The 72,089-nt window shown below is 43.4% G+C and overlaps 3 protein-coding genes across 4 annotated transcripts; 1 reads left to right on the plus strand and 2 right to left on the minus strand.

The window, feature by feature from the left end:
- Positions 1–10,620: 10,620 nt before the first annotated feature.
- LOC103627519 (protein FAR1-RELATED SEQUENCE 5-like) lies at positions 10,621–13,525 on the minus strand. The gene is made up of 3 exons (XM_008647812.4): positions 13,284–13,525; positions 11,051–13,155; positions 10,621–10,957 (listed from the first exon to the last, which is right to left on the minus strand). Exons 1-2 carry the CDS (start codon positions 13,322–13,324, stop codon positions 11,409–11,411), a joined length of 1,788 nt encoding a protein of 595 aa, XP_008646034.1. The 5' UTR covers positions 13,325–13,525; the 3' UTR covers positions 10,621–10,957; positions 11,051–11,408.
- Positions 13,526–13,684: 159 nt separating this feature from the next.
- On the plus strand, positions 13,685–16,242 carry LOC100279420 (uncharacterized). 2 transcript variants are annotated; one of them, XM_023300204.2, is made up of 2 exons: positions 13,685–15,439; positions 15,540–16,242. In XM_023300204.2, exons 1-2 carry the CDS (start codon positions 13,743–13,745, stop codon positions 15,616–15,618), a joined length of 1,776 nt encoding a protein of 591 aa, XP_023155972.1. In that variant the 5' UTR covers positions 13,685–13,742; the 3' UTR covers positions 15,619–16,242. The 2 variants fall into 2 exon arrangements, with proteins under 2 accessions (XP_023155972.1, XP_020394223.1); XM_020538634.3 differs by having other exon boundaries at positions 13,697–16,242.
- A 15,130-nt stretch (positions 16,243–31,372) lies between these two features.
- LOC103627520 (BEACH domain-containing protein C2) lies at positions 31,373–58,175 on the minus strand. The gene is made up of 31 exons (XM_008647814.4): positions 56,129–58,175; positions 54,932–55,719; positions 53,160–53,834; positions 52,760–52,894; positions 52,130–52,234; positions 51,636–51,749; positions 51,404–51,480; positions 51,053–51,134; positions 48,956–49,288; positions 47,526–48,145; positions 46,828–46,912; positions 45,626–45,820; positions 44,202–44,750; positions 43,977–44,120; positions 43,309–43,770; positions 36,532–36,680; positions 36,209–36,278; positions 36,029–36,112; positions 35,895–35,951; positions 35,741–35,809; positions 35,573–35,659; positions 35,349–35,465; positions 34,984–35,133; positions 34,805–34,865; positions 34,607–34,727; positions 34,111–34,207; positions 33,921–34,034; positions 33,394–33,760; positions 32,286–33,091; positions 31,981–32,201; positions 31,373–31,802 (listed from the first exon to the last, which is right to left on the minus strand). Exons 1-30 carry the CDS (start codon positions 57,816–57,818, stop codon positions 32,064–32,066), a joined length of 8,541 nt encoding a protein of 2,846 aa, XP_008646036.1. The 5' UTR covers positions 57,819–58,175; the 3' UTR covers positions 31,373–31,802; positions 31,981–32,063.
- Positions 58,176–72,089: the final 13,914 nt, after the last annotated feature.

The following is a 72,089-nucleotide window of genomic DNA, read 5'->3' on the forward strand; positions in this document are numbered from 1 at the left end:
TTAGGGTCGGATTGGAATCTTGCACACATGCAAACGGAAAGCATAATGTCCGGTCGAGATGCACATAAATAAAGCAATGAACCAATCATCGACCGGTATACCTTTTGATCCACGGACTTACCTCCCGTGTCGAGGTCGAGATGCCCATTGGTTCCCATGGGTGTTTTGATGGGCTTGGCATCCTTCATTCCAAACTTGGTTAGAATGTCTTGAGTGTACTTCGTTTGGCTAAGGAAGGTGCCCTCTTGGAGTTGCTTCACTTGAAATCCTAAGAAATACTTCAACTCCCCCATCATAGACATCTCGAATTTCTGTGTCATGATCCTACTAAATTCCTCACAAGTAGATTCGTTAGTAGACCCAAATATGATATCATCAACATAAATTTGGCATACAAACAAATCATTGTCAAGAGTTTTAGTGAACAAAGTAGGATCGGCTTTGCCGACTTTGAAGCCATTTGCAATAAGGAAATCTCTTAGGCATTCATACCATGCTCTTGGGACTTGCTTGAGCCCATAAAGCGCCTTAGAGAGCCTATAAACATGGTTAGGATACTCACTGTCTTCAAAGCCGGGAGGTTGCTCAACATAGACCTCTTCCTTGATTGGTCCGTTGAGGAAAGCACTTTTCACGTCCATTTGATAAAGCTTAAAGCCATGGTAAGTAGCATAGGCTAATAATATTCGAATTGACTCAAGCCTAGCTACGGGTGCATAGGTTTCACTGAAATCCAAACCTTCGACTTGTGAATAGCCTTTGGCCACGAGTCGAGCTTTGTTCCTTGTCACCACACCATGCTCATCTTGCTTGTTGCGGAAGACCCATTTGGTTCCTACAACATTTTGGTTAGGACGTGGAACTAAATGCCATACCTCATTCCTAGTGAAGTTATTGAGCTCCTCTTGCATTGCCACCACCCAATCCGAATCTTGAAGTGCTTCCTCCACCCTATGTGGCTCAATAGAGGAAACAAACGAGTAATGCTCACAAAAATGTGCAACCCGAGATCGAGTAGTTACCCCCTTATGAATGTCGCCGAGGATGGTGTCGACGGGGTGATCTCTTTGGATTGCTTGGTGGACTCTTGGGTGTGGCGGCCTCTGCTCTTCATCCTCCTTGTCTTGATCATTTGCATCTCCCCCTTGATTATTGCCATCATTTTGAGGTGGCTCATTTGCTTGATCTTCTACTTCATCAACTTGAGCCTCTTCCTCATTTTGAGTTGGTGGAGATGCTTGCGTGGAGGAGGATGGTTGATCTTGTGCACGAGGAGGCTCTTTGGATTCCTTAGGACACACATCCCCAATGGACATATTCCTTAGCGCTATGCATGGAGCCTGTTCTTCACCTATCTCATCAAGATCAACTTGCTCTACTTGAGAGCCGTTAGTTTCATCAAACACAACGTCACATGAGACTTCAACTAGTCCAGTGGACTTGTTAAAGACCCTATATGCCCTTGTGTTTGAGTCATAACCAAGTAAAAAGCCTTCTACAGTTTTAGGAGCAAATTTAGATTTTCTACCTCTTTTAACAAGAATAAAGCATTTGCTACCAAAAACTCTAAAGTATGAAATGTTGGGCTTTTTACCAGTTAGGAGTTCATAGGATGTCTTCTTGAGGATTCGGTGAAGATATAACCGATTGATGGCGTAGCAGGCGGTGTTGACCGCTTCGGCCCAAAACCGGTCCGGGGTCTTGTACTCATCAAGCATGGTTCTTGCCATGTCCAATAGAGTTCGATTCTTCCTCTCCACTACACCATTTTGTTGTGGAGTGTAGGGAGAAGAGAACTCATGCTTGATGCCCTCCTCCTCAAGAAAGCTTTCAATTTTAGAGTTCTTGAACTCCGTCCCGTTGTCGCTTCTTATTTTCTTGATCCTTAAGCCGAACTCATTTTGAGCCCGTCTCAAGAATCCCTTTAAGGTCTCTTGGGTTTGAGATTTTTCCTGTAAAAAGAATACCCAAGTGAAGCGAGAATAATCATCCACTATTACAAGACAATACTTACTCTCGCCGATGCTTATGTAAGCAATCGGGCTGAATAGATCCATGTGGAGTAGCTTAAGCGGCCTGTCGGTCGACATGATGTTCTTGTGTGGATGATGGACTCCAACTTGCTTCCCTGCCTGACATGCGCTACAAATCCTGTCTTTCTCAAAATGAACATTTGTTAATCCTAAAATGTGTTCTCCCTTTAGAAGCTTATGAAGATTCTTCATCCCAACATGGGCTAGTCGGCGGTGCCAGAGCCAACCCATGTTAGTCTTAGCAATTAAGCAAGTGTCGAGTTCAGCTCTATCAAAATCTACCAAGTATAGCTGACCCTCTAACACTCCCTTAAATGCTATTGAATCATCACTTCTTCTAAAGACAGTGACACCTACATCAGTGAATAGACAGTTGTAGCCCATTTGACATAATTGGGAAACAGAAAGCAAGTTGTAATCTAATGAATCAACAAGAAAAACATTGGAAATGGAATGGTCAGGTGAAATAGCAATTTTACCCAAACCTTTGACCAAACCTTGATTTCCATCCCCGAATGTGATCGCTCTTTGGGGATCTTGGTTTTTCTCATATGAGGAGAACATCTTCTTCTCCCCTGTCATGTGGTTTGTGCACCCGCTGTCGAGTATCCAACTTGAGCCCCCGGATGCATAAACCTACAAAACAAATTTAGTTCTTGATTTTAGGTACCCAAACTGTTTTGGGTCCTTTGGCATTAGAAACAAGAACTTTGGGTACCCAAACACAAGTCTTTGACCCCTTGTGTTTGCCCCTAACAAATTTGGCAACTACCTTGCCGGATTTGCTCGTAAGTACATAAGAAGCATCAAAAGTTTTAAATGAAATAGCATGATCATTTGATGCAATAGGAATTTTCTTCTTAGGCAACTTAGCACGGATTGGTTGCCTAGAACTAGATGTCTCACCCTTATACATAAAAGCATGATTAGGGCCAGAGTGAGACTTCCTAGAATGAGTTTTCCTAATTTTGTCCTCGGGATAACCGGCAGGGTATAAAATGTAACCCTCGTTATCCTGAGGCATGGGAGCCTTGCCCTTAACAAAATTTGACAATCTTTTAGGAGGGGCACTAAGTTTGACATTGTCTCCCCTTTGGTAGCCAATGCCATCCTTAATGCCAGGGCGTCTCCCATTATAAAGCATGCTACGAGCAAATTTAAATTTCTCATTTTCTAGGTTGTGCTCGGCAATTTTAGCATCTAGTTTTGCTATATGATCATTTTGTTGTTTAATTAAAGCCATATGATCATGAATAGCATCAATATCAACATTTCTACATCTAGTACAAATAGTGACATGCTCAATGGTAGATGTAGATGGTTTGCAAGAATTAAGTTCAACAATCTTAGCACGAAGTATATCATTCTTATCTCTAAGATCGGCAATTGTAACTTTGCAAACATCAAAATCTTTAGCCTTAGCAATCAAATTTTCATTCTCTAATCTAAGGCTAGCAAGAGAAATGTTTAATTCTTCAATCCTAGCAAGCAAATCATCATTATTATCTCTAGGATTGGGAATTGAAACATTACAAACATGAGAATCAACCTTAGCATTTAAACTAGCATTTTCATTTCTAAGGTTGTCAATCATCTCACGGCAAGTGCTTAGCTCACTAGACAATTTTTCACATTTTTCAACTTGTAGAGAGTAAGCATTTTTAACCTTAACATGTTTTTTATTTTCCTTGATTAGGAAGTCCTCTTGGGAGTCCAAGAGATCATCCTTCTCATGGATGGCACTAATTAATTCATTTAATTTCTCCTTTTGTTCCATGTTAAGGTTGGCAAAAAGAGTTCGCAAATTATCTTCCTCACAACTAGCATTATCATCACTAGAAGACTCATATTTAGTGGAGGAGTTGGATTTAACCTTCTTCTTTTTGCCGTCCTTTGCCATGAGGCACTTGTGGCCGACGTTGGGGAAGAGGAGTCCTTTGGTGACGGCGATGTTGGCGGCGTCCTCGTCGTCGGAGGAGTCGCTTGAGCTTTCGTCGGAGTCCCACTCCCGACAAACATGGGCATCACCGCCCTTCTTCTTGTAGTACCTCTTCTTCTCCTTTCGCCTCCCCTTCTTGTCGTCACCTCGGTCACTGTCACTAGATATAGGACATTTAGCAATAAAATGACCGGGCTTACCACACTTGTAGCAAACCTTCTTGGAGCGGGACTTGTAGTCTTTCCCCCTCCTTTGTTTGAGGATTTGGCGGAAACTCTTGATGACGAGCGCCATCTCCTCATTGTCAAGCTTGGAGGCGTCGATTGGTTGTCTACTTGGTGCAGACTCCTCCTTCTTCTCCTCCGTTGCCTTGAATGCAACGGGTTGAGCTTCGGATGTGGTGGCATCATCAAGCTCGTTGATCTTCCTCGAGCCTTCGATCATGCACTCAAAACATACAAAATTCCCGATAACTTCCTCGGGGGTCATTTTAGTATATCTAGGATTACCACGGATTAATTGAACTTGAGTAGGGTTAAGGAAAATAAGAGATCTTAGAATAACCTTAACCATCTCGTGGTCATCCCACTTTACGCTCCCGAGGTTGCGCACTTGATTCACCAAGGTCTTGAGCCGGTTATACATGTGTTGTGGCTCCTCCCCTTTGCGAAGCCGGAACCGACCGAGCTCCCCCTCGATCGTTTCCCGCTTGGTGATCTTGGTGAGCTCGTCTCCCTCGTGCGCGGTTTTGAGCACATCCCAAATCTCCTTGGCGCTCTTCAACCCTTGTACTTTGTTATACTCCTCTCTACTTAGAAAGGCGAGGAGTATTGTTGTTGCTTGAGAGTTGAAGTGCTCGATTTGGGCCACCTCATCCTCATCATAGTTCTCATCCCCTACCGACGGTACCTGTGCACCAAACTCAACAACATCCCATATACTTTTGTGGAGCGAGGTTAGATGAAATCGCATTAAATCGCTCCACCTAGCGTAATCTTCACCATCAAAAGTTGGTGGTTTGCCTAATGGGACGGAAAGTAAAGGTGTATGTTTGGAAATGCGAGGGTAGTGTAGGGGAATCTTACTATACTTCTTGCGCTCTTGGCGCTTAGAAGTGACGGAGGGCGCATCGGAGTCGGAGGTTGATGTTGATGAAGTGTCGGTCTCGTAGTAGACCACCTTCCTCATCCTTTTGTGCTTGTCCCCTTTCCGATGCGGCTTGTGGGAAGAAGACTTTTCCTTCTTCTCTTTGTGGTGAGAAGAAGATTTCTTCTCCTTCCCTTTGTTGGAGGAGCTCTTCTTCTTCTCCTTCCTCTTGGTGCGGGACTCTTCCGATGAAGTGCTCCCGTGGCTTGTAGTGGGCTTTTCGCCGGTCTCCATCTCCTTCTTGGCGTGATCTCCCGACATCACTTCGAGCGGTTAGGCTCTAATGAAGCACCGGGTTCTGATACCAATTGATAGTCGCCTAGAGGGGGGTGAATAGGGCGAAACTGAAATTTACAAATATAAACACAACTACAAACCGGGTTAGCGTTAGAAATATAAATGAGTCCGCGAGAGAGGGCGCAAAACAAATCTCAAGCGAATAAGCAAGTGAGACACGAAGATTTGTTTTACCGAGGTTCGGTTCTTGCAAACCTACTCCCCGTTGAGGAGGCCACAAAGGCCGGGTCTCTTTCAACCCTTCCCTCTCTCAAACGGTCCCTAGGACCGAGTGAGCTTCTCTTCTCAAATCAAAGCCGGGAACAAAACTTCCCCGCAAGGGCCACCACACAATTGGTGCCTCTTGCCTTGATTACAATGGAGTTTTGATCTCAAGAACAAGTGAGAAAGAAAAGAAGCAATCCAAGCGCAAGAGCTCAAATGAACACGGCAAATCACTCTCACTAGTCACTAGGGTTTTGTGTGGAATTGGAGAGGATTTGATCTCTTTGAATGTGTCTAGAATTGAATGCTAGAGCTCTTGTAGTAGTTAGGAAGTGGAAAACTTGGATGCAATGAATGGTGGGGTGGTTGGGGTATTTATAGCCCCAACCACCAAAAGTGGCCGTTGGGAGGCTGTCTGCTTGATGGCGCACCGGACAGTCCGGTGCACACCGGACAGTCCGGTGCCCCCTGCCACGTCATCACTGCCGTTGGATTCTGACCGTTGGAGCTTCTGACTTGTGGGCCCGCCTGGGTGTCCGGTGCACACCGGACATGTACTGTTTGCTGTCCGGTGTGCCAGCATGGGCGATTCTGACTCCTGCGCGCGCAGAGCGCGCATTAAATGCGCGGCAGAGAGCCGTTGGCGCGGAGATAGCCGTTGCTCCGGAGTCGCACCGGACAGTCCGGTGCACACCGGACAGTCCGGTGAATTTTAGCGGACTAGCCGTTGGAGTTTCCCGAAGCTGGCGAGTTCCTGAGGCCGACCTCCTTTGGCGCACCGGACACTGTCCGGTGTACACCGGACAGTCCGGTGAATTATAGCCGAGTCGCCTCAGGGAATTCCCGAAGGTGGCGAGTTTGAGACTGAGCCCTCCTGGTGCACCGGACATGTCCGGTGGCGCACCGGACAGTCCGGTGCGCCAGACCAGGGGTGCCTTCGGTTGCCCCTTTTGCTCCTTTGTTGAATCCAAAACTTGGTCTTTTTATTGGCTGAGTGTGAACCTTTTACACCTGTATAATCTATACACTTTGGCAAACTAGTTAGTCCAATTATTTGTGTTGGCCAATTCAACCACCAAAATTAATTAGGGACTAGGTGTAAGCCTAATTCCCTTTCAAAAATGATAAAATGTTTTACAAAATAGCCATGCATCAAAAATTGCTTTTTCTGGATAATACCCTGAGCTCCACATACTTTATGCATTAAATCCGATTTCCCCAATCCATGGGTGAAGGTGGTCTGCTGAGTACGTAAGTACTCACTCTTGCTTATTTGTTGTTTTTTAGAGAACGAGATCGCTGATCAGGTAAGAGTTATGCTTGTTCCAACCATGCTTGTGGCTGTTGGACCACTGATTTGCTTCACTTCATATATCGAGCTGCTTCAGCCCCACTCTGATGATATGTCCCGAGTTGTGGACCAACTCTTACAGTTGATCGCCACCTGTATAGGTTTATTTCGTTTAAGCAGATCTAGAATCATCTGATGTATCAATGTATATACTAGCCTCCTAGAACTAGTATTTGAATCACATTTGTGTCCAAAAGGATTGAGACGCTTCAAAAGTGAAACATGACTACAGATATGTGGACAATGTGCTTTCTCAACCAAATCATGAAACTAGCTATGAGTTAGTGTAAGTAATCGAAGTTAGTCAACTACAAAAACATCAGTTGTGAATAATAGGAAGGAAGAACAAAAAGTAAGGAAGAAACAACCTTCTTATCCACCTTGATGGCGGTGTTGTTGATTGCCGACACCGCATCTGCAGCGACATGCGCGGCATCACGACCTTCAGAGATGTAGAGCGAAGGACCAACATGATGCATCGAGGAGGTAATAGCTCGGTGCCATCCATGGCGGCGGCTAGGGTACAAGAGAAGGTGGAAGGAGATCGAGGGATGTAGGACGGTGAGAAGTCATGACGTCTGTGCTCAAGTGTTAATCGAGTTTCAACAGCGAAGATGGCGAAGAATTTTTCATTCTGGGAAAATGGTGTTGTCACCTTTTCTTCCTATCGAAACCCATGACATCTTTTCTATTGGAACGAAGCTCGTTCTACCATCTTCTATATCTCACAGCGTCCGCAACGGGCCCCCTAAATTTCTCCCCTATATCTCACTTTTGTGCCACGTCGTGAGGATTCTACTGTCTACTTTTTCATATATCGTAGCGCTTCTCCCTAAATTCTTCCCCTATACCCCACTACAACCATAAAATAATATTTTCCATATCTATTCATCAGCCATTACCAATTTTTCCTCAACTAACAAACATCAGGGTGCACGAGAAACAAGGGTAAGGGTTTCCTCCCATGCCCCCACATCTGGTGGAGTACTATGCAATTTGCTAGCACTGTAACGTGGAGGAGAGGCTTTAGCGCTGGTCGTTGCACCGGAGGAGGGACACTAAACATGTACATGGCAAGGGGAGGGAGCGACTTGTGGCTGTAGCGTCGCAACTAGCCTTAGACTACCCCTCCCCTACTTATGTAGATGTTTAGGGGGCCTTTCGCTACAATATAGAGCCCCACACGCTCCCCTTCGAGCACGCAACACGAGAACCCATGCCAGAGCACGCTAGATGTGGGGGTACGAGAGCCAGTCCCTACCCTCGATTACATGCACAATAGTGTTTGTTAGGGCCTGTTTGGATCCATTGGACTAAAACAAAGTGACTAAAATTTAGTCAGTTTAGGAGCTAAACTTCTAAACACAAAAGACTAAAAGTGACTAAACTGTTTTAGCTCCTTTAGCTCCCAAAAAGGAGCTAAAATGACTAAAACCCATATTTTATAGCTGGTCCCTACACCCACTCTCTCGTCCACCCACTCGGCGCCTACAACAGTAGGTGGTCATCCACTCAGCACACGTACAGGAGCAGCTAATTCCCCACTCATATGTACATGTGGCGTTCAATTGCTTTAATTAGTGACATGTCACTTTAGTTTAGTCACTTGTTCCAAACAGGCGATGACTAAATTTTAGTCAGTTATTTTAGTCACTTTAGTTTAGTCCCATGAATCAAATAGGCCCTTAGTTGAGAAAAATTTGATATTGAAGGATGAATAGTTATGAAAAATAATATTTTATAGTTAAAGTAGGGTATATGGGTAGAATTTAAGGAGAACCACCACTGTCTTTAAGCCCTGCGTATATGCGTATAGGAAAAATTGATATTGGATGATGAATAGCCATGAAGATGTAAGGGAAGAGATATCAATAATGTGGTAAGATAGTGAGATATAGGAGTGAAATATAGAAGGAACCAACACTGTCTTTAAGCCCTGCGTGCGAACCGAACGGATGCAGAAATAGACGCCCGCGCAAACGACCATCCGATTTCCGTTTCCACCACGTAGAGGCGCACAGTGCAGGCAAGGGCACGCACCACTATAGATGTCCAATAAACACAAGGCCCGCGAGCCCGGCACGAAGCCTACTGTTTGGGCCCGGTCCAAGCCCGACACGGCCCGGTTCTATGCGGGCCCGGGCCGGCCCGGCACGGCACGAATAAGCGGGCCAGACTCAGACAGGAAGTTAGGCACGGTGGGCTAGCTTGGCACGACCCGTTTACCTCTAAGCCTGTTAAGCCCGCTTTTTTGCACTAAAACGTGCTTACTAGTTACTAGCCCGCTTAGCTCGCTTTTCGGCCCGCTTTTTTCGTAACGGGCCGACCCGACCCGTTTAGATCCGTTGCGGGCCGGACTCGGACAGGAAAACGGGCTTAGACGGATCGATCCGATTTTCTAACCGTGCCTGGCGGGCCGGGCCCAAAACGGGTCGAGCTTCACCGGGCTCGGGTCGGGCGGCCTGTTTGGCCATCTCTACGCACTCCTTGCCTTGCGGCTATAGGTGTACATTCGGGCCACTCGGCCTGGCCCGGCCAAGCCCAAAAAGGCCCATATTGTTTGAATTTCGGGCCGGCCCGTTTGAATTTTGGGTCGTGCCGGGCCGGCCCACGGGCCTAGCCCTCGGCCCATGGCCCGACCCGTAATTGCTTAAACGTGTCGGGCTCATTTCGGGCGGCCCAAAATTATAAAAGCCCGAAATTCAATTCTTGGCCCGAAATTCAATTTTTGGCCCAAAATTCACATCAGAGCCCTAAATTTAAAAAAAATAAAACAAATAAAAGATAAGACAAATAAATTTGAACAAAAGCAAACTTAATATTTGTATTAAAGTTACCACAGCTATGCAATGACTACCTCGTTTACAAATCATTTTGTTAGAAGGAAAAAGAGTATAATCAGCTCTATACAAAGTTCATAAGTTCAGTTTATTGTTTAATGTTCATAACAAAAGTAAAATTACATCACATACTCTAATTCAAAGTTACAAAAACATCTAACTAGCATTATCTCTAGCTTTGTATTCTTTATCAAGTATATGAAAATATGGAATGAAGTGTGTTTTAATAAATATATGGATCTTTTCGTGCCTCTATATGGGTCATTTCGTGCCTGCCTTAAACGGGTCGTGCTCGTGCCCGCCCATGGCCGTGACCTCGCCCCAAACCTGGCCCGGCACTAAATTATTTTGGGTCGTGCTGTGCCTGGACCGTACTTGTTTTTCGTGCTCCGGGCCAACTCATTGGGCCTAACCCAAATGTACAGCTATGCTTGCGGCGCGGTTGCGCCGTTGCCTCCATCATCTCCCTGTTCCATACTCTTTAGTCTTTACTATCGCACCACGCCGATAATTCCACCACGCCATCCCTGTTTGCTTAGGAACCAGATCGCCTGCAGTACTGCAGGCTGCAGTGCGTTCGTCCATCGTAAATCCAACGGTTGCCAGGCGTCTAGCCCTGCAGTGCGTCGTCGGACGCGTCCAGCCCGTCCCTCTCGCTCGATGTGCAGACAGCAGCTTCGTTGTTTCCTCTTTTTCTTCCTCAGCAGACAACAGCTTAGATTGTTTAGCATTGCCAATTAATTTACATGTACAGCAAGGTTGTATGATGAGGAATGATTTGTAAACTAAAATTTTGAAAGAAAGTGAATGTAATTACTATTGAGAATTCTAGCACTGAAGATTTCCTGATGAACGTTTTTGTTTTAGTCTGAACATTCAATCCAGACTGAATGTTTTTGCAGTGTGCACTTTCTAACAAAATACTCCACAATTTGCAGTGTAGTTTAAACCTTACAATTCCAGGAACAAAATACAGGTGTCAATAACAAACTAGCTCTCTTGATTTGCCCAAAAACTAAAATAATTCCTCAATTTTCAGATCATCACTGCCTACTCCATTCAGTAGTTGAGTGAAGGAGCTGATGGTCCTATATTCTTCAGAGTCCTTACCCTTGTCGATGCTTGCTTCTTTCCCCATATCTTGTGCCTTGCGAGAAAAGAAAGTTGAAAAATTCAAAATATATCTGAAAGTCTATAATAATATAATGCTATAATGCACTTGTTAAAAATTTTGACATACCATTGGTACTTGTACAGACACCAAAGTTTTCCTTTGACCTTTTTTCCTCCCTTTGTGCTTTTCTTCCCAACCAAGTTTTTGTCTCTTTGAACTTCTTAACGGATATCTTTTTTCTTTAACCGTGCATTACTCAATGTGTCATTGGGTGGAGCAACATCAACATGAGCTACACTTTGATCAGCATTAGAAATACTTGGGCATGTACTAATTTTGTCTTCAAGCTGTTGGCTAAGGAGGTCTATTGCGTTGTCCATTAGTGAAGAGCACTCTGGAAAGTAGGCTGCTCGATGTGCCAAATTCAGAAGTTTGTGAGAGAAATATCTATAACGAAGCAATACATCAAGCTTTGGATTTTCAATTATATTTTTCCATTCATATCCTGTACAATGCCACTACATGCTTGTCGTGTCCATCTCTTTAATATATATTGTGTAGGCAATGACTTGATATTCATTAAATCAAGAACTTTTAAAGCATGGGCACATATTATTCCAATTCTATTAAATAAGTTGCAACTGCATGTAGCTGTTTGGTCCAAAGGATTTCCAATAACTCTAAACTCTTCATCAAGGACAAGTTCCTCACCAAGGCTCCCTGTTGCAACAAGATATTCATTATTTCCATCCAATACTCTAGTGCATGATGTCATAGACCTTTCATATTGACCTTGAAAAGCTTCAAATATGACTGGTGTGTACAACTTGCTTGCTTGCAACAGCATAGGTATCTTCATTATGACCCTCGGTATTTTTTTCCTCGATTCAAATTCTGAGTTTAACTCATTATTTCTTTTTCCTTGCACCACCCTTTCAAAATGTTTCAAAAATCGAATGATGTCAAAATCTGATTTGAAGTGAATTTTCAAATCATTGTTTAGACTCTCACTCAATTGTGTGCTTCGCATGCCCAATGTATAAACATCTTTCATATAACATTCAGCCCATTTTTCTTTCAAATTGTAAATGTTGTCTAACCAAGTTTGCTTTTGTATCTTTGTCCTCAAGATGGCAAATTCTCTGTCAAATGTTTCCTGGTCCACATACTCAAACATGCATGCACTGAAATCAGCTAGAACATTTGAGCCTTTAGCTTTTTCTTGTTTAGGCAAATGTTTGATAGCATTTTGCATTATGTGAAAAGTGCACAATCCATGCCATGCCTCATGAAACACTAGTTCAACCGCCTTCCCCATTGCAAAATCTTGGTCTGTGTAGAACGTTTTTGGTTGTTTTCTATTATGTGCTTGTAGAAAGGTCTCAAAGAGCCACCGAAAAGACTCAAATGTTTCATCATACATTAGAGCAGCACCAAAAACTACTGTTTCTCTGAACTGGTTGAATCCAACAAAAACACCAAAAGGCCGACTCTCTCTATTTGTTCCAAAAGTAGTGTCAAAGGAAACAACATCACCAAAATGTATATAATCAGCAATCATTTTAGCATCAGCCCAAAATATGTTTGCAATCTTCTCCTCAATATCCATTTGTGTCGCATATTGAAATGATGGGTTCTCTGCTATTTTATCTTGAAAGTATTTGAGCATGCTTCCAGCTTGACCATATGCCATCTCTCGTTGTCGCTTTCCCCTCAAATAGTTTTTATGGTCACGTAGGGTATAACTCAGATTAAGCGGTCCACCCACTTGGCGACATGCTAATTCGTGTGATGCTTTAGGACCTATTCCTGAATCATCAGCAGCTTCAATTTCAAAGGCTTGCAATTCTGAAATTTTTCTTTGTGACACCATCAAGTGAAAAGTTTCTGGTGAGTGAAGGTCATGATTGTGTTCCAACTTTAGATCATAAACTTTATATCCATCCATCTCTTTATCCTTTGCAAGACCCATACGCACTTCACAATCCGTTCTTGTTTCAGCTCGTTGACATTTTACTTGATCACTCCTTTTGTCCTTTCCTCTATGACCTTCATTGGCACAAACAAATCTACATGATGTTATCTTTCCATCAATCTTACTTTTGTTTGCATAGTGCTTTCTAACATCAAAACCACTCTGACCATCGTATGCCAGCCAAAACTTCCAACCCTCTTCTGGATTTCTAAATTTCATGCCAACATGAGGAACTAAACAGGGCAAAACTTTCTCCCTGAAATTCATTAGTACTTTCGTCATTGTGTATACAAGGCAATAACTAAATTCCTTTGTGTTGTACGGCTACATCAAAAGTTCAGAAATCTAATGCTATGAGACACAAAATAAATAAATCTTACTCACGTGTAGGGTTTGTAGGGTTCTCCATTCACATCCTCTCCCATCTTCCCTTGAACTGGATGAATCGCTCGTTTGCCCTCGAAATTTGCTCTTTGTGCTGCATCAGCAAACGGTGTTGTGCTGGAGTGAATTTTTCCTTCGATATGTTGCTTTCCCGCTGCCTTTTTCTTCCATTGGCACTGACGGCGGCATGTCTAAAGAGGCTGCGTACTAGAGGAGTCAAATAACAATAGGAGAAATTATTGGGCCAGAATATGGGCTATAGGTACAAGTCTAGCAAAACATAGAGGCCGACAGGCGCACGGCACGTCGAGCGAGAGGGACGCCTGGCAACCGTTGGATTTGCGATGGACGAACGCACTGCAGCCTGCAGTACTGCAGATGATCTGGTTCCGTTTGCTTAGCCCCCCCCCCCCCCCCCCCCCCCCAGATTTCGCCGCGAGATTATATGGGATTCGGTAGATGAGGGCGGCGCTATTCGGTGCCCAGCGGAACGGGGCTGCGGACCCCATCGGAGGCGGAAAGACGCTGTTCTGGCCGGAGGGGAAGGCGAAGACGCTGTTGGAGCCGTGGTCCGTGCTGGACTGCACGCGGAGCCCCAGCAACTCAACGTCGACGCTGTCGTCGTCCCTGGGCAGCGGCGCTGAGGACTCGACCGGCGTGGCGGTGGTTTCGGACAGAAGCGCCGCCGCCGAAGCCACCAAATGGGGAGCCCCCGGCGAGCACGGCGGCGGCGGCGGGAAGGAGGACTGGGCCGGCGGCTGTGAGCTGCCGCCGATTCCCACCGGCCTCGACATGGGGGTCGTGGTCGCCGACAGCTGGGACGCCATGCTCGGCAACGCCGCTGCGGCGGCGCAGGACCAGACGTTCTTGAACTGGTTCATTGGGGCCGCCGGCGACTTGGATCAGTCAGGACCGCCGCTTCCCGTGCACCACCAGCCGCTCCTCGACAATGTGGGCTTCGGGTTCCCGGCAGCGGACCCTCTGGGTTTCACGCTCGATCCCCACCTCGGCGGCGTTGCCTCTGACATGTCGTCCCCTGGTGCGGTGTCGCAAACTACCAACAGTGGCGGCGGTGGCAACAAGGCGTCCTCGGCCTTCGGCCTCTTATCCCCGGAGTCTGCTTCCTTCCAGCCGCCGCCGCTTCCGGTGCTGTTCCATGAAGGCATCGACACAAAGCCCCCTCTTGATACGCAGTCGCCCGGCCTCCTCCACCAGTACCAGCACCAGCCGACCCCCGCCACAACCTTCCTCATGTCCATCCCCTCCTTCCCCAGCTACAATCAGCAGTCGCCACTCGTCCATCCACCGGCCAAACGTCATCAATCCATAGGAGGCGACCTCTATCTCGCCCGAACTCGGCTTCTGCCGCCGCCGCCGACGGGGCAAGGTCATGCCTTTCCACCACTAAATGGTCCTGCTCCATTCCAGCTCCAGCCTTCGCCGCCACTGCCCCACGGGGCAATGAAGAGGACGGCTGCGGAGGCGGCGCAGCAGCAGTTGCTGGACGAGCTGGCGGCGGCGGCAAAGGCCGCTGAAGCTGGCAATTCCATTGGCGCGCGAGCGATATTGGCGCGGCTCAATCACCAGCTTCCCCCGCTCGGGAAGCCGTTCCTCCGCTCCGCCTCCTACCTCAAGGAGGCCCTCCTCGCGCTCGCCGAAGGCCATCACGGCGGCTGCCACCTCAAATCACCGCTCGACGTTGCCCTCAAGCTCGCGGCGTACAAGACTTTCTCTGATCACTCGCCCGTGCTCCAGTTCACCAACTTCACCGCAACGCAGGCACTTCTTGACGAAATTGGTGGCAGCACGTCGTCCTGTATCCATGTCATCGATTTTGATCTTGGCGTTGGAGGCCAGTGGGCTTCTTTCTTGCAGGAACTTGCACACTGCCGTGGCGCAGGTGGCGCAGCTCTGCCGTTCGTTAAGCTCACTGCCTTTGTATCAGCTGCTTCCCACCATCCACTGGAGCTGTGTCTTGCGCGTGACAACATTGCACAGTTTGCTGTTGACCTTGGAATTCCCTTTGAGTTCAGTGCTATCAGTGCTGATATGATCAACCCTGCAGAATTCATTTCTGCCACTGATGATGAAGATGTAGTTGTTGTCCTCCCGACTGGTTGCTCTGCTCGTGCACCACCACTGCCAGCGATCCTTGGGTTGGTGAAACAGCTAGCTCCTAAGATTGTGATAGCCATAGACCATGGCGCTGATCGCGCTGATCTTCCCTTCTCACAGTACTTCTTAAACTGCTTTCAGTCTTGCATGTTCCTCCTTGATTCGCTTGATGCTGCTGGCATTGATGCTGATTCTGCCTGCAAGATTGAGAAGTTCCTGATTCAGCCAAGAATTGAGGATTCGGTGCTTGGGCGGGGCAAGGTGGACAATCCAATTGCATGGAGAAGTGCATTTGCAGCTGCTAGGTTCGTGCCTGTTCCACCCAGCAATTGGGCAGAGGCAGAGGCCGATTGCCTCCTGAAACGGGTGCAGGTCCACGGTTTCCATGTGGAGAAATGTGGGGTCGGGCTCACACTATACTGGCAGCATGGCGAGCTTGTCACTGTATCAGCATGGCGGTGCTGATCAGCAATCTACGCCTGTGGGCACCAATATTTCACCACCATTTGCTAGCAGCTTCAACTCCAGTAACGTGTATTTCGTCTTGCAATTTAGTGTTGCAAAGGTAACAAATATATTGGTGTTGAACCCTTCATGTTGATTATCTTTGCAACTTATTAGCTAGAAGTAGAACTAGCGGATTTTTAGCAATGTTGGTGTCAATGTCTCTAGTGTAATGATGTTGCTCTAGGTTTTTACCCTGCTTGCTCTCGGGTCACTAGACATTCTAATGTGACTTGAAACACTGCTTGTGAGGAGAGGGTATAATTAACCTATCAAATGTCTGTGGTACAGTATAATACGTGTTTCATGTTCTTTTATATCAGTTCTTCTTCTTATGGTATTTCATTGTGCAGTTTCAATTGTTATGGATCAAACTTTAATATGTCCTGTTACCTTATCTGCAATCCGCCTCAGATTGTGGATGCCATCCATCACTATACTACCAAATTTTGGGTCTGGCTTTCATTAGACTCAAGCATTCAAAATTAGTACTGTTGCGGGCAATTATTTCAAAAGCTTAGCATGCTGGTCGTGCTTAGGGATTGAACCAGCTGTATTAGAAATAGTGTAACTAAGGTTTTGCTTTAAGAAGATAATTAGAGATTGTTCAGAAGTTTACTGATTCACATAGTGCGCTTCTATTTGAGCTGTACTCGTAATGGTCCATTCCTAATGTGAAATTCATAGGGTTTATCTGAGGAATATGGTATGTGTTCCTTGTCCAAACTATCTTGGAATTTAGTTCGCTATAGTTAAAGGAATTTCTTGTTCCAGTTGGGTTTCATGTGAACTATAACACCGGACTTGGGAAATAATGAGTCCTGGCATACATGATTTCAGTAAGCTAGTCACAAATGGTAAATATGGTACTGATTACTCAAGATGTCCCTCACAATAGGAAACACCAGAAGAAAACTAGGCATTTGCAAGGATGTAAATTGCTGTTTTTCTGTTGATGTGCCAAGCATAGACATCAAGCAACACAACCAATTCACACTTGACAGACTAATCTGTTATATTTCCACAATACACTTGATGCCAGTGGCGGATGGCAATCACAAAGGCACATCCATTTTGTTCATGGGCTATATGCTTATTGGGAGTAAGATTGGCAATCACAAAGGCACATCCAGTTTCGTGCTTGAGTCAGCTTCCTTTTTCAAAATGTGGGTCAGCTTGTTGGCGCCTTGACTGCCACTCTTGGCATCTCTTCTTTGCCACGCAGATTTGGGGTTGTGAAATGTGTTGATTGCTCTTAAACCGAATCACATGTATATGTAGTACAAGTTTGCTAGTGTCTTATCGTTTGCTGGGCCCAATGACATAATTTTGGCTTTTGGGGCCCTTCGAGATCTCTCTCCCTCCCTCTGTTTAATTCCAATCTGCTTGCATGATATACTAAACTCTGTACCAGCACCATCAATCCATAGTGATATGTCCTACCTCTGATTAGAAAATATTTTAAAACTGTTTTATTTTACCTGCTACTGGTCGATTAGAGAAAAAAAAAACTCTGGAAGACCCGACAAGAAAACTGGCAAGATTATTTCTAGGGCCAGTTTCATCCCCTGCTCATGGCTCACATGGTTGTGTCCCCTCCCGGTTCCCCCCTCCTGTTGTACATTCTTGCCTCCATGATCACCCACCTGCCCCTGCATCACATTGGCTTCCGCCCACTTACCGTATAAAAAGCTTGTCATCTGTACTGATTGCCCTAACCTGAGTTAGAAGATGTTTTTTTTCTCTCGAACAAATCTAGGATTTGAAAGCTTAGGACTACATGTTACAGGTGTGACAGCGGAGTAGATGGGCAGCTTACATTTTTTTTCTCATGGCAAGATCATTTGCACTGAAGAAAGTCCACTGCTTGCATGAGTGGGCCCATAGGACGAATACATGGTTTTTTCTTTTCATTGCATAGAAAAAAGCATTTCAAAGTAATCAATGTCGATTGAACTTTACATTTGAATAGAGAAAATCTTTAAAATACAATGCTAAAAGAGGGGAAAAAACTGAATGCCATGAGAGTTATACAACTTTAATTTAGGCCTATTTAACCCGGCTTCTTCGACTTTAGCTCCTGCTTCATGCTAGAGTACCCTCCTGGCTTCTCACGGCTTGGCCATATTAGCTTGAGAGCCTGGTCTACGTGGCTCCATGTATATTACTCCGTCGGAAATGATACACGTCCGACTGCGCTTGATCAACGGCTACGCGCAGCTCACGCCTCATCCCTGTATGTCGAGACGATGGATGGTCGGGGTCGTCCGATGTGAATCGGACGCTGGTCCCTCATACCAAAATAGTATTCGTATGAGCTCTTGATTTGTACATACCAAAATAGTATTTGTATGAGCTCTTGATTTGTACATGTATATTCAAATAGGTGATTATGAATCTAAACACATATACAAAAAATATGCATCAATTATTATATGAATCTATTAAAACGCTAAAACAAATTTTAATTTGGGTGGGCTGTATGTTAGAGCTTTAGCTTCATTAAAAATAGTTACACTTATAGCTTCTCTGGAGAAACATTTTTTCTAGCTCCAACTATACTAGTTAGAAAAATGTCATCGACTATTGATTCTTAAAAACCTAATTTTAGTTGTGAGTTGTGAGAAAACTGTTGCGAGCTGTGGTTGTAGAAAAGCTAAAATATGTTTGGTTGAAACAACTATCAAATATAGATTTTGTAAGAACATTATAGCTTACTAGCACGGAAGGCGGGAATATAAACAAATTAGGATATTAGGTAACTCTAAGTTAAAATATAAATTCTCTATATATTTTCAGGAATCTATTCTACTACTCCCTCAGTCCCAAAACATATTTTGTCTTAGACTAATTATGCATTCATCGAGTAACGAATTAGGGATGGCAACGGGTCGGGTTTAGCTCAAGGAGAGTAAATACCCGCGGGGATTATCCATATCCGCTCATGACTATAACCACGGGTAAAATTTTGTACCCATGCTCGTACGGCCGTACCCATCGTGTATCAGGCGGATATCGGGTACCCATCGGGTATAGCAACTTGGTGCATTCTCCCTAAATGAAGTTGTAATACTCAAATTGTATACCAAGAATAATAGAGAGATCTTCTCATTTTATGTGCCTTATTTGCATCATAAAAAGAGCATACACAAAATTTAGAGTTTAATTCAAACAAATGATAAAAAAATAGGCATCATGTTGGAGTTTTATTGTTTGTGCATTAAATAAAATAATAATGTTAATAATAATAATAATAAAACTAAAGGTTGAATCAAACCCTAAATTAAAACTAGGGTTTTCTAAAAAGAGAAGAAGAGGAATGATACAAAAGTATAAATAATGTCATTATACTTTTAAAATTGGTATTTTTCATTTCATAATATGATTGGAGAATAAATTTGCACAAGGTTTGAATACTAAATTCGAATTCAAACTAAACCTTAGAAATGAAGAAAATAGAAAGAAAAGATAAAAGAAAAAGAATAAAACCTCACCTGGGCCGGCTGCTACCCATTTCGGCCCACTCAGAGAAACCCCCCACGCGGCCCAAAACCCTTCCACCGCGCGGCTCCAGCTTTCCTTTGAATGACAGGGCGGGGCCCTCTTGTCAGCGGTTTTTCTCTCCGTCGCAAGCAACTCGCGCGGACTCGCCCCTGTTTCTCTTCCCGTGAGAATCGCGCGCCGCGGTTGACCTCGCCGTTCGGTGCGTGGGTTGTTGCGCCAGCCGCGCAAGAGTTGGGTCTGGCACCCAGAGATAAGTACCGCCGCTGCGTTCCTCTCGCAAGCCCTGGGAGTTTCTAGCCGTGCGCTTAGCCACCGTTGCCGCCGACCCTACGTCCCGGCATTACCTCGCGATAGCCGCCACCGAGCCATCCTTTCGGTCTAGGGTGCTTCGGATCCACTCTAGGTCGGTAACCTCAAGCTCGTCGGGCGGAGTTGGCAACTGAGTGCCCACGAATTCGTCGCCATCGAGGAAGATCCGCGCCGGGCCGCTGCGGACCGTGGTCGGCTCCCCTGACCTCACCCCTGTCTTCGGTAAGCCCCTGGATAGCTTCGTTTTGCCGCGCACACCATTTTGCACCGGTTGTAAGGTTGGGGGACTCACGGGACAGCCATCACGGTCGTCGCCGGCGACTCACCGCCGTGACCAGGGCGCGGCGCTGCCGCACGTTGCTCAGATTAGGAGATGGATCCGGGGGCCGTCGGATGATGCACAGACGGTCCTGATTAGATCGAACATACCCTTTCGTCCAAACGAACTTCAACCGTAGATCTGCTAGCGGGCGACTCTGGTGCACTGGCAGGGTTATTAAATCCGTGTCGGTAATCTTTAATCCAACCGTCGCAGGCGCGTACCGGTTCGCGGTGGGACAGATCTAATCCGGGCCAACCGTTTCTGATCGGACGGTCCTGAAAGCCTGATACCCCTTCGGATTACGCGTTTTGTAAAAGAGACCCTGAGAAATAGGGAAATAGAACCTGCCATCCACCGCGGGGTAGATCTGTGTCTTGGGACTTTTCGCGCATTAACCCCTGGACTTTCCTGGAATTGAGGACCAGTCCAGAGAATTATAAAATCTAGAAAAAGGAATTAGAAAATGATATTTATGCAAAAATAAATGCTAGAATTTGTTTAATTCATAGAAAATGCATATTTAGTCCAAATTAATTCATTCCAATTCCTATAATTTTATAAAATCATTGCTTATCATTTGGTACCATTTTTTGATATAAAAGTCACATTAAAATTGTTATCTTAATTAATTTTGTACTAAGCACATAGAATCTTTGGAAAATCCATAACTTAAAATCTATAACTCCAAAATTAATAATTTCTGTTCCTCTGATCTTATTTCAATGTGTAGATTATTAATATGTATTTTGCATATATGTTTGGTGTAATGTTAATTTTGCCTATACAATGTTTGTCTGTATTGCTACGACTAGCAGTGAGGTCACGAGTCATCTGAAGATCATCCTGGTACCTGGAATCTCAAGTCCCAGGCAAGTTGTGCCCTTGATCACTTCTTTTTACCTACTCATGTTCTGATTAATCATAATGATCTGCATAGGTTAATTTTGATGGGACCCAATAGGTTACCCTAGTTTGATTATCTTTATACCTTGTTTACCACTGAACTTTTTGGGTAGTGCTTGCTAGTGCTTTATGTGGTTTTGGGTATGAAGATACATTATTCATGATCACACTTTTATTATCTGTTTATTATCACTGTTCATGATAAGATCATTATGTTAATTGGAACATGGAGCGACCACCCGGGAAAACAGTGCTACCACAAGGGTTTAATGGGACGCCCTTGGCCGATTAATTAGGAAAGCTAGTGGAAGACTACCTTACCTGAAAGGGGCAAGGGCAGTAGGGGAGTGGTCAGTGTAGGGAGGCCCTCGGGAGGATTTTGCTGCGATGGCGGTCCTGCAAGGGATTCCTGCATTGGAGCTTCCTATAAACTGTAGCGGGTTTTCTGAAGCTAGTGGAACTTTGTAAAGGCCTCGTAGTGTTACCCTGCCTCGCCTCCTCGGTAGAGGTGTATGGGAAGTCGCGATCCCTTGGCAGATGGGTAACATGACTTGTGGGTAAAGATGTGCAACCTCTGCAGAGTGTAAAACTGGTATACTAGCCGTGCTCACGGTCATGTGCAGCTCGGACCCTCACATGATTAATTTATGTAACTAAATTCAATTTGTCATATGCATTGCATCGCAGGTGATGTTGTTACTTTTGTTCTACTACTTAATTGGGTTTGGTATTTACTTATACTTAGTAACTGCTAATAAAATTTTGACCAACTTTAAAAGCAATGCTCAGCTCTAACCATCCTCTTTGGTAAGCCTTACACTTCACGTGAGCTCCCACCTTTGGCGAGTTCATGCACATTATTCCCCACAACTTGTTGAGCGATGAACGTATGTGAGCTCACTCTTGCTGTCTCACACCCCCCACACAAGTCAAGAACAGGTACCGCAGGATGAAGCGCATGGAGGATGTTGTGACGTGTTCGTGAGAGGTCTAGGCCGTCGTCTCCCAGTCAACTTTGGGTTGCTGGACCGTTGTCTCCTTATAATGTAATTATTTATTTTGTATAGAACTCCTGTTATATAGTAAAGATGTGACATTCGATCCTGTGCCATGATTCATCATATGTGTGAGACTTGGTCCCAGCACACCTGGTGATTATGTTCGCGCCCGGGTCTTGGTGCCCCGAAACCCGGGTGTGACAGAAGTGGTATCAGAGGAATGTTGACTGTAGGACGAAACCTAGATAGAACTGGACAATCATTACTTACTTACCTTTGCTACTCTGATTCTTTCCTAAGCTTTTCTTAATCTTTTCTCATCTAATTCCGCTTTACTCTGATTATTCTTACCTTTTTCCTTATAAAGACAAACTTGGATTTCACACTTTGAAATCTTGTGCCTAAAGTGACTTTTAGGAATAGGAAACCTAATCTTAGGAGCAAAAACAAAACTATTTTATGAGTATCTATGCACTTGAATGTTTGTTCTTATGATACTTGTCTGATTTGGATCTTTGATTGAGTGTGATGAGTTGTGGAGTAATGTCCACAATTACATCTGCGTAAACATCTAGGCATAAAGGATAGTATTTATTATCCCCCTAAAAAAATATATCTAGTATTTCGTATCTATCTCATCTTAACAGATTCTATCTTACCTTTGGACATTCACCTCACATAACTAGTTACCCTAGTCTTGACATAAAATATCTGGTCAAGCCCTACCAAAGAATCTTCAATACATAACCAACTATTAGCTCATTCATTCCGCCTACCAAATGATTCCCTTGCAAAACTATCTTACCATATGTATCTAACTCAGATGGTCAATACCAGGCGGGGTGATGGAATTGATCTACCTCCTAATCGACACACTCGGTGGATATATAGACAACCCCAGCCATAGCCAGCAGAGATGAATCCTCCTAATCCTCCACCGGGCGGAGTTGACCCACTGATTGCAGCTCAAATGAGGATGATGCAGCAAATGGCTGACACTATGGCAGATATGCGCGCCCAAATGCAGCAAGAACGCCAGGAAATGCGCCAGGAAAGAGAGGATGCACGTCGGGAGATGCACCAAGAGCGGGAAGAGATACGCCAGGAGAGAAGGGTGCAACAACAGCAGCTGCAACAACAACTTCAACAACAACAGCAACAGCAACAGGTGCCATTGCCTCCACCTCCACCACCAGTTCCACCCCGAGATAAGCATCGGGAATTCATGAGCCACAAACCACCAACCTTCTCCAACTCCACGGATCCACTACAAGCTGATGACTGGCTAAAGTCTATAGAGAAGATGCTCAACATAGCTCAGTGCTCGGACCGAGAGAAAGTACTCTACGCATCAGGTCGTCTCGCTGGTCCTGCTGCAGATTGGTGGGATGCGTACTGCGCTGCTCATGCTGTTGTCGATACAATTACCTGGGCAGAATTCTCCACACAATTCAGGAATTACCATATTCCTGCTGGACTCATGAAGGTTAAGAGAAAGGAGTTTCTCTCCCTCAAGCAAGGAAGTATGTCCGTGAGTGAATATAGGGACAAATTCATCCAGTTATCTCGATATGCTCCCAGAGATGTTGAGGATGATGAGCAAAAGCAGGAGCTTTTTCTGGACGGTTTGATTGGACCCTTGCAATATCAACTGGTATCGCACACATTCCCATCCTTCCAAAGGCTACTTGACAAAGCTATTGCTGTAGAAAACAAGAGGAGTATATTTGGAGAGAAAAGAAAGGCTGCTAACCAAGGGCAGGCTGGAAGTAGTTCCCGTCCTCGCTATACTACCACTCCAAGTACACCAGCTAGTGGGAGTACCGGACAACAAACTCAACAGGCACCAACTGCTCCCTCGAAAGCAAGCACCCCAGCAGGACCCGTTGCTCCTAACACAACCACCAACAGGGCATGCTTCAAGTGTGGACAACCGGGACACTACGCCAACTACTGTCCCAACAGAGCTGCCTACACTACACCGGCTCCGATGAAGCAAGGACAAGCTTCGGCAGGAAAGAGTCAGCCCCTATCTATCAACCGGGGACATGCCCATCATGCAGAAGTAGAGGTTGAACCAGGTGAACTGGAAATTCAAGAAGAGGAGCTAGTTGAAGATGAAGTAGTCGGTGAAGAAGTCAACGAACAACAAGAATAGAGATAAACATAAATATAGATACATATATATATATTACTATTTGTAAGACCTAAAAATTAGTTTGGCCAGTAGTTCGAATTTTACTATTTTAGGAATAATAATAAGGTCGATTTGACCCCATATGTTGCTAATAAATTCTACATCATGCTGAGATCTTTGTTCGTGCATATGTGTTGAGACAATATGGGTATACACCCTTTCCTTACAAATCTCGAGGACGAGATTATTTTTAAGGGGGGTAGGATTTGTAATACTCAAATTGTATACCAAGAATAATAGAGAGATCTTCTCATTTTATGTGCCTTATTTGCATCATAAAAAGAGCATACACAAAATTTAGAGTTTAATTCAAACAAATGATAAAAAAATAGGCATCATGTTGGAGTTTTATTGTTTGTGCATTAAATAAAATAATAATGTTAATAATAATAATAATAAAACTAAAGGTTGAATCAAACCCTAAATTAAAACTAGGGTTTTCTAAAAAGAGAAGAAGAGGAATGATACAAAAGTATAAATAATGTCATTATACTTTTAAAATTGGTATTTTTCATTTCACAATATGATTGGAGAATAAATTTGCACAAGGTTTGAATACTAAATTCGAATTCAAACTAAACCTTAGAAATGAAGAAAATAGAAAGAAAAGATAAAAGAAAAAGAATAAAACCTCACCTGGGCCGGCTGCTACCCATTTCGGCCCACTCAGAGAAACCCCCCACGCGGCCCAAAACCCTTCCACCGCGCGGCTCCAGCTTTCCTTTGAATGATAGGGCGGGGCCCTCTTGTCAGCGGTTTTTCTCTCCGTCGCAAGCGACTCGCGCGGACTCGCCCCTGTTTCTCTTCCCGTGAGAATCGCGCGCCGCGGTTGACCTCGCCGTTCGGTGCGTGGGTTGTTGCGCCAGCCGCGCAAGAGTTGGGTCTGGCACCCAGAGATAAGTACCGCCGCTGCGTTCCTCTCGCAAGCCCTGGGAGTTTCTAGCCGTGCGCTTAGCCACCGTTGCCGCCGACCCTACGTCCCGGCATTACCTCGCGATAGCCGCCATCGAGCCATCCTTTCGGTCCAGGGTGCTTCGGATCCACTCTAGGTCGGTAACCTCAAGCTCGTCGGGCGGAGTTGGCAACTGAGTGCCCACGAATTCGTCGCCATCGAGGAAGATCCGCGCCGGGCCGCTGCGGACCGTGGTCGGCTCCCCTGACCTCACCCCTGTCTTCGGTAAGCCCCTGGATAGCTTCGTTTTGCCGCGCACACCATTTTGCACCGGTTGTAAGGTTGGGGGACTCACGGGACAGCCATCACGGTCGTCGCCGGCGACTCGCCGCCGTGACCAGGGCGCGGCGCTGCCGCACGTTGCTCAGATTAGGAGATGGATCCGGGGGCCATCGGATGATGCACAGACGGTCCTGATTAGATCGAACATACCCTTTCGTCCAAATGAACTTCAACCGTAGATCTGCTAGCGGGCGACTCTAGTGCACTGGCAGGGTTATTAAATCTGTGTCGTTAATCTTTAATCTAACCGTCGCAGGCGCGTACCGGTTCGCGGTGGGACAGATCTAATCCGGGCCAACCGTTTCTGATCGGACGGTCCTGAAAGCCTGATACCCCTTCGGATTACGCGTTTTGTAAAAGAGACCCTGAGAAATAGGGAAATAGAACCCGCCATCCACCGCGGGGTAGATCTGTGTCTTGGGACTTTTCGCGCATTAACCCCTGGACTTTCCTGGAATTGAGGACCAGTCGAGAGAATTATAAAATCTAGAAAAAGGAATTAGAAAATGATTTTTATGCAAAAATAAATGCTAGAATTTGTTTAATTCATAGAAAATGCATATTTAGTCCAAATTAATTCATTCCAATTCCTATAATTTTATAAAATCATTGCTTATCATTTGGTACCATTTTTTGACATAAAAGTCACATTAAAATTGTTATCTTAATTAATTTTGTACTAACCACATAGAATCTTTGGAAAATCCATAACTTAAAATCTATAACTCCAAAATTAATAATTTCTGTTCCTCTGATCTTATTTCAATGTGTAGATTATTAATATGTATTTTGCATATATGTTTGGTGTAATGTTAATTTTGCCTATACAATGTTTGTCTGTATTGCTACGACTAGCAGTGAGGTCACGAGTCATCTGAAGATCATCCTGGTACCTGGAATCTCAAGTCCCAGGCAAGTTGTGCCCTTGATCACTTCTTTTTACCTACTCATGTTCTGATTAATCATAATGATCTGCATAGGTTAATTTTGATGGGACCCAATAGGTTACCCTAGTTTGATTATCTTTATACCTTGTTTACCACTGAACTTTTTGGGTAGTGCTTGCTAGTGCTTTATGTGGTTTTGGGTATGAAGATACATTATTCATGATCACACTTTTATTATCTGTTTATTATCACTGTTCATGATAAGATCATTATGTTAATTGGAACATGGAGCGACCACCCGGGAAAACAATGCTACCACAAGGGTTTAATGGGACGCCCTTGGCCGATTAATTAGGAAAGCTAGTGGAAGACTACCTTACCCGAAAGGGGCAAGGGCAGTAGGGGAGTGGTCAGTGTAGGGAGGCCCTCGGGAGGATTTTGCTGCGATGGCGGTCCTGCAAGGGATTCCTGCATTGGAGCTTCCTATAAACTGTAGCGGGTTTTCTGAAGCTAGTGGAACTTTGTAAAGGCCTCGTAGTGTTACCCTGCCTCGCCTCCTCGGTAGAGGTGTATGGGAAGTCGCGATCCCTTGGCAGATGGGTAACATGACTTGTGGGTAAAGATGCGCAACCTCTGCAGAGTGTAAAACTGGTATACTAGCCGTGCTCACGGTCATGTGCAGCTCGGACCCTCACATGATTAATTTATGGAACTAAATTCAATTTGTCATATGCATTGCATCGCAGGTGATGTTGTTACTTTTGTTCTACTACTTAATTGGGTTTGGTATTTACTTATACTTAGTAACTGTTAATAAAATTTTGACCAACTTTAAAAGCAATGCTCAGCTCTAACCATCCTCTTTGGTAAGCCTTACACTTCACGTGAGCTCCCACCTTTGGCGAGTTCATGCACATTATTCCCCACAACTTGTTGAGCGATGAACGTATGTGAGCTCACTCTTGCTGTCTCACACCCCCCCCCCCACAGGTCAAGAACAGGTACCGCAGGATGAGGCGCATGGAGGATGTTGTGACGTGTTCGTGAGAGGTCTAGGCCGTCGTCTCCCAGTCAACTTTGGGTTGCTGGACCGTTGTCTCCTTATAATGTAATTATTTATTTTGTATAGAACTCCTGTTATATAGTAAAGATGTGACATTCGATCCTGTGCCATGATTCATCATATGTGTGAGACTTGGTCCCAGCACACCTGGTGATTATGTTCGCGCCCGGGTCTTGGTGCCCCGAAACCCGGGTGTGACAGAAGTCTAGTGCAGTTCTGAACGTCGCAGATCGCCATGATTACCGGAGGCACATAATGTTGTTGCACAGTGCAGTCGTGCAGATGTAGCCCTGGACATGAATTGCTAATGTTTTTTGTTAACAAACTTCCAACTCGTCAGGATCGGAGAGTAGCTAGCACAGTCTGGTGTATTAACACTCTCCTAGCTCAAGTACTTGTACTAGATAGCACTGATACTACGTACTGGCACTTTATCAAACGTACTGGCACTAGTACTAGAACTAGATCAGAAGCATCAGCAGACAGGGAGGGATGGCAGTAGGATAAGCTGTCGAGGATGGACGGCTAGCTAGCATACTGGTAGGTTGAAAAATCTAAAAGCATTATTTTCGGATATCCGTCTGGTACCCGTGGGTAAGAAATCAAATCCGTACCCGACCCGTAATAAAATCGGGTCAGGTACGGGTAAGACCCGCGGGTCAAATTTCGTGCACGAACCCGTACCCGACGGGTCGGATATCCGAACCCGTGGGTAAAATTGTCATCCGTAATGTGAATGCAGTCTACATATATATCTATATTTATTATCATTTAAAAGAATGTGGATGAAAAAAGTAAGCCAAAAAGAACTATATTTTGAGACACAGGGAGTATTATTTATCTTTGGTTGAGATTTCATATTTTTAGCAACGAATTTGGTTCAAAACCAAACATCGCGGTGCTCTCTCCCTTTTAGGAGGAAAAGAAGGATGGGAAAAGAAAAGAAGGAAGAGTATGATTTCAGGTGAGAAAGTGCAAGAGAGAAAGTTTTGGAAGACCTACAAAATAGTGTATTTCAATATAAAGGAATAATAACTGTTTTAGAAAATAATGAAAACAATAAGACTAGTTTGGAAACTCTATTTTCTAAAGAAATTTTCATTTTTTTCAAGGAAAATTAATTTAATTTTCTTTGGGAAAATAAGAATCTCCTGAGAAAATGGTATTTCTAAACTAGACCTATGCAGTCCCCGGAGGCTCTCATTTTTTTCTCTATTAGTTAGAATTATTTGAATCTTAAACGAGGTTCTAAACCTTTTTAAACTGCCTAAATATGAGATGAAGGAGATACCGATAAATCCTTGGTGATGGCAGTGTTGGGAACGTGCACGTACGACGACGTGGTGGCGGGTGGCCATGTTCCACCAAACTGACAGTCGTTGAGGACACGACCCATGCATCCATCGTTCAATACCCCCAGCAACAGCAAGGACTGGTCGCATATATATTGTCAAATCCGTTTCAACCAGTGTGATGACGACCGACGCGCACTGTGCAGTGCGCAACCGGTTTTTCTTCACCAATCAGTAGCGTAAAACACAATAGAGGGAGGTATAAATAAGCATTAGCAATGGGTAATAACACGGATGTAGATGGTCTTGAGACTCGTGCAGGAGGCGATGCCCTTGATCATGAAGCTGACAGCTCCGTTTGTTATGTTATTTTAAAAACCCCGACCCGGCCAGCCCCTATCAACCTGTACCCCTATGGCTATCCTCTCCTCGCCGCGTTGCATGCATGCACACGCCGCGCGCCAGCCAGCTGCCACCAAGAGAACCGACCTTTTGATAATCCAAGGCTAGCTAGCTAGCGAGACGACGACGTCGATCCATTCCATTCTTTTCAAGCAAGTGTACTTTATATGCATCGCCGTCTGGTCTGGTACGCTAGGCTTAGCTTCTGGTCTGGTGGTGTGTCCGTCTGGTCTGGTACCGTAGGCACGCAGTGGATTTAAGTGGGTGCAACGTCCGCACAGATGCGAACGCTGTACCTAACGTATTGGCATGCATATGCATGATGATTGGCGATGACAGCAACATTACATGCTATCCCGGACCGGAGCCGGAGGCGTAGAAAAACCTCAGAGCACCCAGGAGGTGCGGTGGACTCCAGGTCCAGGACACGGCCTCGTACGTGATGCGTGGCCGTCGATTGGACCGAGGGCTGAGGTCATCGTCGGGCCACTTGCAAGGCGAAAGGGTCGTGCCGTGGGGGTCCATGTCCATACAACACCATACAGTACTCCAGGGCCCAGACCGGACCCCTGCCTCCATCGCAGACAGAGGCTGGCATCCGGTCCACAACCACCAATAAGCGCCCATCCAGCCCCACGTACGGCGCAGTCTCACTGCCACTGCGGAGTCCAATCGATTGATGCACACGTACGTTATACAGAGTGACACGGACGGACCGCAAGGACCACGCCCACATTACCTATGGCCAGGCAGTCCGGCACGATGTGATCTCTCCCTCACGCCCGGACTCCGGCCTTGTCCTCCACCGCTGTAAAAGTAAAACAGTTGAACGGTCGCGAGCGAGGGGTCCGGTGGTTCCTCCACGCGTCCCGGTCTTCCGGACCAGGCAACAGAGCCGAATTTGTTTTCCAATTTAGCCATTTTTTCAAACAAATTCACATCTCGACCTCTGGACGACTTAATATCGTTTTTAGACTCTTTGCTCGACGTCATAGGTCGTGGCGTCGAAGTAACACGTCTCGACGGTGTCATGACTTATGTTGCTAAGGTACCGGATACCCTAGACTCCTCGTGCTGCGTTGACACTTACATGGCCGAGCTCGACATCATAGATCATGGCGCCGAACTCCTTGCCAACGTATCCAACGTTTTACTCGCACACACGCAGAAGCCCCGTGTCGTTTTACTCGCACACACGCAGAAGCCCGTGTCCCGCGTCCAGCAGACTCAGTGCGTCCATAACCATACACACACCACTGGCCATTCTCTCTCTCACGAGTCATATATTGTGGTTACAATCAAAACGAATGTGCCATCGGGTGATCGAGCGAATGGATGCATGGCTGCTACTGGGTGCTGAACAGACATCCGCGTGTTCGATGATGGTGAGAGAGTAGCAAGCACATGTATAATGTATACCGTACGTATACGTGCTTGCAAAATGGAGATATCAGATTCCATCTTTATTTGATAAAAAAACTAGCTTTCTAATGGCATATATGCTGCTGATTGACGAGCACAAGATCACATTTTGTTTATTATATAGGGTAATTCAGGTAGTTCGGCACAAGATCACATTTCATCTTTATTTGATAAAAAAACTAGCTTTCTAATGGCATGTATGCACCGATTCATAGTTATGAATGTTCCTAAGGTTGTCTATATGGTACATAATATAGATTTGATCCGGTATGTTTCATGAATGATTTACCGTTTATATGGCCCTGGGTCTGATATACAACATGGGCAGTCTAGGTGGGTTTTTGTCACAGTTTAGTTCAAAAATGAACCAGCGGACGATAAATATTCGAGAACAGAGGTAGTATATACAAACCATTTAGATAAAAAAAACTATGTATGAACCAACTCTGATACCAATATAGACAAATGAGCATGCTACACACTAGCATATCCACCACGTTCAAACAAGATAACATAAGTAGAGGATCATAGATTGTTATCAATGTATGCAACACAGTGAAAGAATAGTGTGGCGATATAGTGAAAGTAATCGTACATCCTCGTGTATTAGTGAAACAAGATACATTAATCTGTGCTTCACATGTTCGTTGCTCATCAATATCACAGAACCAGTAGCAAGGTATTCACATGTACGAAGATAAAACATTGTGGCATTGCTTGCCGCAAGTGAAAAATGACGGCCGTAACATAGCAGGAGGGGCAACAGAGTGGCTAGAACGTGGAAGTGGAATCTATCTCCCAACTTCAGCACGCGCGATCCCCTTTATATACACACACTCTCCCTCTGCTAATGGACGTTTTAATTACTTTTTGAACATATAATCAACACAATCTACCTATAAGCTACTACATCTGAACAAGGGATTGCGTGTCTACGTTGTGCGCAAGCGAAAGTGAATCAATTTCTTGGACGAGACTTTGTACACAGATGCAATGACAACAAGCTAACAAATCTTTGCGTGCCGGCTCGCCGTTGCACACGGCTAACAAGAAGCTAACGCGACTTGTACGAGGCACTGGCAATAATTACATTCGGATTGCTGCTTCTAACAATTATTTTGGCCGCAGCGTGGCAGGTTTCACTACGACTACATGGAAAATGTCAACGAGGTCCCTGTACAGGAGAGTTTTCCAGCAGCGCAACGGCTCTTCACCTTTTGGTGCACATGTCGCCCATTTCAGGTTCCAGTCTCAGTCTTGTATTACAGCACAATCCATTGGAGCCTCTACGTACAGCAGCGCCATGCTCACGGCAAGAGAAGCCCGTCGCCTAACGTGCATTATCTGTACTGTCGTCTCCGAGCTCACTGCAACATCAAGGAGACTAATCACTCACTAATCAGGTAGGGTAGGGTTTGTTCGGGAGAAGGGGATTGAAGGAGCTAAAAATATCCTTCTATTCAATTTTGAATAGCAACCTCCTATCCACTTGCTCTCAAACACGCCCGTAAGGTAATATGGTCATTCTGAGTGCCATTGTCAAACCTGTCAGTTGGGCCGTCAAGGTAGCTAGCGCTGATCTCCATTACATTTTTTCCAACCAAGCACCGGGGAGCTAATGGATTGACCTACGGGGTACTTGGAGCCGGACCCGTGTAGACTATTAGCTGCTTATCAGCTGTCGAAACCAGAAGGGTGGTGTTTTCTTGGTCTAGAGCGAGTGCTGTGACGTCCTGTCCTTCTTCCAGCTTCAGCTTATGGATTACCTGGCAGTGTATACCTAACTGCTTAGAAATTTGCACAGGTAAACAATACATAGCAGAAGCCAACAAGTTGTGCTCAGTGTTCACCTCAAGTTTGTATAGATCAAGGAAGCAGATAGAGGGAGCGTCAACAGATAGCCTGGTCTCATTTGATCCTTGTACATCCTCATCACTACCGGGCTTGTCAAGCTCAGAATTATCTTCCAGAGCAGTGCTGCAGTCATGATTGTCATTGCTAGATGAACAAGTTCCCATTGCAGCAAATTGCCCATCTGTAGAAATCTCAATGCAACTGACTCGTGCAGAGAAAGGTGACACAACTGCGGTAGCAATAGGGATTCCGTTAACAGTGAAGGTGGACAGTCTGTTCTCAACTTCATTCCAAACCAATACAATGCCTTGAGAAGAAAAGCATATGGAATGGGCTTCTGGCACATCGAGCTTCTTTATTAGCCGACCTGTTCTCAAGGAATGTAATAGGACACCAGACACACTCGAAGATGAACCAACAAGCCCCAAATCAGAACTAACAGAACAGCAGGTTACTTCTCCGAGATGTCCTCTTAGTACATGCATAGGGCCTTCAATTCGTCGCCTCCTGTAGGTTTCTAGAGTTTTGCTTGGACTACTGTCGCTGCTACTACCAGTGGCTAGAGGACTAGTAGGTGTTGTCGGTGTAGATGGTGGAGGTTCTGGAGCATTTTTCTTATGTGCAGAACCCACCTGACGTATCCTCCAAAGTATAACTGTTGTGTCACGAGACCCTGTAACAAGATAGCTACTGTCTGCAGACAGTGCGAGGCAGGTCACAGGTGCAAGATGCCCAAATGCAGTTTCGATAGTCCTTGCTCCATCCGGAGAGATCATCTTCACAGAGTTATCTGCATGCCTGCCTATAATGAAAGAAAATAAGGATAGCAGAAACAGCTTTACCACAATACAGTTCTTAGCATTGTAGGGAAACACAGCTGAAACGATATAATAAGACAAAATCATGTAGCATCCTGTTCAGGAACCAATTATGAAACTAGTTATTTGAAACCATAGCATTTTAGGTTTCAACTTGAGAGAATTATGAGGGTTCTGTAGGAAACCAAAAAAAAAAGAGTAAAATGTCTACCAAAGAGAATGGCGAAAGTCAGTTTTTCAACAAGTACCATTGAAGGAAAAAGTTGGAGTGCAATGAAACAGTTACCAGTTATAACTTCTTTGTCACATGTAACAACAACAGCTGATGAACTTTGTACTGCAGAGGCTGCAAATGCTACAGCTCGTGGAAACTGATAGTCTTCTGCAGAACCTGAAGATCCTTTAAATATGCGAAATATTGCACCACCACTTGAATTTATGGCATTTTTCCCGTGATGAAAGAGGAAAGGCGCCCCTAGGCCATCTGGGGTATTTGGCTGCCAATGGTGCAATGCCACATGTGCTGTGGGAACATTAGAATCTATGACTACAAGACAATCATTGGATACAAGCATCGTGCTAGCAGGAACATTGCAGTGCTCTGGACTTGGAAGCACATAAGATCTAACCTCACTTGGGTTCCGGAATATTGTCTGCACAAAAAAATAAACCCCGAGAGGCAAGTTCATCATGAAATACGTTTTTTCATATCTATTTTGTATAGTAATAGTATATGGACAAGTACGTGTACGTCTACCAAATAATGGATTTATTTTCTTGCGAAACATGGAAATGGTACTTGAAATTTTTTACCTGCAATTGTAATATTTGTGTCAACGACCGCCTTCTTATGTGTGGAACTGTCAGCAATTGAGATGGTGTCTGTCCAAAATAACATATTTGATTTTGTACACTTCGCCGTTGCACCTTCATCGTTAAAAAAAAGGATGAAAATTTTGTACAGGTTCATCAAATCTGAAAAGGCGAAATGCATAATACTTACTGGATCAGTGATTTTATCAATGTCCACCATCCCATCATATGTAACATGAGGGAAGATATTGTTGGCTACCTCTGCTCCTTTACCTCTTTGTTTATATCTGAACAAGTATCCAATGACAAAGTGGTGTATCATATAGATGCGGAGAAAGATGACGTCAATACAAGCCTCTTAAGAGAAAAATAGGACAGTCAATGGATATGTCAGTTCTTATAAAGCAGACAGTCTAAACATAGAAATCATATTCCAAGGATCTATTTATCATAATAAAAAGTAAAAGGACAGACATTAAAGAAGCTTAAGTAAAGTAGCCTTAAACATGGTAAAATTATCTAGACCAATCCCAGTAAAAACCAGGCATGATGATTGAATTAGTGATTTAAAGAAGGCAGCCTGGCAGAGGATATGAATGATATTGCAAGAATAAAAAAGTTAGATAAATAAGTTAGAAGGAAAATGCATATATATGTGGAAACATAATAACACATAACTAACATACCCAAATATTAGATCGATCCATTCATGCAAACGTGTGGAGACATGATCACTCTCGAGAGCTTTCCGATGCATATGTATAAAATCAACAGCATTTTTAGCCCAAGGAGGCAGTGCTACAGAACCTGCAATAATACTCAAACATTAAGGGTTCCAGTTTCACTGCCTTATCTGTATCTATACAGACTGAAATTGGACTTACCTAGTCTTCCACTTGGGTTTACATTAGTAAATACCTCAGGAAGGTAAAACATCTCTGGAACCTAGAAAGATACCCACATAATCAGATTCCTGTAGAAGATTCCAAATAGTCTGCACCAAACAATGCACAGTAACCAGTGGAAAATACATCCAACAGGCACATGTTTCACCAAAACTTACTAGCTCTTTTACATCATTCATGCCCTCAAGAACACTGTTCCATGTTCTGGCGACATCAGAGAATGCACAATCATCATGATCGAACTTGGCACCTTGCAGCTGAGCATAGAGGATGCTAAAAGGTTCTATCCTAGCAAGATAATACAATACCTGCAATAGTTGTAATACTAAATTTCAATATTTTTACAATGAAGCAATACTTCAAAAAGAATCATATACACAACGTACGCCAATGAACTAAAGAATGGTTTGTTATTGAAGAGCAGTGAAAGGCTTAACAGATATAGTTTAGTTCCAACTCTGAACAAAAGGCACAAACAAGCCGCAATCAAATATGGAAGCATAGACATATAAGAAAGATGTACCGTGCCAGGATTGGAGTAATGTGAACCATAGTGAAATTTTGGGATGATTGGATCCTTGAAACTGGAGTAATGGTCTTGGAATTTCTTCAAACGTGCAGGATTTAGTGCACCAATTGGCTGCAAAGGAAATTATCAAGTATTACCAGTGAAGCAAATGGAAACACAGGACATGCTATTATTACATGGAGAACCCAGACTAGCGAGGAAAGGGGTACAAGATTTACCTTTGAAAGATCTCGGTATGTGGACGGACTTTCCAAATCCAAAGTTTTGGACTTGTAATCTGCTATTACCCATGGAAAAACAGGATACTGCAGAAAAGTATATTGAACATAAAGAGTAGTAGCAAAAAAAACATTTTGGACTTAGGATCATGTAGTAAAAAAAGATGCCTGAGTAATGTCATTGTAAGTGCGGCCAGCGAGAGTGTTCAGTTCCATCAAATATTCAAAATTGCTAATCTGCACAAGCAAAGTATATTCAGATCTTGATATCTAACACATAGGGATGTGCTGCTGCAAAAATGAAATCACTGTGTTCATGTACCTCCCATTTAGCCCAGCGCTCCATCAACTGTGTCTGCTTGAAGATTTGTTCAGGCCTCTAAAAAGAATCTAACAGATTAGTGGCTCTGAAAGGACAAAAAACCTACTGGTTTCAGAACTGCACTGAGCACTTACTTGGGTAGCAACGGAAACGGTGTTCAAATAAGGAGGTTTGGTGTGAACAAGGGCCCGATAAGCATGTGTACGTGATCCTATATCCTAAATAAAGTTAAGATACAATTTCAAACAAGGTTATTCACCTATAACATGCATGAGGTTCAAACAACTTGGATTAGAGTCTCATCAAGGATGTACCTCGAAATCAAATAAAAAGTTTGACCTGTCTACCATAAATAATTCCAAAGCACTTTGACGTAGTAGATATCTGCAGTAATTCATTTAAATCAGTGTGGCACAAAGAGAGCCAAGTGGTTAGTGTTAACTACTCAACTCTATAATGTAGAAATATATGAGCAGGTAACAGATGATCTAAAAACTAAAAACATTTCGATTAACTCCTCTCTGGTTTCTCTTCTTAATATAATGATACACAGTGTTCGAGAAAAAAATTCTTTTCCTTCGAAAATCATAAACTAAGAAGTTCCAATATTTACCAGACGGTAAAAAGAACTATTTACCTTCTACTAAAAATCTGATGAAGTGATGATAGGAACCAGCTCCGATCTCTATCTTGCTGATCATATTGGCCACTAGTGGATGCAATATCATCCATGTAACTGTCACTCATATGCTCATCAACTATGAAGTTAATCCTCTTTGAGGTGACCTGAGAAAAAATATAACAAACTAGGGTTTAAGATATCCATTAACATATTGAATTAGGAGATGAATGGATTAGTAGGAGAAAACACGAGAGACTTGTGATAGTAGCTAAGCTCATTAGTGAACTGAGGTTCGATCATCATGCGGTTAGGGTAAATAACCAAGAAAAAATAACTGTATATGTGCATAGTAAATTGGTTGTCATGTGATTGTGTTTATTTAAACTTCAGCTTTAATTATATTTAGATGTCATTATCATTAATTATGAGAAGAAATTGTTAGTCTATATCTATTTAGTCTCTGTATAGGCTCTGATCCACATTGTTCGGATCCTGTGTAACCTCCTCTCCTTAATTGTCGTGTATATCTGATTGCATGCGCCGCCAGAGGCCTGCGGCCATCTCGGCTCCTTCTGTTGTACTTGGCCTATTTATAGGAACCATTGAATGAATGGAACAACAGCATCAATGGTTCTTATATTGTCCTGATTCCGAAGAAGGATAATGCTAGACTAGTGGGTGATTTCAGACCAATTTCGCTTCTGAATAATAGTATCAAAATCATCACTAAGCTGCTGGCTAACCGGTTACAGACAGTGATGACTTCCCTTGTTCACAAAAATCAATATGGCTTCATCAAAGGAAGAACCATTCAGGACTGTCTGGCCTGGGCATTTGAATATATTCATCTTTGTCATATTTCAAAAAAAGAGATTATTGTGCTCAAATTGGACTTTGAAAAGGCTTTTGATTCTCTTGAGCATGAATTCATTCTTCAGGTAATGTTGCACAGAGGATTTGGGCCCAGATGGATGAGCTGGATTAGGGATATTCTTCGGTCTGGCACGTCATCAGTTCTTCTTAATGGTGTTCCTGGGAAAACCTTTCACTGCAAGCGTGGGGTTAGGCAGGGAGATCCCCTCTCGCCTCTTCTTTTTGTTCTCGCGGCGGATCTGTTACAGAGCATCATCAATAAAGCGCGACAGCAAGACCTGCTCAAGTTACCCTTGGCCGAGAATTGTGGTCAAGATTTCCCGATAGTCCAATATGCGGATGACACACTACTGATAATGGAAGCTTGCCCTAGACAGCTATTTTTTCTCAGAGCTGTTCTGAACTCTTTTGCAACTTCGACGGGGTTGAAGGTGAACTACAACAAATCAAGTATGTACCCCATCAATGTCAGTCCTGCTAAAATGGCGATCCTTGCAGGAACCCTCAACTGTCAGATAGGTTCAATGCCCTTTACCTATCTTGGTGTTCCGCTTGGTCTATCAAAGCCTAAAATCTGCCACTTTTTACCGCTCATTCATAGGATTCAAAAGAGATTATCATGCACCTCTGCCCTCCTCTCCCAGGCTGGCAGGCTTGAGCTTGTTAACTCGGTATTCTCAGCTCTCCCGACCTTTTTGATGTGTACGCTGAAAATTCCGGTTACCACGGTAAAGAAGATTGATTCTTACCGGAAACACTGTCTTTGGAGAGGAAACGACGTCAATTCAAAGAAACCTGCTCTAGCTGCTTGGAGTATGATTACACAGACTAAAAAAAATGGGGGCCTGGGAGTGGTAAGATTAGAGACTCACAATAAAGCCTTGCTTCTGAAGTTTTTGCACAAGTTTTTTAACAATCATGATATTCCCTGGGTTAACCTGGTTTGGAGCAACTATTACAGGACAGCCAGGCTACCTGGTTGCTCAAAAATTGGCTCCTTTTGGTGGAAAAGCTTGCTTACTCTTGTCCAAGATTACAAGGGACTGGCTACCCCAACTATCGGGGATGGAAGAACCATTCTTTTCTGGGAAGATATGTGGCATACGGGCATCCCGGCTAATCAATACCCTGAGTTATTTTCCTTCGCTTGCAACAACAAACTTACCATCAAAGAAGCTCTCCAAAAGGAACAACTTATTGAAATTTTTCAGCTACCTCTGTCGGTGCAAGCTTATGAACAATTTCTAGACTTAGACGCAACCTGGGGCCAAATCATGGTGGCCAACACAAATGATGCTTGGAAACTCATTTGGGGAGCAGATAACTTCTCTACAAAGAAAACTTATAGACATTTGATGGGTCAGGCTCAGGTTCACCAGATCTTCAGATCGCTTTGGAGAAATAAGTGTCAACCAAAACATAAGGTCTTTTTTTGGCTTTGGCTAAAGAACAGACTCAATACAAGAGATATGCTGAAGAGGAAAAACATGAACCTTGAGTCTTACACTTGTGAGAACTGCATCTGGCAAAAGGAGGAAACCCTTTATCATCTTTTCCTCAAATGTAATTTCGCAAAGGCTTGCTGGACTTCTATTGGTATGACGCCCCCAAGAATTGCTAATCCTGTGGACGCTGCAGTAAATCTAATGCAACAGCTCAATGTTCCATTCTCTATGGAAATTGTCATTCTCATGACCTGGAGCATTTGGAAATGCCGTAATGCATGACTTTTTCAGAATAAAGCCCCAACAGTGCAGCATTGTAAAAATGAGTTTGCAAAGGATTTACATCTGGTCATGCTTAGAGCTAAAGGTCGTTTCGATTCGACAATACCTGAACGGCTTCAACATTGGCAGTAGATCTCGTCAATTTTTCCTTTTCTCTTTTTGTAATCTTATAATCTGTAATCTACTTTCCTGTAAGCTTCTAACTCTGTTGTTTTAAAATTTTAATAAAATTTCAGTAGGGGCTTGCCCCTCCTGTCCTATCAAAAAAAAAATGGAACAACAGCAGAGCGACAACTTTCATGGTAATCGGAGCAAGTTGAGATCCCACCACAGTTCTAGTTCGTCTTTCTTCCCACCCACCACTTCCCTTATGCTGCGCCTCTCATGGCCACTGTTGACGGCGCCATGACCCCCTCAACCACTCCAACTACTTCCTTCGTCAACATCACCAGCCTCGTCAACATTCGGCTGGACATGCTCTCCACGGCGTATCGCCGCTGGCGCCGTTTGTTCCTAGTCGTGCTAGGCCGGTTCTGCCTAACCCATCACATCGATGGCTCTCCGGCGCTGCCGCTCGACCCTATTTGGCTTCAAGAGGACCTCACCGTCCTCATGTGGCTCCATGCCACGCTCGCCGACGACCTCCTCGACATGGTGATGGACGACGACATCACCGCGCACGACGTCTGGAAAAAGATCGGCGACTTCTTTCTCGGCAACAAGGCAAGTCGTGCAGTTCATCTTGAACAAGAACTTCATAACCTCGCACAGGGCGAGCTCTCTGCTGCAGCTTACTGCCATCGTCTCAAAACCCTTTCCGATGCATTGGCGGATTGTGATCAACCGGTGCAAGATCGGTCACTTGTGCACCAAATGATTCGTGGGCTCAACCCCAAGTATCATGTGCTCCGGCAAATGTTGCCAGCCATGCCCACATTCCCGACCTTCATGGAGGCACGGGACCAACTCATCGTCGCCGAGCAAACTCTTAATATGTCCACTACGTCCAAGACCGACTCTACTGCGTTGCTGAGCACCAACGGCACCGACTTCACCAACAACGGTTCATCCACTTCAGCTCGCCAGGACAATGATCGCGGCCAGCAGAGCACTGGCCGTGGCAATGGTGGTCGTGGCCGTGGCAACTATCGTGGCCGGAATCGAGGTCGTGGCACTGGACGCGGCAACAACAATGGTGGACGTGGTCAGGCTCCTCAGGTGCCGGTCTGGTTTCAGCAGATGCCACCATGGGGGCTACCTGGCTCACTTCTGGATCGCAATGGCGTGCTCCATGGACTGGCTCCTCCGGTCCTGCTCTCCAAGGCGCTCGGTCGCCTGCTCAGGCCTTCAACGCGGGATATTTACCGCCTTCGCCGCAGTTTGCTCCGCCAACCCCACCCTCGTTCCAGTTTGCTCCACCAGCCTCTCCCTCGTTCGACACATCAGGACTTCTGCAGGCACTTCGGGCTGCTACGCTTCCACAACAGAATACATCTGGTGACTGGTATATGGACACCGGCGCCAGTTCCCACATGACTGGTGAAGCAGGTAACTTGCCCGTGTATTTTCCCTCATCTTTTCATAATTCATCTAGAGTTATTGTTGGTAATGGATCTTCTATTCCCATTCATGGCACCGCACACCTTACCACTCCCTCCACCACGTTTCGTTTGAAAAATGTTCTTCACACACCACATATCATCAAAAACCTCATCTCTGTGCGACAATTCACCAAAGATAATTCTTGCTCCATTGAATTTGATCCTTGTGGTTTTTCTATAAAGGATCTCAGCACCAAGACCGAGGTCATGAGGGCCACTAGTTCTGGAGACCTCTACCCCTTCCACTCCGACAGGACGTCTTCTCCGACGGCATTCACCGCTTCTTCATCCCACACCTTATGGCATCGTCGGCTGGGACATCCTGGAGATCATAGTCTATCCAAGATTTTATCTCAGTTTTCAGTTCCTCTTAGAAGCAATAAAACTCATGTCTGTGAGGCGTGTCAATTGGGTCGCCATGTGCGCTTACCATTTGCACGATCCACCACCAAAACTTCATTTCCTTTTCAGCTTATTCACTGTGATTTATGGACATCCCAAATAAATAGTTTTACTGGCTTCAAATACTATCTTGTGATATTGGATGACTATTCCCATTATGTGTGGACGTTCCCTTTACGCCATAAGTCTGATACTACAAGCACTCTCTCCAATTTTCTTACATATGTTCACACGCTATTCTTCCTCCCGGTCCAGTCACTTCAATGTGACAATGGCAAAGAATTTGATAATAATTCTTTGCGTGCCATTCTTGCCTCTCGTGGTGTTACTTTACGTTTTTCCTGTCCATAAACATTAGCTCAAAATGGCAAGGCCGAAAGATCCTTGCGCACAATCAACGATGTTCTTCGTACACTGTTGTTCCAAGCATCTATCCCTCCTGAGTTCTGGGTGGAGGCGCTCAGCACGGCTACGTATCTCATAAATCGACGTCCATGCTGATCACTTGGTCTTTCCATCCCTTATTTCTTCCTTTTCGGTGAACCTCCTGACTATTCACATTTGCGAATTTTCGGATGTTTGTGCTATCCCAACACGTCATCCACTATGCCACACAAATTATCTCATCGTTCCACCCCATGTCTATTCCTTGGATATTCTGCCGAGCATAAGGGCCACAGGTGTCTAGACCTTTCTACACGTTAAGAATGCCTTCTTACATGGGGAATTATCTGAGACAGTCTATTGTTGCTAGCCATCAGGGTTTGTTGATCCTTCGAATCTAGAACATGTATGCAAGCTAAATAAGTCTTTGTACGGTCTCAAATAAGCACCAAGAACCTGGTTCCTCCGATTTCAAGGTTACCTGCGCACTATGGGCTTCGTGGCATCCAAGGCAGACTCATCCCTTTTCATTCTACATCAAGGTACTCGCGTTGCATACCTATTACTATATGTTGATGACATTATACTTACTGCTAATTCAGATGCCACCCTTACAACCATCATATCTGCACTCTGCCGAGAGTTTCACATGACTGATCTTGGAACCCTCACCACATTCCTTGGCATTCATGTCACACGAACTCGGTCCGGTCTTTTTCTGGACTAGACTTCCTATGCTCAAGATATCCTTCAACGTGCAGGGATGTCTCATTGCAATCCTGTTTCAACCCCCATCGACACAAAGGCCAAACTCTCCGCATATTCTGGAATTCCTCTCGAAAATCCTACTATATACCGCAGCATAGCCGGGGCTTTGCAGTACTTAACACACACTCGTCCGAACATTTCCCATGCCGTACAACAAGCTTGCCTCTTCATGCACGCACCAAGAGATTCCCATCTAGCACTACTCAAACACATTCTTCGTTACCTCAAGGGGACACTTGAGTATGGACTCGAAATTCGTCGTTCCACCAGTACAGGTATCATTGCATACACTGATGCGGATTGGGCAGGGTGTCCAGATACCAGAAGGTCTACTTCCGGCTACTGTGTGTTTCTTGGGGACAATCCTGTAGCATGGTCTTCCAAACGGCAATCTACCGTATCCAGGTCAAGTGCTGAGGCTGAATACCGAGGAGTTGCTAATGTTGTGGCATAGGTCTGTTGGTTGCGGCAATTTCTCAATGAACTTCACCATCCAACGCAACGGACATCAATGGTTTTCTGTGATAATGTGAGTGCTATGTACCTGTCTAACAATCCAGTGCAACACCAACGAACAAAGCATATAGAAATTGATCTACACTTTGTGCGTGATCGAGTGGCACTAGGTGATATCAAAGTATTGCATGTCCCATCATCATTTCAGTATGCAGATATTTTCACAAAGAGTTTGCCAACATTGCTCTTTCAAGATTTTAGATCCAGTCTGCACGTTTCTGAACGTCTGGACTGAGGGGGGGTGTTAGTCTATATCTATTTAGTCTCTGTATAGGCTCTGATCCACATTGTTCGGATCCTGTGTAACCTCCTCTCCTTAATTGTCGTGTATATCTGATTGCATGTGCCGCCAGAGGCCTACGGTCATCTCGGCTCCTTCTGTTGTACTTTGCCTATTTATAGGAACCATTGAATGAATGGAACGACAGCAGAGCGACAGCTTTCAGAAATGACACCAACAGAAGTGACATACATGTAAACTATACAGTGAAATGAAAGCACGTACATTAGAACACACTTACTTGGAAGGTTCCTCGTACAACCTTCAATGGCCGAATCATCATTGAAGGAAGTTCAATAATAATTCGCTCATTATTAGTCTTGTAACCAGGTGTAACTACTGTGGATCGAATCAAGTTGCGAACACCAGAAAAGTCAGAACTTCTTGAATCTATTGATCCTGTAAAAATCTGATCAGTTGTTGACGAATCTGTCAGTTGATCATCCACACTGCTGCAGATATTATCACTTTGTCTCTGCACAATTTGTTCATGTACTTCATCTACTGTAATCAAAGAACTTGCAGGAAGAACACTAAGTAAAGAGTCTCCATCTTCTGAGTGGCATGCGTCTGCACCATCACAAAGAAACTTCTGCTCCACATAATTAGCAGAAGCACCCAAGTGATTCAACCAATTGTAGTTCCTTTTCATAAATCTTCTCATTCTTAACGAACTTTCAGTTAAGTCTAACTTCCAGAAAATCTGTGTAACAGAAAAAAAGGAAAGGCGCAAAATAGATAAGAAAACAAAATTCATGCATGCCATTTAGCTTTACAGTGCGATTTTTTCCTGATTGAAAAAAATAAATGGTTCAACATCATCATAAAGTGATCAGAAAGGAGAATTGCTTTTCATAATAATGTAGTATAACAAGGAAGTGTAAAGGAAACACAGAACTGTGACCATACACTATCGGGACTACAGAGGAGTTCTCCAAAAGGTCCGTAGAGTCTACTTGTCTCTATCAAGCAGTGAAGAAGATGCTGCCATGCCCGAAGTCCAATAGACATGCAACTGCGGTTCAATATTTCGACTTGTGTTCGTCTCTCCATCTGCATGCCAAAAGTTGCCTCAATGATGCATAACAATTTCTAAATATCAGAGTGGATGCATTCCATTCCATAACAACATACCTCAACTCGCTGCAAATTGCGTGCTAACGCAAAACTGGAAACAAGAAGTGCAACATATTTGTATGAAAGAGCAGAAAAATCTCTTCCTGAAACAGACTTTGAGTCAGCAGACTGCAGACACTCCATCCATGCAGCACCCATAGCTTCAGATATGTTCCACCTTTGGGCTCTCTCAATATCACCAGCAGACCTCCTCTGTCCTGAAGTAGCCATCGCTACAGCACTAAGACCCCTTCTTGAACCAATCTTAGCACTACGCTCAAGGTCACGAGCAGCAGCCAAGGCTGCAGCTTTTGCAGCTGCTTTGTCCTTTGGTGCTGATGTGGGCAAGCTTGGTGTAGTATCTATAGGCATCTGAAAACTTGAGAAAGTGTGCAATTTAGCTGCCCTACGTTCTAGCAATGAGGTGTCACGCCTGCGCAACTTATTGGTTGGCGGTGCTATTGTTTCTGTCCCAGAGGCACCAGCAGCAATCATGGCCAATGCCATTGCAACTGGTGGAGAGGCAAAAGCAGCAGCCCAGGCAGGTGATATCATTGCAACACCAACCTGAGATCAGAAGACATGAAACAAAAGCATCACCATGAACAGATGGTCTTTTGATAAAAGTGATGAGATCTTTATCTATTAGCAATACAAACTTTACATAAAAACCATTGTTTTTATTAAAAGTAGCATGTAATAGTATCATCACTTAAATGTTTATGAGGACTTACTTAAGCAAGCATCCCGTGAATTTTTTCAGAAATAAAATACAAATAGCAACACTGCGAGAACTGATAAGTGATAAGTCTGTAAAACACAGTTTCAAGTAGATGAAAATACAAGATAAACAAGTTGCCCAGATTCAGAGTTTCCTTTGCAAAAGGAAAATCATATGCCGCCTAGGGGGACTGGTGCCCTCATTCTAAAATACCATGTTGCAATGTTTCAAAAATCAGAAATTCAGTTTGTAGCCGCAACAATTCAATAAGTTCATCTTTGATGCTGAGATTAAAAAACAGAAATGTCACTGTCAGCACATGATGAACAATCCCAGGTTGACTGACTGTCTATTTTGTTTTTTGGCATCTAGGATGAATTTTGAACTGAATTGTTGCAGTTGTACTTAACTTTCTGTATACTACATAAATGATTTTTGAAACATTGCAACATGGTATTTTAGCTAATGGGGGCGCCAGCCTCCCTGGGCACCAAACCTGCGCCCTTTGCAAAATTAGCTTTTTTTAAAGCTCAGAGTTTCCTTTGCAAATTTATTTTTTCAGAAAATTATATGATATAAACGATTCCCTGAAACAATTTGTTAGAACTTCTAATATGAGCTACTGCATAGTACCAACAGTCACTGATATAATATGAGCACAAGCACCAGGCACCCTCAGTTCAGTTGTCACCCTTCATGAAATATAAAGTATAACTTTTACCTCAACAGGTGAAGTGTCTGCTGTCGAAGCCCAGTCATCAATAAGTAGTGGATTTTGCACATCTGGACATGTAAGCTCATGTATACCAGCCAAAACAGAACGATATCTTTTCAGGACAGCTACAAATGGCGGCATGATCAATCCAACATACTTTTTTCTCACTGGTTTTCTGTCACTGCTTACAGCATGCCATAACTGTTATGATACATAAATTTCATGAGCAATATGTGCTAAAGAAAACTTGTTCATCTAGCTGCTAGAAATAAGCAGTATCAACAAACAGACAGTAGCAGAATAGAATTCCATGAATTTAAAATGTCTAACACAGAAACCTTACTTAGACATTCTAAAATGCAAGCTATGCTTTGATATCCAGCAGTGCACGTTATGATTATCATAGATCATTGAGACGCTGAATAAGTATAGACAAACATTCTTCCTTAAAATCTAAAGAAGCTATAGTGACACAGAGTTGAGGTAGCATTAAACATCAATTTCAGGTATACAACATATGTTTTTAGAGTTTGAAACAGTCCATGGTACATGCTTTGTTTTTTTCTCGAACACGCGGGAGACATGCTTTGTGTATCAGGACAATTTGATTCATTCAAAAGAGAACAGACAAGAATAAAAAAGTACAAGAGAGATTACAAGTGAAATTGATGTTCCTTATATCCTATGTTTCATATAAGACGAAAATAATCCTAAGCTTAAGGGAAAAAAAGATGAACATACAGCTTTTATGCAGATCACATTGAAGCATTAAAACACTTTTATGGATTCCTCCAAAGCAGAAAAGTAACTTAACAGCATACTCCCTCAATACCGGAATGGCAAACGTACTTCTATTAGGGAAAAGTCAAACAAAATAAATTTCAACCATTAATTTGTGTTACTATATGTTGACATTTGCTAAAGAACCAATATCATCTCAGAGGCACTTTGAATAGAAATCTATTAAACAAGTTTCATGGCCTAAACTTGTCCATAATTTGAATAATTGATCAAAGTTTGTAAATTTTGAATTTTCAGGACAGAGGGAGTATGATTCATGGCACTTTTAAGAAAAATTATGGTTAGAAAAAAAATGTGACATCATGTGCTGACTTCAATAAACCACTCAAGTTGGAATGAGAGCACTGAAAACTGAAACCTCATCAGATGGAGGCCTATTATTCTATGACAATAATAAATAAACTTACCTCTGAATAAAGAATAGAAGAAGCAACCAGAACTCGTTGTCTCTTAGATTCAGAAACTGGCATATTAAGAACAGGGCCAAGCACTCTGTTAAAAGAGCAAGAACTCCAAAGTAAGTGAATATATATGGCTACAGAAAAAAATAAAGAAAAAATTTAATAAAAGGAAACTCCAGAATATGACTGAACACTGAGAATGAGTGGGTTGTGATGTATACAGAAGTATCAGCACTAGCACTGAAGCTCAGGAGCGAGGGCAGGAATAGATCAGGCCCCAGGCTGATCCAGTGTTGATACGTGTTCGAGTGATCAAGTCATTTTTAACCATTGATTTTTGCATATTTTTTTGTGGATTCGATTGAGTTTTTGGCCTTGGACCAGCACTGCAGCCAGTGTAGCCCACTATCCCTGGCCCAGGTTCCACCACTTCCGAAACTCGTTTTTCCTAAATATTCATAAACATCATGCAACATAGAAAAATGGCATTGGAGAGAGGTCCCCATGGACCACTTGTCAGCTTCACACTGGACTCTGTTTTTCAATTTATATGAGGTGTTACTGAACTCTCTTAATTGTTTTTTTTTCAGGAGTACCCTGTGAAGTAGGGACTTCGATAATTTGAACAGCAGAAAATTACGATATCTGCATATCCCTTTTCATGTATTGATTATTGTGGCTACAAGACAGCGAATAGGTTGTACCTCCACAAAAGTGCAGCTGGACGTTTTCTCATAGATGCACTGGAGTTACCACCAAGTCCCAGCATGCTTCCAGTTTGACAGCCTAATACTTCTGAAATCACATTCTTCATGCTAATGTTCCTCATGAAAATGTCATCCTCCCCACTGTCATCCTCCCTCATTGAAACAAGGATCAACCGGAGCATGCAAAAAAATGGCTGATCACTATCTAACAACTGATTAAAGGCACCCATAACACCCATGCCAGGCCCAAATCCAACTCCACTATCGAGGCAACCACCAAGTCCAGAATCTAAAAGAAGTGCCTGCAGCATCGCTACTGACTTCTTTACCAATGGAAGTTCAATCCAGTTTCCATCGGAGTCCTTCTCAAGAACGGACTTCCATGACACCCAACCACTCCCCCCACCACCAAACACATTAGATTTGGGAGGGATGCATACACCATACCACAATCGGGTTCTGTACTTCCACCCTTCTGAAAGATCCGAAATACAGCTCCCATAAGATACAAATGCATGTCTGACAGATCCATAAGGCTCAGCTGCTGCTGCTGCTGTTACACGTTCCATCACTTCAGCAGAAAGTTGCCCATTTGTATCTACCGTAGAAGCAAGAACCTAGATATTTTTTGAAAAAAGACAATAGAATATCGTAAGATAACCTTCAAAAGAGAATACGAAGAGTAACCAGAAGTAAGTGAATGGCTACCATCAATGAAGTAAAGTCATTGCTGCAGTAAACACAGTATTCTTTTGGATTACATTTATGCTTGTTGAGTTCCAAAACTCAGTGAAACAGAGTAGTCAATGGGCAACACAGAAAAAAGATATAAACAACAAAAAAACCAGTGATGCTGTTAGAATACAACTGAATTGTCAATCTCTCTCCATCAGCTTAAGCTTTTGGGTTAAGCTGGTTGGCGCATTTAACTCAATATGGTATCAAAGCCAGAAGTCTCGAGTTAGAATCCTGATTAGCACAATTAAATAAAATAATTGTTGCTCACTCTTATTCCACATCTAAGGCCTGAGAGAGCCTCAACATGAGGAGTGTTAACATATCATAAGATAACCTACTAGCTACAGACATTCCTGTTAATTAAGAACCTACAAGCTACAAGCAGGGTGTTCGGTCATAATGCAGCCTCTTCAGAAGTTCATGCTTGGTTCCCGTAATGACTAAGGGCCTTACTGATTACAAGCTTAAACAAATAGTATTGTTTATTGCTTCATGATAAGTTGTTCCTAGAAGTTGGACTTCAATCTTCTATATTATATATTCCCTAACAATACTATAGTGCTTCTTACAAACTAAAAACATTTAGATGACACCAGCAAATTCACCGATACTCAAGAACATAGAAAGAAGTTTGACATGTAATGATGTAACATGATGAAACATTGAAAGGACATTCTAGATATACATACATCAACTGGAAGACCACCAGCATCACTTGACAAAGACTGTCTCGAGTCCCCAGCTTCCAAATGCTCACTGCCAGTTCTACTCAATGAATTTGACCTACTGACAGCTGATGAAGCCATTGAAGCAGGTGAGGCAGCACTATCAGCTAAACAGGCCATGAAAAATTGTTGACTGCGTGACCTCAAATGATCTTCCACAAGCATCAGCAGAACAACTGCATTCTCAGCCAACATTACTGAGAGATTGGCAACTTTCTCTGCATGTACTTTTGTTTCTTTAGGCACTAAACCCTCTGCTGCAACACCAGCTGCAGCAGCAGCAATCCCTTCAGTTTGCTGTAAAGACAAATAGTAAAAGAAATCATTGATGTGGTGAACAGAGAATTATTAATTTCATAATTTTAATTAACTTATGAGACACCATTTGTTATGTCATAGTACTGAACTGTGAGACATCAAGACAAGTGTAGGTCACTGCATTAAGAGTATATAACAACCATGATCTCTAGTAATATTGTTGACGATGGAAATGCCACAGCAATATATTACTGTAAAGGCCCATGTGGAACATATTACTTGTGCCTATATATTCTACCAAGCCCTAAGGGCTAATTGTACTCTTTCTAATCCAAGGTTAGTGACATGGTAAGCAGGTTAGGGTTAGAGCCTAATCTTTTTTTCAGCCGCCATCGCGGCCAACCCCCTCAGGCCGCCGTCGCGGCCTTCTCTTCCTCCTCAGGCCACTGTCCCGGCCACCCCTTCCGCCGTCGCGGCCCCTCCCCACCTCATCTACCGGCATGCCGTGTCCACAAGGCAGCTTCGTCAGGCCTCGGCCCAATGCGCGCACGTCCGCTCACCGTCGGCCTAATCCGCGCCGCCGGCACCCGTCCGCAGACCGCTGGCGCTTGATCCGCGCCCATCCGCCGGCGCCCGTATCAAATGCGCACAATCACACACTGAAAAGAGTTACCAAATGCAGCTGTTACTATGTTCAATAGGGTGTCCATGTTAACTGAGAAAATTCAGGCTAGTACTATGATATCAATTTAGTTTTTTTTTCTTGAACACGCACGAGAGCTGCGCATCATTAAATTAAGAGAAGAAAAGAGTCCAAAATGGACCTGAGTACAATGCCTAAAAAGGCAGAACACCAGACCACCAAACTACTGCTGCACACAGTATCCCAGCCCCCTTCTGCGCATGAAAACAGCAAGAAAAACAAAAGGCAAACAGCAAAAGTGCCAACAGGCTCCACACACACCTGCACTACACTACTCACCCATGAGTTCCCTGGACCTAATAATGGCAGCACCTAGGCCAAAGCCCTCAAGATGCTTGGCCCCGGCCAGACTCTAACATTCTAACTCATCCAAGAAAACTCTCTTAATTCCGCTTATGGAAGGTCTAACACCATCAAAAACTGCCTTATTTCGATGAAGCCATAAACACCAATCCCCCATGTTGATGACACTGTTAATGTCTCTTCTTTTGGATTTGTGCACTTGCTTACACACCTTCCTCCACCACTCAGCAAAAGATAAATCATTAGAAGCAGGAGAAAGATTAGCAAGCCTAGGCTCCATCATGAACAGAAGATTACTCCAGTGAAGGATGATTTAGAATGTCTAAGAGGTTGTGTCATCTGCAAGTGCTGCTTGATCCTAGCCAGTACATGTAGCCCTTATTAACCTTTTATCTTAATTGCATAAGTGGTGACCCTTCCATTTTGTAACAAAAAAGGGGCAGCCTACAAGGTTTCAAGGGTTTACAAGGCTCAAGTAATGTGTAACCTCTTGTACTAACTTTAAGAGTTAGCTTGTTCCACATATGTGCACAGCAAACTGGATGAGATACACCAACAAGATAAAACCTAGGATTATGCTTTATTATTTCACGATTTTAACAGGTACCAAAACAGGAACAATAACTCTATACAGATTCATTAGATGAAAAAGAAAATAAGAGTCAAAAGGTTAGGATCCAGCAACAGCAAAATATAACACCACAACACAAATTCCTTGGTGGCGCACCACATGTAAAATATAAAAAATTTCAATTGCATGTATGAATATTGAATAACATTCGCAAAAGAAGTAACACCTGAACTTGAAGCTCCTGGGCAGAAAAATTAAGCAGACTACCCAGTAATCTCCTCTTGAAAATTGGTAATGCTTCTTCACGCCTTAAAAAGAACAAAATAGCACAAGATATCACCAACCTGGTATTGTCATTACATACTTCTTAACAGAATAGGAATATGAAAATCAAGAAAAAAGCTATCAGCTTGAATTTGATCTAAGGGAAAAATACATGTGCACTCTTGGGGGAACAAAAAAAAACATGATAACCGATAAACCACAAAAACTACATGCCTAGAAGATTAAAGAAAAAGCGCAGGGTGCAGAAACTACATAATTAACTAGAAAACTTGGTAAGCATCTTATTGTTTACCTAATTCTTTGGTCACCGGTGCTAGTTCCTCCAACCATTGAAAGCCATTCTGCACAATGTATTGTTGCCTCTACGTCCTGAAATATTGCCACATTACAAAAAGTATGAGGCTACAACAAAGTAATATCTCAAATAAGAGAGAGTGATCCCAAGCAGAAGATACCGCAAAAAGGAAGTTTGGCTCTATAAAATATGTTACTTTCTGATAGAAACAAATACCAAAATATCTCACCTTCCACCCATCTTTTTTTCGCATTGAATGCTGCAGCACAACAAGTAGAAGATTGTGTACTACGTCTTCAACCTCACATATGCTTATACCATCTGAATCTTTGTTGTCCCCCATCTGCACACCAGTTTATACATCAGAATCTACAGAAGTGAACAGACAAAAATGGAGAAAGTAGAGAATACAACTGTGAACTGTGGACTCTTAATGTAAGAGCATTACAAAAAAAACTTTTTTTTGAACAAACGCAGGAGAGCTGCGTGTCATTTCATTTAGAAGAAAAATACAAAGAGGGGCAGGACAAGACTTGCTGCCCCAATTACAGACCGCGGCTAAGGACAGCGCGCCACACACAAGGTAGAGAACGACCACTAGCTTCACCGAATTACGGTGGAGTCCCCGAGGGGAGCTGACGCAGCAGGAGGTCTTGGAGGGCTGAAGCTCCAGCCAAGCACCAAGTACAAAAAAAACTGATTTTTCATCACAGAAAATGTTACCTCATGATTAGAAATCAAAACTTCCAATATGCATTCTGGCCATTCATTGATGGAAGTCATTGTACTTCTGTTCTTGGGGTGACTGCAAACCAAATATAGAAGATCCTGAAATAAGGTAGAAGGGCACCATGAGTTATGAAACAGGAGGAATAAGGGATGCCATAAAAACATATCGATGTAAAAAATAGATTCAAATGCATCCGCGGTTCTAAAACTTGGCATGTTGTGTCACTTAGGTGGGTCCCCGAACTCTCAAAACCAGAAACATGAGTACTGGAGCTTGACCGGCCCATCTAAAACCGGGTTTGAGCATCCATGTCAGTGGTATTAGGACCAAACCCAGTTTTAGATGCGTCGGCCAAGTTCCAGTACCCGTTTTTCTGGTTTTGAGAGTTCGGAGAACCAAGTAACATAGCATGCTAAGTTTGAGAACCACGGATGCATTTTATCCTAGTGTTGTGTGACACAAAGAAAGATATCTAATTTATAATGCAATAAAGAAACAAAGTTTTACAAGCATGTTACATGTAATAAAGTCAAGTAATTAACGTCAATAAAACATTAAATTCACAAAAAACATGGATACAAATATTAAGACAGAATACAGTCTTAATGCATCAATAGATATACCTGAATAACACGAGCTTGGAATGACCTTGATGCATATGGAAGAGAACGAAGTAGGACTACCAAAAGAGGAATGTGTTTAAAATGGTATCCAGAATCTTGTAAATTTTTCAGGTTATCTTTTGAAGAAACATTGATCTGCATTCAAGAACACAAACATAAATTTAGGGAGTCTGGAGGAAAAGCAGTTGCACTTAGAATTCATAGCAAGAATCAGAGCTAAATAAACTTTGATAACTTTTATATGGAAGTCATGCTTTTTTTAAAAAAAAGTTTTAGGATGTTTTACTTCTTCAAGTACTTTCAATATAAGGAAAAAAGGCAATCATACAGACCAACTACTATAGTGCTCGTACATATCCTTTACACATAACTACATAAGGCACCTGAAAAACACCCATACCACTGAAGAAATTAACGCCGTGTAGACATTTCTGGTCATAAGCCTCCTCGGGGCTGCTTGGAAAGCTTTCTGCAATGCAAAGAGCAGTAGAGATACTCTGTCTTCAAACATGGTATTTCCTTCTCCATTAGAGGTAGTCAGAAAACCACTTGGTAACTTCGGTCTCACAGTAGGCGAGGTAGAAGTCAGGTGGCCTGAAGCAACTAAAGCGCCCAAAACACGGACTATCCCAACAAGAACTCCATCACCATTATCAATATTTTGCACATTGTCAGAGATATTTGGAACATCCATGCCACCCAAATTCTTTAAGAACTGACCCTTTAATAGGCTCCATTTGCTAGTAGATCCAAGTCCAACTCCAGTTTCATGAGAGTTGGGTTCATAATGCTGCACTGATTGAATCTGATGATCCTGGCAGTTTGTTTCACCACTGGCATTTTTAAATTTTGAATCCTTATTGGTAAGCTTAGAAGATTCATTCCACGAAGCAGAATCATGTGACACATTACAGCTATGGAGAATATTGCTATCACCAGATTTAGCTTCCCTCTGCAAAAGAACGAGTAATGCTTCTACTACTCCACGAGAAATGAACGACTGAGCAAACGTATTGGCTCTAGAAGTGTTCGGGTGCACAATCAATCTGTAGATGAGAAGCAATACCCTAGCAACCTGCCAATGTAGAACATTACTAAAACTATAAGAACCATATCTTACTTTACTTATACTTAAAGAATGTATACAATGTGATTAAGAGCATGGGCTCAGCGCACAACTCAAAAACTAAATCGTTAAGAGAGTAAACCCTAGACTAATGACATGATAACTCCAAGAATCTAAACTCTCAGTTAATTGATATTTGTAATAATTTGGAAACACCGGAAAATATGTGTTTTAAAAGCGCTTCTTTCTGCATACAAATATTCAACCTTGTTAGAATATACACACTAACCAGTTCAACCCAAAAGCTTAAGTTGTTGGGAGAAGATAGGCAATCCAACAAATCTCACTAAACATTAGTGAAATCGATTTTTTTAAATCTAATGAATAGAAGAGCAGCAGATAATAAGCATCTGCATAAATGAGTTGCATATCTTAGTAACATCATAGTGACATGCATCATTAACCACTGAGATTGTAGAGCAGAATAGCAGATATACTAGTATTCTAATAAGACATTATATATTGTCAAACCATAAATACCAAAAGGCTTTAGAAACTAATTATTTTTGGTCTAGTGCAGTGGTGAGAGCTATCTCACTGAGTCATTAGGTCACAGGTTCGAAGCAGTATTTCCGCATTTGTGGAGGAAAAGCTTGCCCGGTTTATCCCTTCCCTAGCCCCACTGACAGGTTCGAAGCAGCCTTTCCGTCCCACTCATGTGGGAGCCTTCGGCACTAGGTTTGTCACCTTTTTTTGAAGAGCATGTTGTAGTCAAAATCAGGCAAAAGTTCAGTTAAGGCACCATAAATTCCTCCTTAGAACTTCATAGTTCATGCACTATTTACTAAGGTAGCACATTTGAGTGTGATGTAATCCAAATGTCTAAGCCATGAAATGTGTTATGAAACTATGAAGATCCAAAACTTGGGTGCGGGAGAACCAATTATTGCCATATGTAAACATCAAGATGAACATGAAAAGGTGTTGGGAAAACTTTTGCATGAGTAGTTTCTGCTTTTTTTGCTTGGATAAGGGTATTTTCTACCTTACATGTGGCAAATAATAATGTAATATTGTGCTAGACTGCCAGTTCCAAGTGCAGTTACCTGGTTAGGTTGTGGGCAGTCTACAATAAATCCAACCAAACAACGAACATCATCAGAAGCCAATGTAGAAGGTGCTGCTCCTATCAACAGTTCAATAACAACCAAAAGCTCATCGACCAGAGCATTCACATTTCCCAAAGGTCTCTCGTTTCCAGTAAGTGTGAAGGTATCAATTGAATCTGCTTCATGAACTACCCAGTAACACCTTCTGCACCCATCAAGAAGCATTTGCAGTGCATTTGCATCACGCATGCAAGTAGATTCTGCAAAAACCATGTCTGCAAGTGAAGAAAGAAGCTTTTTCTGCAAAATATAGTTGCATGAACTCCACATCTTCAGGTCCAACAGCAAAGTGCTAAAGAGCTGCACCTTTTGACTATGATCGTTTCTTTGAGACTGACACAAAGATACAATTGCAGTAACAAGCTCTTCATCACTCAGTATCTCTTTCTTTCCACTTTCAAGTCTGGATAGTGTGTCCAATACATAATGTAAAACTTGAGATAGAAGCTCTGGTCCATGAGTACGGCATAACTCTTCTTTATTCCCAGGATGTTGAACAGCCACAGAAATGATCCTGAAAATAGGAACAGAAAGAGATGCAGTAGCAAGAGACGATGACAAATCGCCAAGTATAGGTTCCAGGTTATCCATCTCGACATTGCTCACAATCAGTGGTAATAATGCCATAGGACCACCATAAGCCAATGCCCATAAAGATTCAGCTGGACGGACACGATTAGAGATATGAACCATGCCAAGAACTTCTGCAGGTCTTCGGTGAGTACCTAAGATTCAACGTAAGGTATCATCAGCAGTAATACTTCCAAACCAGCCCAAGCATTTGTTTGTTATCATTGCACAACATATGTTTTAGCACCCATTGAATACCCTGGTCATAAGGGCTAACAGTCTAACACCATATTATTAAAACACCCTTTCTTTTAATTAACAAAGGCATGATTGATGCAGGGCTGTGGAAGAGAATTTTAATACAGTGTGATAGGTAATAGCCCAAGAAAAATATCACGGTATGCTCAGAATTCCAGAAACATTGCATCAGGATGACCAGTAATAATAAAGCTCCCCCAAATCAAAGATTACATGAGTCTCAATCACCATTTATCAGGATGGGCAATGAAAGCAACCTTGACATAATAAAAGGAAAAAGGAACGTCTTGACTCTTGAACACGGACCTGTTGAGCCAGAAGGTGAAGCATCAGAACAAAACCGGCCATTGAGCAGGCTGGGATGATAAAGAAGATGTAAGCTTCCACCAATCTCAATATCGAGTGTATAACCATCCTCTGCAGTTTCCCTGATGTGGTTACTTGTAGCTTTCCAAGGAAAACCAGCACCGTTGCCGAAGCTGGGAAGTGCATCTCCTCCCCTGGAAGCAAGTCGACTCATTTTCTCTGGCCCGATAGGCTCTGTAAAGATATAGATAGGTCCCATCTCAGCAAACAATGGACATTGCCGCCGCCGCCGCTGAAGACCGGCAATAGTTGGTGATGGATTGGTCCCAATGCAACAAAAAACCAGTGGTTTCACGATGCGTGGGGGCTCAAATGGACAGCTCTCATGAAGGTCCCCATCCACATACAACCGCAATTCACTCTCAGACTTACCAAGCAAAGCTTGTTTGCTAGAGTGCTCCAGACCAACAAAGTACCAGCACCGGGGTTTGAATTCATAAGTGAAATGGAGAGAAGCCTTCTTCCCCTTCCCAGCCGCACTCTCCACAACTAGAAACTGGTCATTGAAATAGGCCTCAATACCATGGTTTTCCGAAGTAAGGAAACTGAAAATCCTGGGCATGTGCTTTGTCCCTTCTCCCGCAAGCGTGCAGGCAGCAGCCGCTGCTGCTGAAGGTGATGACTTCCCAGATGCAGATGCTGCAGCGGCTGCAACGGCTGCAGTGGCCGTAGCTGTGTTAAGTGAGCCTGAGAAGGACTCTACGTATATCCATGTGGCAAACCCAAGACCATTCGAGAATGGCCACCGGTTGTCCCCCGGGGCGAGCAAGCCGGAGCTCTCCCCGTCAAACTCGAAGGTCACCGCCGGCCCTTTAGCTTCATTGCTAGCCACGGCGTTTTCCAACGCGATAGTCAGCTGCGTGGCCCACTGCGTGCCGAGCGCCTTCTTGATCAAAAGGAGCCAGGTGTGTAAGTCCCTTACACTGACAGAGTGCCCACCCAACACTTGAATGCACTGCACAAGCGGCGTCCCGTCCCACTTGCTGCCCCGACCCATTCCGACGAACAGCTTCTCTGCGACTTCGAGGAGGACTGCGAGGAGACCCGAAGCGGCGCACATGGTTCGGTTGCGGGTGCAGGCACTGAGAGTGGCAAGGAGGCCACGAGTCATGCGGGTGCGCGGCGACGGCTCAACGCCGAAGGGGAGGTATGGTACGAGCTCGGCCGCTATCGCGGCAGCTCGCGAACTGGACATGATGCTGGGTGGCAATCCGGTGGCCGCGCCGATGCCTTCGCCAGCGCCCTCGTCGAGTCCATCCACGCCTCCCATGGTGACCATCAGCACGTCCACGATGAAATGCGAGACCTCGCCATTCTCCTCGGAGACCATGTCACGGAGGCGCTCGACCCCGCCGCCCATAATCACCGCGTCCACGGCGCGCACCACCTGCTCGGGCACGTCCGACGGCACTACCGGCGCCAGGCGCCTCCGCAGCGGCGGGGAGGGCTCCGAGGGGGCTGCCGGGGAACCGGCGGTCATCTCCGTGTCCGACACATCCTCCTCTTCGACGGTGTACGCCTCGTCGTCGAACAGGCCGAGCGATTCGTCAGCGAACCGCTCGTCGACGCCGTGCTCCCACGGCGCGGGCGGCGAGGCATCGGGCATCTCGCCGGTGTCCTCCTCCCCCATCTCAAAAGCTTACTCCATAAAGTTTGAGAAAAATGTGAGGAATTGGAGAGTCACTGGAGAAATGAGCAAGGATCAAACACAATGGCGAAAAAATGGGGTTCTGGAGACGACGATGGAATTGGGGGAAAATTATGCGAATCTCTTGATCAAAAAATTTGCGATTTGGGTATGAGGCCGGGGAGAAACGGTCGGTGTTTGGGGGAAATGCTAGTCCAAGATTAACGGTGGTGGCGCGGTGCATGGCGTGGGAGTGGCGGAGGAAGAGAGAAAAAGGAAGCGGCCGAGCGGGGAAGGCGAAGAAATGGCGTCGCTGCGGGCGCGCGATCACTGGTCGCGGCTGCTTTTTTAGCTAGGCCTGCCTGTCAGTGCCTTCTTGAATCTTGACGTGGCAGGATTAGCGAGCATTTTGGACTGGATCCCTGTGCTACTGGACTGGATCACTGGACTGATAAAAACTGTTTTCTGGCTTTTGCAATAAAGTGACTAAGGCCCGTTTATTTCGTTGGAATTGAATTACATTTTAATAATTATAGTTTAAATAAAACTAATTAAGTTCATATATTTCTATATGTAATATATTTGTATATTACCTTAAATCATATGAGAGAGATAGTTATATACTACATTCATGTTATAACAAAGCAAGTAGAAGAGTGTGTTATAAGTTGTACATCGGAAAAATATTATGTAAATCTATAGAATCAATTTTCATCTCTCACCCCATCAATTTGAGATAAACTTATATGATAACTTTGGAAAGTGGTGGAATATCACATTCTAAAAAATAGCCTATTCCAGTAGTAAGATTTCAATTCCTCAAAATGAAAGGAAACAAACGGGGCCTAAGGGTTTTTGTTTGGAAGCACGTCAGATTTTAAAAATCAGTTCCTATCTCTAGTATTTAGAAATTGGTTTATAAAAAAGTTGGATGAGAGCGTTTGGAACTTAGTTTCTAAAAAACAAGTTTCTAGTTTTTTTTACACAATTACTAGTATATTTTTCTTAATTTTAAAAAAGTGGTGGAAAAAAATATAAATTCTATGAAACTAACAAAAACATGATGTGATTGAACAAACAAAAGTTGTTTTCTGCTAGCGAATACTAGCTTCCTGGTTTTTTTAAAAAAAACTAGGAATCTAATTTCTATAAACTAGGACATAAACTGCAATGTTTGGAACCCATCTAGTTTCTATAAACCAGATTCTTAAAAATTGAATGCTTCCAAACATGGTGATTGTCTTAAGAGATCGTGCATGGTGATCCTCTTGTGTTATTAGGACACTAACATATAGGTCGTGCTAACGCTATGATCCAGAAGAGAGGGAGGGATCGACGGTGGTTGTCGGTCACTTGTTCTCAATTGTTGTGAATCAAAGATCAAGTCAACACGTTTGTTATATGTTAAAGATCTTCGTCCTCCGAAGCATTATTCTTCTTGAGTATAATGAATATTAGACGAAGGTCATAAATAACAAGTCTACATTATTCGTAAATATAAAAATATACTCGCAAGATGTAATATCATACCGCATATTCATTTCATAATGAATATAAAAGTACTTTCAAAGATTATATTACAGTGATACATTCGGCTTGTTTGAAGGTAATGACGCAAGGGCAATAACAATTCAGCATGAACAGTATGGGGTACTGTTCATCTATTTATAGGGAATCGTACAACCTTGTACGTTATTACATTCATGCCCTCAACAATTACATACAGGGTTTACAAATGCCACAGGGACAACATTGTCATTTGCACTTAACAACTTGAACAACACCTTCTCCCTGTATCGCCTTTCTGCTTCATCGTGACGAAGCTTGCTTCGTCATACCTCCCTTAATTTATGGCAAAGCTTTTCTGGTAATGAAACTCCCGTAGTACTTAATGAAATACTAAAAACAAATGGTTAGTCGTGTTTTTGAGGACCTTCGGAAGAGGAAGGCCCCCAAGAGTAGCCCCTCGCAGTATTAGTTTGTTTCTTTGTAACAAATTCAAATCGCGAAATGAATGAAGGCCTTTAGCCGAAGGTCCGAAAAAACACCTTCCCTTCGCTAGAATAGCGAGACATTCTGTATTGTGGGACCCATCGCTCAGTGGTGTTTTGCGTATATATACGAGTGTTTGCATTGAAAATATTTTTTGTGCTATCAAGTTTTGTGTTGGGTTTGTTATTTTAGCTTTTTTGACTCTGCAACCGCAACTGCTTCTAAGCTTCGGCTTTTTGTTGCAATCATCGCTGAAATGGTCGAAGAGAAGAAAAGCGTGGATCCCGCACTCGCTGGTTTCTACGAAGCCATGGAGAGGACCAATGTAGAGAAAATTACTGACGAGATGTTAGCTGGGTTGTCTGGAGACTCAAGTGACAGCGAGTTTTGATATCGAGAGTGACAACGATGATGCCGAATATCAGCCATCGAGGCCAAGTCATGTTGTGTTTGGAAAACCCACTGTTAAGAAGGGACAGATTGAAGCAATGAAGGGCAAATATTTTCATGATATATCTATTGTGAGGGTTGGAGGAGATAACACTGTTCCTCTTCCTGAAGCTGATGAAGTGGTTTTTTCAAGGGTTTTATAAAGGCTGGCCTTCGGTTTCCTCTGCATAAAATGCTGGTTGAAGTGTTAAATCGATTTGAAATATACCTTCATCAACTTACTCCCGAAGCTTTAATTAAAGTCAGAATTTTTATTTGGGCGATAAGAAGCCAGGGGTTGGAATCGGACGCTGATTGTTTTTGCAACATTCACGAGTTGTTTTATCAAACAAAGTGCACTAGGAATGAACAGTACCATAACAACTTTGAATGTTATAACTTTGTGTACCAGTCTGACGTAAGGTGTCCTATGGCTCATGGATGAAGCAATGGTTTTATGTTAAAGATGATTTGAGTGAGAGTGAGGATGTGAAGGACGTAATCCAGTGCCCCATACGATCACGCTTCGGCATTAGGAGACCTTCGATCACGGGTGGTAACAAAGCTCAAGCATGTCTAATGGGCTTCAACACAGTGTGCAGTTACATTGGTACCAGAGATTTGGTCTAGGAGCACATTTCTTTCAAAGTATGGCCCCTTGTTAATGATTGGGAGATACCGAAGGAAACCGCTGCTGGTTCCAGTGAAGGAAGCCTGATTTATCTGAAATACACCTATCGTTATAGAAGTTAGTTCGGCGAGTCGAATGATGAATGGCTTGAAGCCGTTGAGGCGACTAGTGATGAATTGCTAGGGGCTTATACGAAGGCAGAGGACGAAGCCATGAATACTGCCTTTGGTGCTCGTGGAAAGAGAAGACTAAACATAGTTTTTTGATGTAATTGGATTTGTCTATCCTGACTACTGCTTTCTTGCACGGAAACAAGGAACGAAGAGGAAAATCACAACTATGAACTCTTCCACCACGCCGAAGCCGAAAAGGACTAAAGTTTTAACTCATCGGTTGAACTTGTATTCCTTAGAGAGGGTTGTTGCACTGCCTGCTACAGAAAATATGAAAGCTGTTGAATCTACCGAAGCTACCCTCTCAGCTTTATAGGTAATACCTGTTTATCAGGGTCTTATTCTTAGCAAGGCTTTGAAGGCTCCAAAAGATGCTGAAGCTGAAAGCACCCAGATAGCCTTCGAAAACCTACGCTCAGAAGTTATAACACTTCTGAATGAGGACCTTGAGAAAGACAAGATCCTGCTTCCCTTAGTCGAAAGGCTAAAGACTAGCGAAGCTAAATTGGCTAGATTCTCTGAAGTGGATCCAAAAATTTTGAAGCTTGAGAAAGAAAAAGAAGCGAATGCAAAACGCATAACTGATCTGGAATACGCTTTATCTGTCTAGGTGGGATTACACAGATCTGAAGTGGCAGGACTGGAGAAGAAGCTTGATGAAGTTACTGAAAACTTCAACGTCGAGCAATCAAAACGTGAGATCTCCGACACCGAACAGTTGAGGGTTCAGAAGAATGTTGAGGAGCTTCGTCAGGCGAAGGAGGAGCGCTATAACGTTTGCTATGCAATGCTCAAACAAGTTGAAAAATGCTTTTGTTAGTGTTGGTGCATTCTCGAGTGAGCAAAATTTCATTCGTGGTGATCCTGAAGGTGTAATCAAGTGGATTGATGACAAAGTTGAAGCATTTGATGAAGTCTTAACTGACAGAGGAGATTTTTGTGCATGCGTAGGGCTCGAGGGGCTGTATCACTACTGGAAAAGCTGGCTGTGATCATGCCAAGGCTGTTATTCAGCTAGACTTCTCAGTTTCAGCGTCTGACATCAAGGAGCCGTCAGCCAAAGCTATCACCATCGGTGGGAAATTTTATTCCAAAGAGTGGATGAATGGCGATCGATAGATGGCAGACGAAGTCATTAGGCGAAATGAAGAAGAGGCTCATCTTGCCTCAGAAGAAGCAAGAAAAGCTAAAGAGGCCACTCAACGTGAAAGACGTATAGGTACGTTTGTCATATTTTAGCTTCGTAAGTATGTTAACTTTGTGCCTGACAAAAGCTTATATTTTGGTGTAGCTAAACTGTCTCCTCCTCCAGAGCCATACAACCCTGAGGTCGATCTAGCCCTAAAGGGTGCTTTCAATGTAATCATAATAGCAAATGTAGCAATTGACGAAGTTATGGATAGACATCTAAACGAAGCTGCTGAGAGAGTCTTGAAGGAGGAGGATTAGGCTATGTATAAAAACACTTGTAGAACTTTTGTATGGTGTTTTCTATGTAACAAACAATTGCAAGCTTTGTATTTCATGATGTAATATATTTCTTTGTGTAGCGTGAAATTGTTGTACGTACCATTTTTGAGCCGAAGGTGAAAAAAACACCTTCCTTTCTTTTCACGCTTCATAAAGAAAGATTCTGTTCTCACCAAAGCAACATTAACAAACTAAGATCTTGCCATGAGTCTTTCATAAGGAATACCATTGCAAAGTAACAGTATTAGTCCTGAAGCTCTTGCTGTAAGTCTTGTATGAGGAATTCTTTACCGTTTAATAGCAACTAGGAAAGTTGCAGCATCCTTTTCATAATTCTTTGTCAAAGAAACACTTAGCTTCGTGGGTTAACCATTGTTGATGGAGGAGCAATTTCCCTTCTTTTCCACTGTTTTGGATGATGCGAGATGATGAATTATGCGATGCTATGCAACATGATGCGATGATATGATGCAACAAATGTTAATGAACAAACACTTCATAATAGTAAGACTCTGCATCCCCTTAGGAACGACTTTGAAGCTAAGCTCTACAGCCCCTTAGGAATGACTTTAGAGCTTCTTCACCTTTTACTTAGGTGGTATTTTAGCTATGCATCCCTATAGGAACGACTTTGAAGCTAAGCTCTGCATCCCCTTAGGAACGACTTTGAAGCTTCTTTACCTTTTACTTAGGTGGTATTTTAGCTCTGCATCCCTGTAGGAACGACTTTGAAGCTAAGCTCTGCATCCCCTTAGGAACGACTTTGGAGCTTCTTCACCTTTTACTTAGGTGGTATTTTAGCTCTCCATCTCCGTAGGAACGACTTTGGATCTAAGCTCTGCATCCCCTTATGAACGACTTTGGAGCTTTTTCACCCTTTCTGTTACACTCGATGGTGTAACTCCAGAATTATTACAACATGTCGAAGGTTGTACCTTCTCAAATTTGAGACAAAAACATGAAATCAAGAGAAATGAAAATTACATTAGATGTGTACGAAAGTTTTTTGATCCAGCCCCTATGTTGCTTTGGTAAATGTGCCTTGATTCTGGTACAGTGTTGTTGACTGTCCGGGCTTCGGACTCTTCCCTTGCATCGTGTTGTTGCTGAATTTGGCGATGCCCTTCAAGCTGTTGAGTGTGGGACAGAGTTGGAACCATGACCGGTGGTGGTGGTGGCAAGGCTCATGCAGCTGGGGAGTGGCTCGCCGAAGCTACTAACACTGTGGGTTATGAAAATGATTGCTGATTGCCCACATACTCAGGAATGTACGAGAAATAGCACGAAGCAGTATGTAGGACTTGCTTCGGCTGATTCTACCGTGCTTCAGCCTCAGCTATCTCCTTTTGCTTCTATATTGTAACTTGGCATGTCCTGGTTGTGTGCCCCTTATCTTCTCCACAGAACAAGCAGAACAACCTTCTTGGTTGTGAGCTGAATCTTCCTCCAAAGCTTCATCCCCCTCTGTCTCTTAAGGCTGGTGGTGTTGGGGACTTGTTCTCAAAAGCTATGAATTAAGAACAAGGCAACACAAAATGTTAAATGTTAATATCCTTCGCCCTTCGAAGCATTATTTCCTTAAGGATATAATGATTTTCGGACGAAGGTTATGAAGGACATACCTTCATCAGCATAAAATATAATAATGAAGAAGGAATCATATGAAACATATAAGTTAACATGAACGGTTATGTATTATTGACAACTCATTTCTATTTTATTATGAATTAAGAAATAGAAATGATATCAAATTACAAATGTACCTTCAGCTTGTGAGAAGATAAAAGTTCAAGTGTGACGCAAAAGCCAATGCCAAATCAGCGTGAACAGTACGGGGATACTGTTCACCTATTTATAGGCACGGGTCGCAGCCCATGCAAAATTACATTAATGCCCTTTACGTTTATCAATAACTCTATGATAATTCTTCGAGGTCTAATCTGGTTTTTCATCTTTAAGGCGGTTTCCTTTTCCGCCGTTCTCCCGAAGCTCTTCTACACACAGCTTCGGCTCTGCGCCAACCTTCGTGTTCCTTGTGCTTCTTCATACTGTGGCTCTGATCCAAGTTCGAAGATACCTGTTAATGTACTTTACTCCAGAAACATTGTTAAATCATGTTTTTTAGGACCTTCGGAAGCCGAAGGCCCCCAACAGTAGCCCCTCGCAATATTAATTTGTTAGAATAATAAATTCAGATTGCGAAATGGACGAAGGCTATGAGCCGAAGGTCCGAAAAAACACCTTCCTCTTGCTAGAATAGCAACAGTCATTAGCAAATGGGACCCTCCAGTCTCCGACATAATGGGTTTATAAATAGGGGCTCGCCACAATTTATTTGGCACGCTCTCCTGCCATCTGTTTTGCCTGCTCAAAAAGCTTTCTGCCCACAAATATTTGGTTTTCTCCTTAGTTTTAAGCTTCAGAAACGAGAGGAAGAATTCCGAAGAGATGTCTGAGGAGAAGAAGGTTGCTGCCGAAATGAAGCTGAGCCTTTCTGAAGAGATGCATCTGGGTTTTCTTGAGTCAATGGCGAAGACGAACACGGAGAAGATTACAAGGGAGATTTTAGAAGGTTTATCTGAAGATACTGGTGATAGTGACAGTTATGACGCAGATAGTGGGGGTGAAGATTCCGAAGATCGGCCATGGCGACCAAGCCATTCAGTCTTCGGGAAATCAACTATCGGGCAAAATCACCTTGAAAACATGAGGGGGAGATATTTTCGTGATATGTCTATTGTAAGAGCAGATGCCAGAGAAAAAACTGTGCCGACTCCCGGAGATGATGAAGTCGTTATTTTCCGAAGCTTTCTGAAAGCTGGGCTACGGTTCCCTCTAAGCAGATTCGTGGTAGAAGTTCTGAAAATATATCAGGTTTACCTTCATCAACTTACCCCTGAAGCAATAATAAGAATGAGAATCTTCGTCTGGGCTATGAAGAGTCAAGGCCTAGAGCCAAATGCAAAAAGTTTTTGCAATATTCATGAATTGTTATACGAAACAAAACCCTGGGGTAAAGAACAATATCATAACAACTTTGGTTGCTACAGCTTCGGCGCTCGCTCTGGGTCAAGCTGCCCCGTGCCCACCTTTCGTAAGAGATGGCCCGAAGAATGGATGAAAGAATGGTTTTATGTAAAAAATGATTTGAAGGTTCGAGAGGATATTAAGGATGTCATCATGTGCCCCATCTGGCAGCGCTTCGGACTCCGGAAACCGAAGGTAGAAATGGATGAAGCAGCCGAAGAATACCAACGGGCCTTCGGCGTAGTCTGCTCCTTTATTGGGACAAGGGATTTGATACAAGAACACATTGCCTTCAGAGTATGGCCTCTTGCAGATAATTGGGAAATGCCAAAAGAGACTGTTAAAGAAACTGACGAAGGTGGGCTATCAGGCTGAAGTATACATTCAAGTATGGAGACAAATTCGTTGAACCAGATGATGATTGGTTAAAGAGCATTGAAACTGTAAGTGATGAATTGCTTGGGGCATATTCGAAGGCCGAAGATACTGCAATGTCAGCAGCCTTCGGAGGCCGAAGAAAGAAAAGACTGAACCGAGTTTTTGATGCAATTGGGTTCGTGTACCCCGACTACCATTATCCAGTGCGGGGGCAGAAAAGGAAAGGTACAGTTTCTGCGAAAGAAACTGCTTCAGCTGCTCCTAGCGAGCCAGCGCCGAAGAGAAAAAGGGTGAAAGTTCTCACACACCGGCCACGTTACATTGAACTAGCCACAGTGCCTGAATTCGGCAGTGGAACATCTTCAGCCCCCGAAGCTAAGGAATCAACTCCGTTGCCCGGAGCCAAAGAGCTGGCCGAAGTGCCAACAACAAAAGAATTGGAAGAACCAAAGACTCTGTTACCAGAAACTAAAGAGCTGGCCGAAGTGCCATCGACAGAAAAGATGGAAGAAGCAAAAGCATCAACTGAGGGAGCAAAAATATCAGAAATTTTGAGTCCTTCAGAAGAAATTAAAGCAGCAAAAATTAAAAAGGGGCCAACAGTGACCCCAAAAAGAAAAAGAATGGTTAATGTGTTAGATGTTTTGGAAACAATTAAACTTCCAAGCACAACCCCAAAGAAGACTGCTGAAACTTCTGAGGCGCTTGCTGAAGTATCCGTTGCTGAGGCTCCGAAGTAACAGACTGAAGTTGGAACTGGGCCTTCAGAACCAACCAAGGTAATACCTTTGGAAGCAGAAGAAGCAAAAATGGCAAGGGCAACTGAAGAAATGAAAATGTCAGAGCCTACCTTGGTCGAAGAAATTGATACTGCTGTCCCCGAAGCAACTTCCAAAATATACGATTATATTGTGCGTCATGCTTCGGGGAAAAAGTTATCGGAAGAAGAAGTTTTTGAAGCTAATCACTATGCCAAAGAATTGAAATATCCGAAGGGGGCACTAGTGTTCAATGGGACTGACGAAGAGGATTTCCTATACTGCCTCCCAGACAATAAAGAATTATCCGTCTGTCGGGAGATGTCTAGAAGTATGGGGTTTCCGAAGCTTGAGGCTGGATTATGTGCTATGACGAAGGAGGATCTTGCGGATAGTCTTGCGTACAATAGCCTGAAGGTATGGGAATTGGATGTTTACAAATTTTATAATTCGTAACTCATTCTTTTATTCTTATACCAACCTTTTTTACATATAGGGTTTAATTTTAAGCAACACATTGAGAGCACAAAAGAGTGCCGAAGATGAGAGCTATGAAATTGCGTTCAACAACCTACGATCAGAAGTTATTAAACTGAGAAATGAGGCTCTGGAAAAGGATAAAATTCTGCTTACATTGGTGGACAAGGTAAAAAAGGACGAAGCTACCTCAAAGGCCCAGGCCGAAGCCCAAAGACGTGAAATTAAAGATCTTCAGAAACAGCTAGCTAGAGCTAAAGAAGAGCGTATACTTGAAGAAACAAAACGCGAGCTTAGTGATCAAGTGGCCAATCATTTAGAGATGAGTGTTAAAGAGCTTCGTGCGTCCCAGAGGAAATGTTATGTTAAATCCATAGAGTGCGTCAAAAAGATAAAATCTAGCTTCGCCAGCGTTGGCGCATTCTCCAGTGAAGAGAATTTTTCAAGAGGCAATCCTGAAGGTCCAATGGAATGGATCAGTCACGAAGCAGAAGCCTTCGAGGAAATTCTGAATAGCCGTGGTGACATTTGCGCTTTTTCGGGTGCTAGGGGGATTGCTGCTGTTTTGGAGAGGAAAGGCTGCGAGCATGTAAAATCCTTAGCGCAGTCCGAAGCTACCTTGTCCTCTGAAGACATTAAAGACCCCTCACCCGAAGCAAGCATGGTTGGTGGGAAATTCTTCACCGATATCTGGGATAACGGCGGCCGAGAATTGGCGCAAGAAATTATTCAAAGGAGTGAAAAAGGCATCCACGATGCTAGAAAAATAGCGAAAGCTACCGAAAAAAGTACAGAGCCCGAAGGGCAAATAGGTATTAATTAGTGGTTTTTATTATGCTGTAATTTTTAATTCCAGACTCTGCTCTCGGTTTGTAATAGTAATATAGCCGTATCTTTTCTTCCCTCAGAACCTGCTGAGGCATCTCCGGGCCCCCACCCGAAGGGGGACGATGAAATTAGAAAAATGGCCGAAGCCATTATGGACAAGGTTGTCAACCAGCTATTGAACGAAGCTGCAGAGATAGTATTTAAAGAGGATTGAATGCTATTGTAGAAACATTTGAAACGTAAAGATGTGTAATATATTGTAACTTTAAATGTAATATATAATCTATTTATAGTTTAATTCTTTACGATGTATGAAACTTTGCATACATACCGTTTTTTGAGCCTTCGGCGAAAAAACACCTTCCCTTCTTTTCATGCTTCGTGAAGAAAATCCTTTCTATATCACAAGAATTCGCTTACTTCTCTGATGAAAAATGTCCAAGCTTCGTGAAATATTTTCCGAAGCTATAAAAAAGTTTTGTGTTGCGTTTCCGATGTGGCTACACTTCATCTCGATTTGTCTTGTGCCTTAGCACGATTTTCTCTTTTCTAAAATATGTTCCGAAGGTCAGCACTGTATCCCCTTCTTGTTCCAGATGCATTATGCTGTATGATGCTTATGTTATGCAGAAATGATGTGATGATGTTATGCTATGCAAAATGATATTTGTGCCGCAGATATATATCCCTGTAATAAAGCACACACACTTTTTATATCAGCGCTGACTTTTCGCTGTAAGCCTCCCTTAGGAGCTTCTTCGCCTTTTACTTTCAGCGGAATCAGCGTTTATTTTTCGCTGTAAGCCTCCCTTAGGAGCTTCTTCGCCTTTTACTTTCAGCGGAATCAGCGTTTATTTTTCGTTGTAAGCCTCCCTTAGGAGCTTCTTCGCCTTTTACTTTCAGCGGAATCAGCGTTTATTTTTCGCTATAGGTTTAGAAAACTTACACTGCGCTCCCTTAGGAACGACTTTTTACTGTTTCGAACAATTTGTACTGTGCCCGTTAGATCAAATTTTTGATAATTCAAAGGTCCTCCAAATCAGTATAAGTTCGTATGCTTCGACAACTCAAGCCTATGGAAAAAACATATTTTTATTATGATAAAAGACGAAAGTATTACAAGGAATTGAAATTCAATAAAAGACATTTAAACTCTTCATAATTGTTTCTTATTGACAAAAGGGTAATAGTGAATGTAGAAAATGCAAAAGAACTGCTGTTGAGGTAGGATATTTGTCAATAAATGTGCTTCGACTCTGGCACAGTGCTGTTGACTGTGCGAGCTTCGGACTCCTCTCTGAAATCCCTCTGAAGATGATTGTGCTGACTCCCTTCTGGCTGTTGTCCTCGCTGGGTTGGCGGTGGCGGTGGAGGTTGCTGCCAAGATGCTTGGGGTTGGCTCGCCGAAGCAACAGAAGCTGCAGGGTGGTTGCCTACATATTCTGGAATATAAGGTGAGTGATACGAAGCAGTATGCATGACCTGCTTCGGCTGACTCTGTTGCGCTGCTGCTTCCGCTATTTCCTTATGCTTCTGGATGGTAACATGGCACATCCTGGTAGTATGGCCCTTGTCTTCACCATAGAATAGGCAATATATTTTTCTTGGCTGGTCTCCAAACCTTCCCCCGTAGCCCCTGGCGCCTCTGCCCCTTGGCGCTGGCGGCCGAAAAGAACTCTGCTGTTGGGCCGAAGCTTGTGAAGAGTGTTGTGGCCTTTGCTGCTGGCTCCCTCGATCATCAGTTTGAGCAGAGTTATGGATTGACCTAACATGCCTCGGGTGAAATCTTCCTCCGAAGCCCCTGGTCATTTCAGAGAACCTGAATGCTTCCTCCCTTCTTTGGCGGAAGTCATTGTCAGCTCGAATGCATTCGTCCATCTTCTAGAGCAGTTTCTCCAACGTTTGTGGTGGCTTCCTGGCAAAGTACTGCGCTGATGGTCCCGGCCGAAGCCCCTTAATCATGGCCTCAATGACAATTTCATTGGGCATTGTTGGCGCTTGTGCCCTCAGGCGCAGGAACCTCCGGACATATGTCTGAAGGTACTCTTCATGGTCCTAGGTACACTGGAAGAGAGACTGAGCGGTGACTGGCTTCGTCTGAAACCCTTGGAAGCTAGTTATCAGCATATCCTTCAATTTCTGCCAAGAAGCGATTGTCCCTGGCCGAAGAGAAGAGTACCAAGTCTGAGCAACGCTCCTGACGGCTAGGCCTGGGCGTTCGGTCTGAACCGATAATTCGGTTCGGTCTTTTCGGTTTTTTTAAATTTCGGTTTACACAGAATGGGAACCGAATCAGTGACTCAAATAATAAAAACCGACAGTTCGGGTATCTAAAATATCGGTTCGGTTTTCGGTCCTGACTGAACAGAACCGATGCAGGTCGGCAACACAGAAAGCAGCAAGTCACAGAACCGATGCTGGGCGGCTGGGCTGCATCCTGTAAAATGTAAAGCCTGCATTTTCACTTCAGCCTTTAACAACTTCAAGTCAACAAGTAACAAGAATACAAGATGCAGTCAGATTGCAAACCGAGCTGCATGAAGCCTGGGCGCTAGGCAACTAGCAAGCATACAAAAATACAACATTAATAAGAACATTCCATACTTCATGGCAATAGGCACACAACAGAAGTGTATGCTCGAAATTGTACATAGCGGACAAAGTGACAAGCCACAAGCCCACAAAGCTAACAGTTTTGTCTCACAAAGTCACAAATAACATATTTCTGAATAACAGAATAAGTCCATAATCACCAGGGACACAAGTCTTCACTGAGACACAAGTAGCATCAGGAAAATAGTCGACCATAGTTTAGAAAGTAGCAACAAGAATATATCACTTGAGCACCACTTGATGCTTCATGGGTGTGCATATAATAGATGTGGCCATAGCAGACTAACAGTAGCCGTTAGTTCCACAATTATTATATGGTTTAGGCCATAGCTGACTAGCAGTAGCAGCTCCACAATCCACCAGAGCACCACGACATAGCAGCTAGCAAATAGAAACAACATATATGGTTTAGGCCATAGTAGCTCCACAATCCGCATATTTTTATCATTTTATAACAAGGGCAACTCACAAATGTTTAGGAACTAGGATGTGGTTTGGTGTGTCGACTTGCTAGCTTTGCTTGATTGTGACTGTGCAATAGAGCTATCCTGCTCATTAACCCTGCGTTTGCCTTTTCCTTTTTCACCATGTTCTTCAATCAACTCTGAAAATGTGATGGATTAATTTGGATTAGAACCAACATATACGGCTATAAAGTACAATAAATAAGATTGAAACATGGTTACCTTTTTCTAATTCAACCAATTGCTCCATGTCCTCCTGGACATTAATGGGAGTAGTCCTTCGCAGCCAATCCTGAGTACAAACAAGTGCTTCCACCATGAATGGAGTAAGAGAGGTCCTAAAGTCATCAAGGATTCGTCCAGTTGTGCTAAAAACTGATTCTGAAGCAACGGTTGACACCGGGATTGCTAGCACATCACGAGCCAAGCGTGCTAATAATGGGAATCTTGAGGAATTCACCTTCCACCATCCTAGAATGTCAAACTTATTATCTTCTGGTTCAGTATCTTCAGCAAGGTACTTCTCAAGTTCAGATTTGTTGCTGCCACCTCCATAATTGCGTTGTTTTAATTTTTGTGCAATCAAGGACTTCATCCTTCCGCCTTGGGATTGGGACTATCTTACTACTTGAGAATCATTGGCTGCTGTTGTTGCATCAGGTGGAGCATACAATCTCCTATACTCTTCAAATAATTCTCTAACACATGATTTCACAGCAGCCCAAACCTTCTGTCCATTTTCCTCACTAAACATCTCTTCAATTGCCAGCTTTGTGTATTCAGATAGTTTATATCTTGGATCCAAAGCTGCAGCAACAAAAATCAGCAAGTTCATATTCTCTTTTTCTTTCTCCTTCCCCTTGCCTCTGTCATTCACATTTCTGCATGTTGTAGCACTAGCAACAGGAGGTTCATGCCAGTTTCCCCAATACTTATCATACTTGTCTTTCATTTTTTGGCCCATTTCTTGTCGCAAATAATCATCACTGTTCAGCCAATTGTTAATCAAGAAGTGGACTTCACCAATCTCAAAA

The sequence above is a fragment of the Zea mays genome, chromosome 5 (genome assembly GCF_902167145.1).
Source record: "Zea mays cultivar B73 chromosome 5, Zm-B73-REFERENCE-NAM-5.0, whole genome shotgun sequence".
Lineage (NCBI taxonomy): Eukaryota > Viridiplantae > Streptophyta > Magnoliopsida > Poales > Poaceae > Zea > Zea mays.

Excerpts from the sequence above, each read along its gene's own strand:
- LOC103627519 (XM_008647812.4), bottom strand. The coding sequence starts at position 13,324 with ATGGGAGAGGATGTGAATGGAGAACCCTACAAACCCTACAC. Across the intron at positions 13,156-13,283 it reads GAACCCTACAAACCCTACAC|GGAGAAAGTTTTGCCCTGTT; the intron begins GTGAGTAAGATT and ends AATGAATTTCAG.
- LOC100279420 (XM_020538634.3), top strand. The coding sequence starts at position 13,743 with ATGAGGGCGGCGCTATTCGGTGCCCAGCGGAACGGGGCTGCGGACCCC.
- LOC103627520 (XM_008647814.4), bottom strand. The coding sequence starts at position 57,818 with ATGGGGGAGGAGGACACCGGCGAGATGCCCGATGCCTCGCCGCCCGCG. Across the intron at positions 36,279-36,531 it reads CATCAGATTTTTAGTAGAAG|ATATCTACTACGTCAAAGTG; the intron begins GTAAATAGTTCT and ends GAATTACTGCAG. Across the intron at positions 35,134-35,348 it reads ATTACTCCAATCCTGGCACG|GTATTGTATTATCTTGCTAG; the intron begins GTACATCTTTCT and ends CAACTATTGCAG.